Source organism: Lutra lutra, chromosome 2 (genome assembly GCF_902655055.1).
Source record: "Lutra lutra chromosome 2, mLutLut1.2, whole genome shotgun sequence".
Taxonomy (NCBI): Eukaryota; Metazoa; Chordata; class Mammalia; order Carnivora; family Mustelidae; genus Lutra; species Lutra lutra.
The window spans coordinates 185,814,092-185,886,180 of NC_062279.1; the positions used below are offsets into that span (position 1 = coordinate 185,814,092).

The 72,089-nt window shown below is 38.7% G+C and overlaps 1 non-coding gene and 1 pseudogene across 1 annotated transcript; one reads left to right on the forward strand and one right to left on the reverse strand.

Annotated features, from left to right (window-relative positions):
• Window positions 1-16,494: 16,494 nt before the first annotated feature.
• On the forward strand, window positions 16,495-36,299 carry LOC125094176 (mitochondrial-processing peptidase subunit beta-like; annotated as a pseudogene).
• An 18,791-nt stretch (window positions 36,300-55,090) lies between these two features.
• Window positions 55,091-55,197, reverse strand: LOC125094563 (U6 spliceosomal RNA). Its single transcript, XR_007125581.1, has one exon. It is a non-coding gene; the product is annotated as a U6 spliceosomal RNA (small nuclear RNA).
• Window positions 55,198-72,089: the final 16,892 nt, after the last annotated feature.

Below are 72,089 nucleotides of genomic sequence, written 5' to 3' on the forward strand. Positions count from 1 at the left end.
AGATAGACCAGGAAGATTTAGGTGTGAACCAGAAATCTTCATCCTGCCATGGAGAGAGGAAAAGTCTATTTATGGGATCCATGGTTACTTCCGTTTCCGATGTGTCCAGGCATCCCTGAATAATAGACAGTTCACCTTGGTCGCCTTGCTTCCCAGTGTGACATTTTGAGACTCTCAGGATCATTGGGTTATATTTGGAGCTCCTTCCAGCAACTGCATGAGTCTCCAGCCTTTAGCAGTCAAGTCAGCAGGAGGATTTTAGATGGGAAAGATTGATAAAACCTGACAGCGCTTGCGCTGGTTTCCATGGTGACATGCTGAGTACTTACTGGCCCTTAAGACCAACAACATGAATAATTAAAATAAATTATTTCAGGGCTGCCTGGCCTACATAAAGGGATCTGAGTTAAGAAAACATTTTAAGCCTCTGCTTCTAGAACAAATGTGTTAGATACACATACCTAAAGGGAGGCTTGAAAGTAATATCCAAGTAGGGTTTTGTTTGTAGCAAAATCAAAACATACAGAGATTGACTCTAAGTGTTTATATACCAGAGAATTGTCTTGATGCATTACCTGGAGACTTACTTTACAAGATTTTCAGTTCCTGTAGGGAAGTGTTTCAGTATGTATACAACATTATTAATTCTTTTTACAGCAAATTAGTTCTCTTAACTATGCCCCTATGCACCTCACTTTACATTTTAAATTCACTTTGACTTATTGTTTCTACCACATACCTTTCAGCCTCAGTGTATCTGGCCAGTGTGAGCCCCTTTGAACTAGTGGTGAGCAAGGAGTACCTTCCACACTGCCCAGCATCCATGGAGTTGGCCCAGAGGTGTCTTTCCTGGGTTTCTCGACACCTTTGCCAGATCTCATGGAACAACTTTGCACATATCTCTACCCCCAGACCATGCAGGAGCCACTCTACTTCTGGCCCCTAACTAGTTAAGTAGGATTTCCAAACTTTGTTCCAGTACCTCTCCTCTCTCTCCTTCTGGCTGGAACCTTCTATGGCTAGATCTGCCCTGGATGCCCCCTTTCAATCATTTCTTCAGCAAAGAACTTCCTAGAGGCCAGCCTCCTAGATTAAGGCCTTGGACCACCCTCTTTGAGGACCATCCTTCCAGTCTCCTCACACAACAACTGGTCCAGCAGAAGGGCCTGGGTCAGAGTCACTCTCCACTTTGATTCCTTCCTGCCTTCCTCCTTCCCTGACTTCTTTTGCAAATTCAATGTTAGGTCTCGAATCAGAATCCTCAGGTCATGATGAACCATGGATCCATGCGAAGCTCTTATCTGGTATGCATGGACATATCTATTTATTTTTTGTAAGACAATTATTGTCTTATATACAGATGTTTCCAAGTACACAAATTGTATTGTACCACACACCTCATTCCCTTTCTCACTATTTCACTCAGCATTGTGGTGCGAGTTCTCTTGATGTTGCGAAACACGTATCAGGTCTTATTGAACTGCTTTATAAAATTCCCTGGTACTGCAAGTACCTCTCCGTTCTCTCAGTGAGGGACACCATATTGCCTCCACCTCCCTGAAAAACAGTGAATATCTTCACGTACATCCCCGTAGAGACCTAGATCAGCCTCTCCCTGGGACAGGCACCCAGATCTCCTTCCCACAGCAAACCCCTGGATTCCCCAGCAGGACAGCTGAGTCATAAGATGTGTGTAGTCTTAATTGAACCAAATAGGACATGGGCTTTCCAGCATGGGGCACCACATTCCCACAGTCCACATGCCCGTATGTAGGGTATGAGGATCTCTATACCCCCAGCTCTCCACGGAACTTGGCATGAGCTCCAGCTTTGTAATTTGGGATAAATCTTATGTATATGAAATGATAATTTTTGTTTTACTTTGCATTTCTTATAAACCTCAGTGAGTCTGAGCATCTCACCAGAGGCTTGATATCACTTTAAGTTTTCTCTTTTTATGAATCAAGTGGGTTTTTTTTCTTTGACTATATTTTTACTGGAATTCCTGAATTCCCCGTCTGTTCTTTGCCACCTTTACTCATGATTATTTTCATTGAATGCAGCTTATTTATGATGTAATCAAATCTATTTTAAAGTCATGATTGGTCCTTTGAGAGTCTTGTTTAAGAAGTTCATCCTCATTCCTGAGTCACAAAAATATTCTCCATCCTATCTTCTATCAACTTTATGTCTTTACCATTCATAGATTTAGGTCTTAATCTAGCTAGAGACCAACTATGTATGTGGTGGTACACAGGAATAGTTTTCTCTCTAGGCCCCCAAGTGTGTTTCATTGAACTATTTTTCTTTTATCAGAACTCTACTATTTTTATTACTTTCCTCTGTGATAGAGCAAGTCCCTATTCTACCCCCCTTTGGTCTTCTTTTTCAATGTTGATTTGGTTCCTCAAGGAGCATTAAACTCCCTTATCCATCTTACATGTAACTGTTGAGTTTCTAAAAGGAAAATCTAGCTGGCATTTCAAATGGGATCTCACTGAAGTTATAGTATAGATTCCTTTGCAAAGAACTGACATCTTTATGTATTAAATATATTAAGTCATCCCATCCAAGAGCATGGAATGGTTCTTCATTTATTCACATCTTATTTACAGCTCTCTTTTCAAAGATTTTATTTGTTTATTTGGTGGAGAAAGAGCACAAGCAGGGGGCGCTGCAGAGGGAGAGGGAGAAGCAGGCTCCTTGCAGAGCAGGGAGCCTGATGCCCGCAGGCTCCCAAGACACAGGGATCATGACTTGAGCTGAAAGCAGTACCTTAACCAACTGGGCCATCCAGGTGCCCCTTATTTATAACTCTTAATAGAGTTGTGTATTTTCTTCACGGAGATACTAAGTAGTCATTTCTTAATCAAATAGTTTCAGTAACTGTTGTTCTATAATACTTCTAACTTTTCTGCTAAGTCTAGTTCTCGCTTGTTCTCTTATTTTTTCTCTTCAAAATGTTCCCAGCTATTCCTTAAAAAAAAACTTATTGGGGTGCCTGGATGGCTCATTGGTTAAGCATCTGCCTTTAGCTCAGATCATGATCTCAGGGTCCTGGGATCGAGCCCCATATCAGACTTCTTGCTCAGTGGAGAGCCTGCTTCTTCCTCTGCCTGATGCTCCCCCTGCTTGTGCTCTCTCTCACTCTCTCTCTGGAAATAAATAAAATCTTTAAAATTAAATTAAAAGTTTTAAAAAAAACTTATTTATTTATATATGACCTGCATGCAGAAAAGTGCACTAAACTTTATTTTTACAGCTTGGTGAATATTCATAAAATGAACATTACATCCTAGTATACCAGAGAGATCACTAAATGTTCTTTGATTAATTAGTCCTAGGAACTTTATAACTCTTGTTTTTATTGTAAAGAGTAACCTATTTTAATTATTTTTAGTAATTAGTTTTTAAATAAATATGGTAAATGGTTGTTACTGGTATAGAGAAATGCTACTGATTTCTTAAGTGGTATCTGCAACCTTGCTGAATTTACTTGTTCTAATAGTTGGTTGATAATTATTTTGCTTTACTAAATAGATCATCTTGTCCATAGCAAATAACTATTATTTCTTTTCCCTTCAAATCCTTTGCCCCTTATTTCATTTATTTTCTTACAGTGCACTTGCCCAGGACATCCAATATTAAGCTAAATAGTGGCAGTGATGATGAGCATTCTTTCTTGTTCCCAGTCTTAGATAGAATTCTAGAATTTCTCCAGCAAACATAATGCTTACTATAGGTATTTGTTATATGAACTTTATAAAATACAGATGCTTCCTTCCACATCTGGTTTTCTAAGAGTTTTTCTTTTTTATCATAGTTACTGAATTTTATCCATGCTCTTCCTGGTCTATTCCTGTGGTGAGTTGCACTAATTGATTTTCTGATATTGAATCACTCTTGCTTTTTTGCAGGTAAAACTTTCTTAATGGTGTATTATCATTGTCAAAATGTGAATTACTATGATTATTGCTACTATGATTGTTAATAATATAGATTGGCCTCACTGATAGTTTTTTAAACATTTCTTTTTGGAGCAGCTTTAAGTTCACAGGGAAACTAAGCAGAAAATGCAGAATTCCCATATATCTCTTGTCTCTACATATGCAAAGCCTCCCCCATTATCAGTCTTCCCCACCAAAATAATACATTTGTTGCAACTGATGAACCTACACAGACACATTATAATTACCCAAAGTCCATAGCTTATGATTCACTCCTGGCATTGTACATTCTATGGGTTTGAATAAATGTAAAATGACACATCTCCATCACTATAGTATCAAACAGGATATTTCCACTGACCTAAAAATCCTCTGTGGTCCACCTATTTACCACCCCCACCCCACAACAACCTCTGAAAACCACTGATCCTTTTACTGTCTCTGTAGTTTTGCCTTTTCCAGAATGTCATAGAGTTAGAATAATACAATATGTAGGATTCTCAGATTGGCTTCTTACACTTACACTTAAATATGCATTTAAGTCTTTTCCATGTCTTTTCATGGCTTCAAAAGTGCATTTCTTTTTATTGTTAAATGCTATTCCATTGTTTGGACATATCAGTTTATCCGTTCACCTATTAGACATTTTGGCTGCTTCCAAGTTTTGGGCATTATGAATATAGTTGCTGAATATACATTTGTGTGGATATAACATTTCAACTCCTTTAGAGAAATACCAAAAAAGTGCAATTGCTGAATGGTATGGTAAAGGTACATTTAGTTTGTAAGAAGCTGCCAAACTGTCTTTCAAAGTGCCTGTACCATTTTGCATTCCACCAGCAATGAATGAGAGTTCCTGTTGCTCTGCATCCTCACCAGCATTTGATGATATCAGTGTTCTAGAATTCAGCCATTCAAATAGGTGTGTAATGAAAATACCTTTATTAACAAAGGAAATAACACTGCTCTCCTACTCAAATTCTTCTACTGCCTTCCCATCACAATTATGTCCAAACTCCTTAACATAGTCTGTTAAGAACTTGACCATATAACTTATATATCCAAGCCAGGCACTTTTGAGACTAAAAGGAGGCTTTGCAAATAATGTCAGGAAAGATGACATCACCACTTAAGCCTTCCATGTTCCCTCAGCTCCAGCCACACTCACAGGGTTGCTCTTTTTTAATAGTTCACACATTGAGGCTTTTGCACTAGCAAAAGTTCAGCAGGAATGTATGAAATGTCTGATATGTATCATGCCCTGTATCTGGGGACATAGTGAGCAAAACAAAGTTTCTACTTTTATGGAGTTCACATTCTAGATGGTCCTTCTGTCTAGAAGGCTTTTCCTGAAGATTCCTATATGGCTCACTCATTCACATCATTAAGGCATTTATTCAAATGTCACCTTCCTGGAAAAGTCTTGCCAGAATATCCCATCTACAATGACCAGCCCCCACCATATCATCAATCTCTATTCCCTGACTCTGATTTACTGTTTTTTATTAGTACTTGAAATTGTATCAGTATTTGTCTGTCTTTTTATAGTCCATTTCACCCTAGGAATGTAAGCTTCCAGAAGGCAAGGATTTTGCCTACTTTCATTACTGCTATATCCCCAACCCCAGGAACACTGTTTGAAACATCAGTATTTGTCTCACAAATAAATAATGAACAGTTCATCGGGGACATTTAGTATATACAAACCTTTCCTTTGGGAACATTTAACTATGTCATTAAAGTGCATTTAATAATAGTGAATTTCCCAGAGCTATCTAAAGAAATAGCTCACAACCATTTCTCTTGAAAAAAAATTTTTTCTTATTCATTCACTTAATTTAAATGGCTGTTCTCTCTGCAGACAAACTGGGCTACCCAAGTAGAATTCACATATAATTCTGAATTCTCTTAGCATCACTAAAATCTAGACTGAAAGCACATGCATGAAAGAGCTGATAAGTCCTTTTTCTGGTGTCTTTCATAGCATATTTATCCACTGTTCTCCCCATAAAGTGCTGAAACTTTCAAACTGCAAAGAAAGCCCTGAGAAGAAAGCTTTGATTTTCTTGAATACCCTTAGTGCTGAAGTCTGAGATGCATGGGCAACCTAGAGGTTTCCACTTTTGGCCTAAGTCCAGAGTCTGGCTGGAGTTTTTGCAGTTTACTACCTATATGCTCCAGAGAGCTCTCTGTAGGTAAATATGTGAACAAGAATAAATTATACACTTGACACTCGAATGATGCAAAGTTTTGGGGAACTGACTCCCCCATGCAGTCAAAAATCCACATATAACTTTGGACTCCCCCAAAACTTAACTAATAACCTACTGTTGACTGGAAGCCTTACTGATAACAGTCAATTAACGTATTTGGTTTGTTATATGTGTTATATCCTGTATTTTCACAGTAAAGTAAGCTAGAGAAAAGAAAATGTTATTAAAAAAAACCACAAGGAAGGGAAAATATGTTTCCAGTACTATACTGTATTTATTGAAAAGAATCTGCAGAGAAGTGGACCTGTGCAATTAAAATCCATGTTGTTCGAGGGTCAACTGTAATTATAAAATAATGAAAATAATTTTTCTGCAGAACTTATGGATATCATTCTCATGAAGCCTGCCTGCCTAGTCAAATGTTTTCTCCTTCCTTCTGCCAAGTTTCTCAGAAATTTAATTAAAAATGGCTTTGGTGGTGTGTATCCAAGGGAAACCAATTCCTGGTTTTAACTAAGGAAGAAATGAATACTTAAAGCAGGTTGCTATGATGGACTAGGGGAGCACAAGCAGGGTTTTAAGACACTGAACTTGCTTGCATGCCAAATCCAGCTGATGGCTTAAAGAATGTGTGAAGAAAGATGATTGTTTAGAGCAGAAAATATCATGAAAGCGTGTGATTCAGCATAATTTTTGAGAGGTGTATGTCAAGTACTCCTTGGAAAACAATTGCTTGGACTTAGAAAACAAGTGCCTTGAGCATCCTGCAATGTCAATTTCAATTAGAATAGTTCTTATAATGAATTTTATTCATATATTTCAATCCATTATTACTGGATTCCTTACGCTGTCTTTTGTATTATTGTTCTGCACTGTGGTTGTGTTTTGGTGTTAAGAATGCAGCTTGTGTTCAAATTCAACTTGAACAGGTTCAAGTTTTCAGTTTAAAAGTTTGGCAAGACACTTAATCTTCCTGTGGCTCAGTCTGTTCCACTGTAAGATGAAGCTAGTGACCCCTATGTCTTGGGCTGCTATGAGAAGTGAATGGGGTCATATGTGTGAGTGTTTTTCCCTTCAGTTTGGTATGAGCAAGGCTGGGACCAAGGTGAGGGAAGTGAGGAGCAAAATTTAAGTCCCTTCCTCCCTGCAAGTCAACAATCAAGATAAATAATTCTTTAATGCAATATTTTTTAAAAGCCAAACTTAATGTAAAAAAAAAACCCAAAAAACAAAAAACAACTGTGTGAACAAAATATCAAAAATGTTCGCCCTAGGTATGAGAATGTGTTATAATCATCTGTTTGGTAGCGCTATAAAGGAACTTTGATCAATGGTGTTAACATTGTCACACAGTTTTAAGACTATTTTGTGTTTTCAGCAACTGGTTTCAGAGCCAGGTTGCCATCTGCTTCTGGTTCCTCACTGTCCCGTCAGCTGGAAGCTGTTCTTAACTTGCTCTTTGCTTGACCTGGCTCTCTCTTCCTTGCAGTTACATGGCCACCTTTCTGATCATTCTCTCATCCTTCAAGTTCCTCCATTGTCCTGCAAGGGGCACTCTGGTTCTTTGAAAAACCTTTTGTATTAGCTAAAGATTTGGTGCCAACAGTTTGTTTCTTAACCTTGGTTTTCCTGACATGGACTCCTGAGGCTTTTTCTGAGGCTCTCAAGGTGGTAAAATGTCAAAAGAATCACCTGCTTTGGGATGCATCACAATTCCAGACTTCAAGCTGTATTACAAAGCTGTAATCATCAAGACAATATGGTACTGGTACCAGAACAGGCCCATAGATCAATGGAACATAATTGATAACCCAGAAATGGACCTCAACTCTATGGTCAACTAATCTTTGACAAAGCAGGAAAGACTATCTGATGGGAAAAAAAAGACAGTCTCTTCAATGGGAAAATTGGACAACCACATGCAGAAGAATGAGACTGGACCATTTTCTTACACCATAAATAGACTCAAAATGGATGAAAGACCTAAATGTGAGACAGGAATCCATCAAAATCCTAGAGGAGAACACAGGCAGCAACCTTGTTGATCTCAGCCACAGCAACTTCTTACTAGACACATCTTCAAAGGCAAGGGAAACAAAAGCAAAAATTTCATCAAGATAAAAATCTTTTTTTAATTAACATATAATGTATTATTTGTTTCAGGGGTACAAGTCTGTGAACCATCAATCTTACACAATTCATAGCACTCACCATAGCACATACCCTCCCCAACGTCCATAACCAATCTTTTGCACAGCAAAGGAAACAGTCAAAAAAACTAAAAGACAGCCTACAGAGGAGAAGATATTTGTAAATGTCTTATCAGGTAAAGGGCTAGTACCCAAAATATATAAAGGACTTATCAAACTCAACACCCAAAAACAAATAATCCAGTCAAAAAATGGGCAGAAGACATTAACAGACATTTCTCCAAAGAAGACATACAAATGGCCAACAGACACATGAAAAAAAGGCTCAACAACCCTCAGCTTCAGGGAAATACAAATCAAAACCAAAATGAGATACTACTTTACACCAGTCAGAATGACTAAAATTAACAAGTCGGGAAGCAACAGATGTAGGTGAGGATGTGGAGATATGGGAACACTCTTACGCTGTTGGTGGGAATGAAAACTGGTGCAGCCACTCTGGAAAACAGTATGGAGTTTCCTCAAAAAGCTAAAAAATAGGGCTACTCTATGACTCAGCAATTGCACTACCAGGTATTTATCTAAAGGATACAAACATAATGATTCGAAGGGCACATGTACCCCAATGTTTATAGCAGCATTGTCCATAATAGCCAAACCATGGAAAGAACCAAGATGTCCACTGACAAGTGAATGGATAAAGAAGAGGTGGTATATATACATATATATATACAGTGGAATATTATCCAGCCATCAAAAAATGAAATCTTACCATTTGCAACCACATGGATGGAACTGGAGAGTATTATGCTAAGTGAAATAAGTCAATCGGAGAATGACAATTATCATGTGATTTCACTCATAGGTGGAATTTAAGAAAAAAAATAGATGAACATAGGGGAATGGGGGGAAAACAAATAAGATGATGGGGCGCCTGGGTGGCTCAGTGGGTTAAAGCCTTTGCCTTTGGCTCAGGTCATGATCCCAGGGTCCTGGGATCGAGCCCTGCATCGGGCTCTCTGCTGGGTGGGGGGCCTGCTTGCTCCTCTCTCTCTGCCTTGTGATCTGTCAAATAAATAAATAAAATCTTAAAAAAAAAAAAGAAAACAAATAAGATGAAACCAGAGAGAGACAAACCATAAGAAACTTAACTGTAGGGAACAAAATGAGGGTTGCTGGAAGGGAGGTGGGTGGGGGATGGGGAATTGGGTGATAGGCGTTAAGGAGAACACTTCATATAATGAGAACTGGATGTTATATGCAACTGGTGAATCACTAAACTCTACCCCTGAAACTAATAACATACTATATGTTAATTAATTAATTTTAAATAAAATTTTAAAAATGCTAAAAAAAAAAAAAAAAGAATCACCTGTTTTAATGTAGACTCACTCTCAGGTGCATTGTGCACATAGAACTGCATTCACGAATCCAGCCAGGTGACAAGTCCATGCCAACAACTTGCACATTTCATGGAACAGATGGGCAACCAGTATTTAAATATGGAATAAAAGAAGCAAGTTTAGAAGTCTAGGATGTGTGGGGTGCCTAAGTGGCACTCAGTTAAACGTCTGACTCTTGGTTTCAGCTCTGACCCATGATGTCAGGGTCATGAGATTGAGTCCTGTATTGGGCTCCCCACTCAGCTTGGAGTCTGCTGGAAATTTTTCTCTCCCTCTCTCTCTGCCCCTCCCACTTGTGCTTGCTCTTTCTCTCTTTCTCTCTCTCTCTCTTTCTAAAATAAATAAATCTTAAAAAAAAAAGTAAGTCTAAGATACATATCCCACCTACTCAAACTCTCTCCTCCTATGCAAGAAACAGGTTATTCACTGATTGTTATCACCATCATGAGATTCATATTTCTATCAATAATAACTACTTTTTACTGCTTACCTACTAAGTACCAGTTGTCTGCATACATTATCCTATTCAATTCTTACAACCTCCATTTGGAATAGGAATTATTAGCCTGTTTATGTATGAAGAAATATAATCTTAGGCTATTACAGATAGCAATAACAGATTTATTAATTTACCCATGTAACAAATATTTACACATTTTCTGCAGTGATTGAGGCTCTGTGTTAGTATCTTTGGAGGCTGAAATAGACTCTGACTGTGCTAAACAGAAAGGGATTTATTAAAGATGTTGAATCGCTCACAGAATCCTAGGGAGATGTGGCTATGCCAACAGGGACAAAGCCTAAAGTCACATCACAGACCCAATCTGGTGGGGAAACTGTCACACTGACTTCACTCTCATGGGCACTGCAAGATTCCATCGACAGCATGACCACTGCTGCCCTGGGAGCTTTGTCCTGCTGCACTGCCATCTCCAGCAAAGAGCATCTTTGCTGTTCTTGCTGCCTTGCCTAGCTTTCCCTTCACAGCCCCATTTGAGGCATTTGTTTGGGAGAATATAAGTCACGTGTACACATCTTAACTAAAAATAAAGCTGGGAACAGGAGCGTCTGGGAACTTCTATAGTAGAAGGTGGGATGGGTCTTCAACAAGGACTCAGATGAGAAAGGGACTTCAGATGCTGGTACATCCAAAACAATAACATGTGACCACTACATTGAGTTCTTGACCTCCAGGCACTTACAAAACTGACAGGAGAAAAGAGGCACACAAATGACCATAGCATGTAAGATAGCCCACTAAAGTGATGTGGACAAAGAGTGTCACTTGTGGAGAGAAGAGATCAGCTCTGGCGGGAGATAGCAGGACAGACTCAAAGAATAGGTTGCACTGCTGTTGGGTCTTAAAGAGTGGTGGAAGTGGGATAGATAACAATTGGGAATGAGTCAAATAAGAAAGGCAAATCAAAGAATGAGGCAGCCAGGCAAAAAGGCCCTATAGGTGTTGGCAAGGATGAGTCCTCAGATTATGCTGAAAGGAAGAGAAGGGAGGGTCTAATGCAGAGAACTCTCTCTGAGGGGATAAATGTGGCTAGGGGAAAGGGAAATAAGGAATAGGTAGACTCAGGAGTAATCATGAAGAGGCAACAACTGAGCTCATTTCTCCTTTCAGCACCTGTCCTGGTTGGGACTCCTTACTTGTTGTCTATGATGACTTAAGTAACATCTGTCTCCTCTGTCAGACAGCAGCCACCAGGAGGCAGGCACCATGTCTGCTATTCCCCCTCCTCATACATCCAGAGCCTTGCACAGTGCCAGTGGAATAGAAGTTTAGTAGGTATTTACTGAGGGGGAAGACAGGTTGATTAACAAGAAGACTGATAAATAATTTGTAGAGAAAAGGAGATGAAAATAACATAATTCTGAGGTTTGGGTCATACAGAAGTCTTACTGACATACTGAATTTGAGGTTCAAAAGGGACATCCCAGGGGAAATTTTCCATTGAGATTTTGGAGATGATGGAAAAATGATTTCTAGCTCAACAGAATTAGACAGGTAAGTCTGTTCTATATAATTGTGAAATGGCTAACATATCTCAAGTGTGCGTTGCCATGATGACATATTGCATATACAGTATAAAAAATTGGCTTGGGAATAAAATGATGTTTGATATTATCTTTTATTTTGCATTACCCATGCCCCTGTTCATACATTCCCCTGACAGGTACAAATATTCTAACAGTACTGTGTGATCTGAGTGGAGAGCTATATCTCTTTGGACAAACTTCATTCAACTGCCTGGATGTCAAAGATGCAGCCCCCAAATCCCCATGATGCAGTCTAAAGAGGGCCCCTCCTACCGTGGTGTATGTAAGTGTGTTCCTTGGTCTTATGCCATAATTCACATCAAGAGCTGATTAATTCTTCATGGTGAGGCTCTTAGTGTGTGTGTTTGTTTTTCAGTCTCGCTATTCTGGAGTCAAGTGACCCAAGCAGGATTTGGTGGCTAATAGGGGCACAGGACTTAAGGAATAGCACAAGAGCTGGAGGGTTTCCACCAAGCTTCCCTGGTAACACAATGAGGTGATAGGGAACATTTTATAAATTAATCTGCTTTAACCAGAAAAGGAGGCAGAACTTTTGCTTCCTTACAGTTAACTATTTCTCTCCCAATAATAAGAAAAATAAATGATATATGTTCGCTGTGTCTCCCCCAAATTCAGGTATATATAAACCACTGTATCTGAATCATGGGGATCTCAGAAGAAACCAATTGTCCTACCCAGTAAACAGGGGAAATATTTGAAGAAGGGAAAACCAGGGGGTGGATATTTGAGGACTTTGAGCTTCCCAGCAGCCTTTATTTTGGCAACAGAATGTACACCTTCCCTTGGACAATCGCACCTCCCTGGTCTCAGTCCCAGCCACCAGGATGGGCATGTGGCCCAAGCTGCTTCTAGAGATCCAAGAGCACTGCACCCTGGCTGGTGAGGTTGGTTTAGGGATTGGCACATTTCTCACCAAGTCAGAGAAAACCCTGGAGTCTGTAGCTACTCTTATGCTGAAGTAGTTTCAGAACTGTCTGAGTCCAGCCTCATAACATAATTATATCAGAAGGGTAGGAAAAATTTCTTTTGAAAATGAATTTGTCCCAAAGCTGTTTGTATACACTTTAAAACAACACTAAACACAAGTGTTATGGACTGAATGTTTGTGTCCCCCAGGATTCAGATGTCGAAATCCTAACCCCGATGTGATGGTATTGGGGACCGTTAGTCTTTGGGAAGTGATCTAGTCTGAGATCTGAGGTTGGGATCCTCATGAATGAGATTAGTGCTCCTGTAAGAAGAGACAGGAGAGTTTGTGCCCTCTCTCAGCTCTCTGCCATGTAAAGATACATCGAGGAGACAGCCCTCTGCAAACCAGAAAGAAGGTCCTCACCAGACACTGTTTGTCAGTGTCTTGATCATGGATTTACCAACTTGAAGAACAGTGAGAAATAAATGTCTGTTGTGTAAGCCACCCAGCCTATGGTATTCTGTCTTAGCAACCCAAACCAACTAAGACAACAAGCTACTCTGTATGAGAATTATTTGTGTTTTTATGTGTTCCCCTTCACTGGGCTATGGATGCAGGGGACAAAGACCACATCTCTCTCTTTTTAAAATCTTATGTTTAAGATTTATCACATGAAATCTTATGTTTTAAGATTTATCACATGAAATTTTTAGATACATTTAATAAAAATGTGTCAGCTTCAGCTTTGCCCAAGCATGGATGATGGGTCCTCTAAAATGGATTGACATCGCGGTAAACTGCTATTCAGAGAGATTCCACAGCCTACCCAAGGTTTAATTTCAAGGATATATCTTAAAACATTTCATGAAAACATTCCTTCGTTTGCTGAAGTCTTCCATGAGACATCTTCAGAACCAAAAGCAAACTGCTTTGCTTCCTGAGGAAAGAGTATTTTTTCCCTAGTGAATAATAATATTTTTGTAAATGACCCTACTTCTTTCTTTGCTTTGGCTATCAGAAAACTTTGAGGTTAATTTACTGCTCAATTATTGTAACTGTGTAAGATGTTTTTAGTTCCTTCATCTTTATTTTGTATTTGTTCTAATTTACACTTCTCTGGCCCTGTTATTCAATTTTAAACTTATATTTTATTATATGTATGTATTTCCTGTATTGTTTGTTGGACAAGGTATGGGATATTAATCAGCTAATTCTTGCTCAAAAATGTAATTTTTTGGGGCGCCTGGGTGGCTCAGTGGGTTAAGCCTCTGCCTTCAGCTCAGGTCATGATCTCAGGGTCCTGGGGTCGAGCCCCACATAGGGCTCTCTGCTGAATGGGGAGTCTGCTTCCCTCTCTCTCTCTGCCTGCCTCTCTGCCTACTTGTGATCTCTCTTTGAAAAAAAAAATGTAATTTTTTTCAGTGTATGGATGCTTGAGATAATGGTGCTGAGTCTCTAGAACAAGAGCTCTTTGCTTGACTCTTATTAGGTGGAAAGTTTTGTTTTCCTAAAACGTAACTCCTGTTCTGGAGGTGGTAGAAGTGGTGAGAGTTCTATGCTGGGCTTCTGCCTTGACTAGCAATGAATGATTCAACCTTGACAAGTTCATTTTTCTAATATGGGGTTGGCATTGCTCACTGCTCAACTCCATTTGGATCAACGGGTTAATGTTTGAAATAATTTTGAATGTGGAAAATTCTGGGTCGTTCCTATCTTAGTTGCAGTGTTAATCCTTGTCTTTGTGACAGATGAGTGTACTTAAAGTCTTTCTGTTCTATGAAACCATTTCCTTTAAAAGTCTGCTGAGGTCACCAGAAAAACAGGTAGAGCCTGCTACAGCAAAAAGGAACCCAATCTGGACATCTGAATGTGACTTAGAGACACCAAACAAGAGACATAGAAGGAGGTTGGGATCAACAATTTAGGACTTGCAGGGACACAGAACCATCAAGATTTCTAGGAGAAATTATGGAAACATGAGCAAAGTCAGGGCAGGAAGTCCGGGGCTGCTTCTCAGAGAGGAAAGGGCTTTTCTTGGGACCACTGTGGCAGTGCTGAAATGCTGCATAACCCAGGACCCCAGAGGCCCACTGAAGACCAGGGAGTAGACACTAGGAAGGACCAACAGTCCATTAATCCACCTCCAAGTCCTTCATCCACACAGAGGGGAGGACTAGGCTTATGACTTGGGACCCAGTGAATTACGTTAGCCAGGCCAAGACATAGCTCACCATTAATTTCATTACAATGAAGAATCTGTGTTCAGGAAAGCTCTCGAGTGCTTTTGCTTCTGTTCCCACCCAGGCTTTGCCAATCAACCTCTGCAAAGAGCGAACCAAAGGATAAAACAAGCAAAGGTCAATTGATGAATTATAATCAAACGGTTGTGAAACATTACAATTTTGGTGCTTGAAAAATAAAAAAAAGTCTACAAAATGTCAGCTGGATAACAGATAATTGGCCAGAAAAACATCCAAGAGAGGCTTGGACTGCTTTGGGTGTGTAAGGAGTGCCTCCCTTCAGTACCACGAGGGTGTGGTGAGGTAGAACTGGGGTGGGAGCTGGACAACTAGGGACTTACTTCAAGTCCTGCCAGCTCGGCAAAGAGTCTCCTGCTTCTCTGGGCTGGCTTACCCAGCCCACATCCCAACCTTCTCTGCTTGTTGTACAACCTTTTACACTGTTCCCCAGAAGAGCTCACTTTCAGCCTTACCACTTAAAACCACACTACTTTTGTGACCCTCACCCTTTACATCAGTCCGGCTTTGTTCAGCCTAACAGACCCAGCCTCCGCATTTTCTTTAAATAATGAGAGAACATTTGCTGTCTGGAAATATCAGCCTGCATCCAAATTTAAAAAAGAAAAATAGGGGAGGAAAGCATTCAAACAAAACTGTTGGAACTGGGATCATGTGGTAACATACCAAATAAAGGAAAACAGGAAAGCAATTGCAATATTAAAAATGGATGACTTCCTGTATGTAAATTCTTCACGGACCTTGTTGATTAAAGTGTGGTCAATGTTTGTTGGCATGACACCTTTAGATTTCACGAGGGTCCATACGGTGGGACAGTTCTCCAGGATTCAGAAATCCCTCTCTCCCCCATTTTAAAAGCATTTGCTTATAAGTTTGCCTATAGGTATCAAACCTTTTCTCTTTGGTCCTCAATGCCTATCAGAGATCAATTCCTTATCCTTTGTTTCATTGATACATCTAAGGAGAATTGACTGAATATTGAGAATAATTCAGAGGAGAGCAGAGATAGTTATCAGTGCATGACACCATGCACCTTGATAACTGCATCTATTGCCCACATGGTTTGAAAGTAGCAATGGAGAAAATTGTGTATCATTCTGCTGAAAGAGCATTCCTCCACTCTGAATATTTGATGAGCACATACTGCTCTTACACATTTGGGACATACCTATGCCCTCAGTGAGCTTATATTGTAGTTAGAGAAAACAACAATAAAAAAATAAGCATAGTAAATCAGTAAATGACATAATATATTTTAAGACAGATGTGTAACAACAATAACAAAAAAAGACAAGAAAAGTAGGGTAAGGAGGATTGGGCAGGTGGGTGGTATTAAATAAGGTCGGGTGGGCCTTGGGAAGAAGATAATTTATAAACAAAGGCAAATAGCTAGGCAGATCTCTCAAGAAGGTGTCTGGGCTGACACAGCAGCCCAAAGGTCCTGAGGCAGAACCAATGATTGGTTACCCTGAGACTTGCATTCCCTCTCTTCCTCTATCAGGGAGGCTTCAGACAAGATAGTTATTCTCCATGGGCAGCAGAGGGGATGACTTTGAAGCAGCAGGAACAACAAGAAGATGATTTCAACAGGGACAGCTCTTTGGAACAGGGCTGTGTCTGGGTGAAAAGGGGGGTAAAAAAGTTAAAAAAAAAAAAAAAGCGGGGGGGGGGATACGTCCCAAGATTCCATTCCCTAAGAGGAGACTAAGAACTGGAATCTAAAGGGCACACTCAAAACAAATCAACAGGAAACAAGGAGCCTAGGGTTTTGATTCCTCATGCAGTTACGAGTGCTGCTTGGTGTCTTGTGAAGCACTCATGGAATTTGGCCTTGGATCACAGAATTTTAGGACTGAATTGTTTCTTCCTAGCTGTGCTTATTCCCTAATCCCCTTCTCTCAATTGCCTTGGTCCCTGGAGTTCTCTTAACTATTTTCTTTTCAGGGCCACTCTTGAAACTAGATCTGGCCATGGGATGATCAGTAGTTCTTGGCGCTGCTCCCTCCTCTCTTCACCAAGGCAGATTAATTTACTGTAATCTGAGGTCCTGGGGGAATTCATACCCATGGTTAGAGGTATGGGAGTGGCCAGAGCCTGAGAACTCAGGTATTTATCGAAAAGTGTTTGATTTTCTCCCATAGCCATTATGGTTTAATGATGAGAGGGAGGGATGGAACTAGAAGTATGTGTATTTAAAATCCTCCCAGCTACCCATCTTTCTTGTAAGAAAGTCAACACTCTTTAAATGTCTTCATGATTCTGGTCTACCTTTCTAAGTCCCCTCCTCACTGATTGAACACATTGGCACTTGCCTTAGGGGCTCTGCTTTTTACTGCCTCCAAGTACATGTACTTCCTATCCTGGAAGACTCTTTGAGCCCCCTCCTCACCTGGCTAAAGCCTTCTCATCCCTCAAGTCCCAGCTTAGTCAGTCAGGCAGCTTAGTCAGTCCTGCCTTGGGGAAAGATTTCCTAGCCCCTAAATTAGAATGGGCCCTTCTCCTTCCAGAACTTAGCATGACACCTGGCCCATAGTAAGTGCTCAATAAAGATTGCTGCTTTATGAACTCATTTGATGGATGAATGAAAGAGCAAATGAACAGAAAGAGAAGCTAAGATCAGTGTGAATTTTTTAAATTGAGGACCAGGAGGGAAAAGAGAAGGAACAGAGAATCAAAGAAAATAAATTTTTTAAGGTCTGAACTGCTTTCACATAAGGCGATATTCAGACCAGTTCAACCAGGTCAATTACCAGAGAAAGCGACAGGGATTTGTTCTAGGACACTCCTTTTCTGGCTTTCTGTTGAAGGTAACATTGTTAGCCATGTTAGCAGACACTGAAAATGAGTTGGATCCCCCACCAGGGTTGAAGGGGTAACACAAGAGCACAACCAGGAAAGTTAAACACATCCAACTTGGAGGGGTAAAGAAACAAATTCAAGAACATAACTTTTTGTTCTGTCTTGATCCACTGTGGTGGTGATCTTGGGCAAGTCACTTAACTTTCTGAATCACACTTTTATTGTCCAAAAAACAAACTTGGGGCTATTTGGGAAAAAGGGATATTAGCCAAGCTTATGTATGACCAAAGGTCCCACACAATAGTGGTATTATTAATGATCACCAATGCTATCCCCAGCTGTTCTCTGTAAGGTTTTATTAGTCCCACTGCTGTTTCCTGATTTGTTTCCATTCAGGAAGCTTTGAAATAATGGTTAGCAGAGGGGCACATTGCAAAAATAAAAATTTTCACTCTTTTAACTTTTCCATTCACTTTAATCCCACTGCCCATCCTTCCTCTCTCTCCAGCTTCAGCTGGAGTCCTGCCATTCCTGTGATCAGTCAGGCACTGGAGAGAATCTTACTCCTGGTGGGGATGGGAGGGTGGGGGTAGGGGGAGTTCTGGGCCAGCATGACTGTTGAGTGTGATGTCCTTTTGTGGTGCCCTCAAAAACAGAAGTGAGGAAACAGGCCATCATTTATCATGTGGCTTTGTAATGGATGCTGATAATGCAAAACAGCCAGGCAGCTCTTGTCGCTCCAATGAAGTACTGAGTCAGCTGTTGGGGGCCAAGTCGGAAAGGGAGGGTCCCTGTGTGACTTGCCCTTCTGCCAGGGATCTCCCTGCAGTGACAATTGCCCACTTGCTAATGGGGCCTGACATTTGCCCTGGGAAGGCACACAGCCTCCTACCTTATGCATATTGACAGTTTGTGGCCTCTAGGGGGAGCTGAAGACTTCTCTCCTTCCAGGCACTGGTACCCATACTCCCCAAGCCAGGCACACTATTGGATGCAGGTGCTAGAGGGTGGAGCTTTTGGCATGATGGCTGGTGCTGGCCCTTGAACCAGTCACTGTGACAAAGGAAATGTAGCATTCTGGTTGACCAAGCCTAGGTCAGCTGCCTGCTGTTGTTTGGAAGGGAGGCAACCTAAGCCATATGTTTGCCACAGTGAAGCATGAATCCAGGGTGAAGGAAGAGGAAGTGTGATGGGCATAATAGCAACCACTAGAATTATGTCTCCCATTTCTCTGCATTCCCATGCTTTTGCCCAGAGAAAGATTCCATCAATATGGGTTTATTGGGGGCACCTGGGGGGCTCAGTGAGTTAAGCCTCTGCCTTCGGCTCGGGTCATGATCCCAGGGTCCTGGGATTGAGCCCCGCATCGGGCTCTCTGCTCAGCAGGGAGCCTGCTTCCTGTTCTCTCTCTGCCTGCCTCTCTGCCTACTTGTGATCTCTGTCTGTCAAATGAATAAATAAAATCTTTAAAAAAAAAAAAAGAAAAGAAAATTTGTCTTCCCCTGGCTTTTACGACATCACACTGACTTTGTTTTCTTCCTACCTCACTGGCCATTTGTTCTTGGATTCTTTTGCTGATTCTCCTCCTTCCTCCAGTCTCTGAATGTTCAGTGTCCAGGGATCAGTAACTGGACCTCTATTTTTCTATTTATGCTCACTCTTTAGGTGACCTCAGCCAGTTTATGTCTTTACTACCATCCATGCGCTACAATCCCAATATGAACCCCATATCTTATATCTATATTCCTGCTTGATATTTCTACTTGAATGTCTAGTAGACACTTCCCAAACTGTTCCATGTTAAATTGAGGCCATAACAGCTCTCTTTCCACTACTATCAAAAGAAACAATTCCTCCAATAATCCAGTAATTCAGGCAAAAATCCATCATGCTGTCCTTGACTACTTCCTCTCCACACCTTACATTCCCCATCTTGTCCATCAGAATATTCTTTATCTTAAAAATATATTCAAGATTGAATACGCTCTCTACTGCGACCACCCTACTCCTACAGGTCTACACCCTACTCCATAGGTCTCCCTGCTTTTGCTTTTGTCTCCTACCTCATATTTATCCTCATGGCCCAATCTCAACATGCTAGCCACACTGATTCCATTAAAATATTAGTTAGATCATGTCAGTCCTCTGCTTAAAAACCAGAGTCCTCAGAGTAAAGGTTAAGTTCTCACTACCTGCAGGAGGACCTATGTTAATCTGTCTCTAACTTACCTTGCTCACTATCTGCTGTTAATCTCACCCTTATTCTCTACACTATCCACTCCACCTTCTTCAGATATTCCAAGCATGCTTCCACCCCAGGGCCTTTGCCCTTGCTCTTCCTTCTTCCTGGAAAGCTCTTCTTCCACAAGGCTTACTCCTTAACTTCTTTAAGTCTTTACTCAAAAGTAAAGTCTGTCCAAAATTCAATACCCTCGCTATTCTTGTTCTATTCCCTTCTTGTTTTTTTTCTCTTTTCTTTTATCAGTAACATTCATATATTATTTTTACTTATTTTATCTTGTACATTATGTCTTCTCCCACTAGATCATTAGCTTTCTGAGGACAGAGCTAGTTTTGTTTGTTCTTACCATTAATATCTTCTTAGGATCTACAATAGTCCTTTAATGTGGAAAGGAAAGTAAACAAAATAACATAATTGTACAACTAAGATTTGAGACCCTTGAAACCCATGCTCTATATTTGGGCTTGACTTTTAATTAAATTCAGTCATGGAGCAGGATTGGTTTCCGAGTCTCTAGGCCCATTCTTGGTCTAGAGAAAGCCAGGACTGTTTTCTATTCATGTCATTTACTAGCTTAAAAGTTTTCAATAGCTTCCCTATTGCCTTAGGATCAAATTCACCCCTCCATCATCTGTGCTTTTCCAAGGTTATCTCCTGGGTCAGCACTACATTTGTCTTCTCTAACTAAATTGGTCTATCTACTATTTCCCCAAATTATCTTACTCCATACTACTTCTTCTCCTTTTTTTCTCATCTGAAACACCTTCCTTCATCTCCTCCATCCATCATTGTAAACCCACCCCATTCTTCCATGATCTATTTCCTTCTCCACCTGCTGACATCCAACTCATTTATTTAACTCACATTGTGCTTCCTTTATAAAGTTTTCCTTGAATACCCCACATGAAATGAAATGCTCCTTATCTAGTAATTTTACAGTATTTTTTTTCCTTACTTACTCCAGCTTTTTTCACAGTACCATAGTGAAGTAGTAAAGTAAGGGTCCACCCCAGTCTAGAACATAACTTCATTGATTCAAATCCAGGTCCTGACACTAACTGGTTGTATGACCTTGGGCAAGTAGTATAACCTCTCTGTGCCTCAGTTTATTTCTTTGTAAAATGAGGACAATACTTGGCTATCTTAAAGGGTTTTATGAGAATTAAATGCACTAATATTTAAAATACCTGGAATAGTGTCTCTACTCTGAATGTTTGCTATAATTGTGATGTTTGTGCTGGTTAGTAATATATTTTCAGTCCACTTGATTTTGGGGTGTGTGAAACATAACAGCTGGATTTATTTCTAGTTGCTTAAAACATATACCTTAATTTTACTAAGTAGTAAGTATATCATTTTTTCTTTTTTTCCCAGTTTGAAGGTACAGGTCAATTAAATCCAGTTTAGGGGATTCTTGGTACTATAAACAATTTCATTGATTTTTTTCTTCTGCATACACAATATACAACCACAATGCAAGTGTGAAGTTGACTTGAATTGACTTCAACTCCTGTTTATTGAGTTAACCCACTGTGAGGAACAGAAACATGAAGACAAAGTCCTTCCTTGAACTACTATCTATTCAGAAAGATCAACATATGCACAAATAACTTCCCAATATCTGTTATATGCTATATAATATATAGTTCTTTTATTTCTATTTTAAGATTTCAGCTTTCCTTAATTTCTCAATCATAGCTTTTTTATAATTTTGAATCCAGGATGCATTAGTTCATTTGAATCAGTTTCTTGTTTTAATGTGGGGACAGAAGACACTAGTTGTAGTCTATTACTGCCTACTTAGAGAAATTGTTTTTGAAACCCTGCCTGTTAACCTTTAACCCTGAGTTCTGTGCATAGTTTCCATATTCAAATAAATGATTAACTCACTTACCAGTGGTACTTATGAGTTCTTAGCTTAGTCTGAAACTTTCCAGTCTAGTTCAGAGACCAAGGACGTTCCAGAATCATCTCCCCAGGCTCTTCTTGAGACACATCTTTGGCTGCTTCATTTGTCTTCCCTTTCCTGGTCATGCCCCCACTCCTTTTCTCCCACCCCTCTTCACTCTCCCAGGAGGTACAATGCATCTGGTCCTCGTTGTGGATTTTTTATTTTTATAGATGTTTAATTGGTTATGCAGGTGAAAAGATGAAAAGTAAAGGGTGCATCTTTCTAAATATTTATTCAAAAAACAAATTCAGCAATATTCAATCTAACTTCTTGTCTTCCTCAGGGGCATTGCATCAACATCCTCTTGTTCAACAGCGGCCTGAGACACTTGACCCCTGAAGATGAATCTTGAAACTACTGCTTAATACCCATGAAATTAATTGTTTTTTCACACCTAATAGTATCTTCACTCTGCACTCTGGATAAACAGGCTCAGAAGTGGTTTATATGCCAGGTTGTTTTCCTTCTGAAAGATGATCCTTAAAGTAACTTCAGAAAACAGAAGGGCAACTCCAGAGATTAAAAAAAAAAAAAAGAGGTCATTATTATGTTAAAAAGCTCTTCAGTAGGCTATGATGCTGTTCACAAATGTTATAAAATAATTTTCCACCAGTTACTAATTTTAAAATAGTTTAGAGCAATAAGACTTATAAGGTGCCTATGAGGATAGTAGTTTCAATCATTTTTCTGAAGGTAGTTAAGATAAAAAAAAGTGCTCTATAGTCTGATGCAGGTCACTTTAGGATATAAAACACTAAGTATTTAACTGTTGAAAGGGACAAAGAGATATTCAAACAATGACATGGATTAAAGAGGTTGTGGTAATGGCTCCTTTTCCTAAAAATCAATAAGACTGGCCAAGAAAAGGAGAATGGTCCTTCCATATTGCTTTGGAAATCCTCCAGTACATAAGCTTCACCTTTAAGATATCTCTGAGGTCCAAGATTAGGGAATGTGAGTCAGGCTTCCCAACTGTACTCAGTGCCCTTGGACCCAGGCTAATAATGACAAAGGGAAGGAGCCACACAAAGAATCTATCTTGAAGTAGATGAAAAGAAAATACAAGAATCATTAAAATTCATCTCTGTGTGTTTTCTCAGTGAGGCCATAACCAAACTATGACCACAGTGTTTTGGTGGACAGAGCCCTATCTTTTATCAAGCATTTGAACATCCCAGTAAAATGGCTATATCATTTACAGAAGATTAGAGGAATCTACATAATTCCCCAAGCCAAAAACTACTGAGAGGATGTGAAGTTCAATCAATGACCACAAGGATAAATAAAAGAGAAATTCAAGATCACAAATCTCAAAGAGATCAGTGAGACAGATGAGATCTTCATGGGCAGAAAGAGAAACAGAGGCAGCAGAGATCTCTGTCCACAGTGCTCAGAAAAATGAAGTTATTTTACACAAGGCTGTACTACCAGAGGATTTGACTGCAATTTCCAAGGCCCACAGAAAAGGGTTAGGGAACCCATCTGTTTTGTTGAATGGTTTTCTGGAACTTCATCAAAGTGAAAAAGAACCCTACTTAATTAGTCAGAGTCTATCAGATGCACACCTGAAAGGAAGATAAAGCTAACAGTCATTAAAATGAGGGTGGGGTTCTTGGGCCTCAGTGAAGAGCACTGGAACATTTGCCAGAAAGTGGTACACTGACGCTCTTTTGTGGAGAAGAAAAAGGTCTCTGGAAGACAACCTGACATGAAAGTACCAATCATTTAAATAAGTACCAATCATTTAAAATAAAGAAAACTGTTTCAAATGTTTTTGTATTACCTTGTTTAAACTTCTCAACAAATGTGAGATTCCAAAGGAAACTGAGGCTCAGGGAAGCAAAGCAGTTTTTACCAATTTTACCTAGTTAATAAGTTTCTACCCAGAATGTAGATCTAAAATAAAAGTTTCTGAAGTCCCTGCTATTTTCACAATATGCTGCCTCCATATGGGGCAATAATCTCTGTGTGGATGAGAGAGGAAAAAGACCAAGATAGTATTTTGAAGAGAAAAACATGAAGTATTTCCATTACTGAATAGTAAGATAATCCTTGGAGGACAAATGGATAAGCCATTCTGCATGTACGTGCTGATGAGATCACTTTAATATGTCAGCTTTTGCTGGCTCCAGAGCCCCATCAGCTGAACATCGGGACATCAACATCAGCTGAACACCTAATTCTTTTCCATTAGGATTCTCTTACCTTTAGAATCCCCAGGAACCCCCTGGGTGTCATGGGCACAGCAGACTAATGCTATCCTTTAGTAACACTGCTGCTGTTCCTCAGGTCCCAGCTGCCTATTCGCATACCTCAGGGCTCCACCAGTGGTACTGCCACCTCTCAGCTATCTCTGCTACACTGACAATTACTGAGCTACTTCTTTACTCTTCCCTACTCTGCCTACCTTCTCTGAGCTTGCACTTATACATTCAAATGCCTTTCAGACATCCCAATGGGATATCCTGAAGACATCTCAAACAGAACACATACAAAAAAGAAATTACCTTCTCCAAAAATCTTCTTTGCCTCTTGTGGGATGAACTTTGATGAATAAATGACACCAACACTCACAGTGACTCAAATAAAAAACCTAGAATCACCCTATGGCCTCTTTAACCAGACATCAAGTCCTATCAGTTCTACCTTCCTCACAACTGTTTTATCATTCCTCCCTATACCCCGAAGGGTGAGTTGGTAAACCAAATGCTTTTGGGCCACACACACATTCTTATTCACCTTGTTCCGGGCCTCCTTATCTTCCCCGTCTTCACTGTCTTCTGTGTTTCTTACCAGGATCATCATTCCAAAATGCATATTGTATGGAGTTACCACATTCCATACAATGCAAAGTCTTAAGTTTCAAATTTAAATCCCCTCATGATTTGCACTCTACTCATTTTTCCACTCCACATTAAATCATTGGCCCATTTACACTTTCTTAAATCTATTGACTCCAAAAGAGCATGGAGAGATGATATACACTGGAGCTCAGATGTAGACAGTGAATAATAGGGTTACATTTTCCAAGAACAAGTAAGTTAGATTATGCAGAACTGATATGTCAAAGAAGAAACAAAAGATGGCTTGGTATTCGAAATGAGCAACAATATAGGGGATTGAAAATACTGAACTTCAGCAACTCTCTTAATCACATCTGTTTTCCTGTGTTCCATGTTCCAACTAATGAAAGAGTAATCAAAGCAAACAGCTTTGGAATGAAAATAACTTTATGAAGAATGTATGGACTGACTGTAATCTGTGGAAGAAGCGTGAGTGAGTGAATACCAGTGGAGATCAGAAACAAGACTGATGGTTTGATAAAGAATCAATGGAGACTCAGAAAAAGATGAAAATGATTAACACTGAGAGATAAAGCAGCCTACTGCAGAATCTGGGAGAAATTTCCACTAACCTTAAGGCAAACTGAAGTGTACTGGGAAAACAAAATGAGTGTCTGTGCGTTCCCACATGAAACAAAACTATTAGCGACCTGAGAGAAGGTAACAAGACACACATATTCCTTTCTCTTGCTCAGGGACACAGAGTCATATTTAAGACTTACTTAAGACTTACTTTAAGTCATATTCTAGACCCACTTATAGACCACTAACTTCTCTAAGACAACATTGTGTGTGTGTGTGTGTGTGTGTGTGTGTGTGTCCATCCTTATGCAGGTGTTTCTTTATAAATAGAGTAAGTAGAGGGATAAAGGTATGAGTAGAAAGCAAAAGAGTCAATGCTAAGAATTATCATCTTTTTAATAATAAGAAGAGGGATAAGAAGGAAAACATTCTTATAGCACCTAATATGCTAGGCATTCAGCCAAGTGCTTTTTATATATTAGTTAGTGTTTAGAACAACCCTGTATTAGTCAGAATACTAGCATAAGCTATGTCATGGGGAAAATAAAGTAACTCCAAAATCTCCATCTTTGGCACAAGTTTATTTCTTATTCATTCAAGGTTTGATTTGGGTAAGCTGTGACTCTCCTGCACCTCGTAACTCAAGGATTCAGGGACCCTCCACCTTGAGATACCACCCAAGGACACTGTTGTATTGAAAGAGAGGGATGCAAAGGGCAAACTGGCTCTTACCTGCCCCAGTCTTGAAATAACATATGACTTTTCCACTCCCAGGCCATTGGCCAGAAGTAGTCACATGGCCCAAATCACAGCAAGGGAGGCTGGGAAATGTTGAAGAGCCCATGGATATCCCAGGGAGCACAGTCTCATTTACAACCATATGAGAAAGATAATAGCATAATCTCCATGACTTTTATGGATGATGGGAAACTGGCAAACAAGTAAAAGTAATTTGCCCAAATTCACAGTTAATAAGTGGTAGACCTGGAGACAAGCTGGCCTAAAAACAGACACATAGACCAGTGGAACAGAGTAGAGAGCCCAGACATGGACCCTCAACTCTACGGTCAAATAATCTTTGATGAAACAGGAAAAAATATACAGTGGAAAAAAGACAGTCTCTTCAATAAATGGTGCTGGGAAAACTGGACAGCTATATGTAGAAGAATGAAACTCGACCATTCTCTTACACCGTACACAAAGATAAACTCAAAATGGATAAAAGACCTCAACGTGAGACAGGAATCCATCAGAATCCTAGAGGAGAACATAGGCAGTAACCTCTTCGATATCAGCCACAGCAACATCTTTCAAGATACGTCTCCAAAGGCAAAGGAAACAAAAGCAAAAATGAATTTTGGGGACTTCATCAAGATCAAAAGCTTCTGCACAGCAAAGGAAACAGTCAACAAAACAAAGAGGCAACCCACGGAATGGGAGAAGATATTTGCAAATGACAGTACAGACAAAAGGTTGATATCCAGGATCTATAAAGAACTCCTCAAACTCAACACACACAAAACAGACAATCATATAAAAAAAAATGGGCAGAAGATATGAACAGACACTTCTCCAATGAAGACATACAAATGGCTATTAGACACATGAAAAAATGTTCATCATCACTAGCCATCAGGAAGATTCAAATTTAAACCACATTGCAATACCACCTTACACCAGTTAGAATGGCCAAAATTAGCAAGACAGGAAACAACATGTGTTGGAGAGGATGTGGAGAAAGGGGAACCCTCTTACACTGTTGGTGGGAATGCGAGTTGGTGCATCCTCTTTGGAGAACAGTGTGGAGATTCCTCAAGAAATTAAAAATAGAGCTTCCCTATGACCCTGCCATTGCACTACTGGGTATTTACCCCAAAGATACAGATGTAGTGAAAAGAAGGGCCATCTGTATCCCAATGTTTATAGCAGCAATGGCCATGGTCGCCAAGCCGTGGAAAGAACCAAGATGCCCTTCAACGGACGAATGGATAAGGAAGATGTGGTCCATATACACTATGGAGTATTATGCCTCCATCAGAAAGGATGAATACCCAACTTTTGTAGCAACAGGGATGGGACTGGAAGAGATTACTCAGTGAAATAAGTCAAGCAGAGAGAGTCAAGTATCATATGGTTTCACTTATTTGTGGAGCATAACAAATATCATGGAGGACAAGGGGAGATGGAGAGGAGAAGGGAGTTGAGGGAAATTGGAAGGGGAGGTGAACCATGAGAGACTATGGACTCTGAAAAACAATCTGAGGGTTTTGAAGGGGCTGGGGGTGGGAGGTTGGGGGAACCAGGTGGTGGGTATTAGAGAGGGCACAGATTGCATGAAGCACTGGGTGTGGTGCAAAAACAATGAATACTGTTATGCTGAAAAGAAATAAAAAATTAAGAAAAAAGGTAAGTGGTAGACCTAATACTTGAACCTGACAATCTGATTCCAGGATCCATGCTTCTAAAAATTATATCATAATGCCTCTCAAAAATAATATAAATACCAGTGATTTCATTAATGGTTTACATCAGTGAAACAAACAGTGAATGGTGATAGAAAACCTTCTCTTAAAATCTCAGAGCCAGGTCACATGAGCACCAGCTGGACACTGGGAATTAGGCATGAAATGTACAATCATCTTTCCATAGATCTGAGAAAGGGCTCAGCCAGAAGGCTGGGATTCAGCAAGGACAATCAAGGGAAATCCCTGCATCTTGCTTATTGGAAAACACATAGAGATATCTCTCTTACTGAGGAGGAGTAGCATGAAGAAAATCAACTCAAGACATATGAGAAAAGTACTGAAAATACAAGATAAAGGAAATAGGAGATTGACAGTATAGTTTATTCTCAAGAGCAGGGGTGAGCAAACTTTATGTAAAGGTCCAGATTTGTAAAGGTCCATATTTTAAGCTTTGCAGACCATACTATTTCTGTCACAATTACACAACTCTGCAAAAAGGCACAAAAGCAGTCATAGAAAATACATAAATGAAAGAGGTGTGGCTATATCCCAATAAAGTTCTGCTTTCAGAAAAAGACAGAGAACTAGATTTGGCCCATGGACTTAGTTTGCCAAACCTTGCTCTAAAGAAAATGAAATTAAGATATATTAACAAACAATAAACATTTGAAAAATATTCAATGTAGTAGGAATCCAAGAATTATGAATCTAAACAATGATGTAATTATTTATCAACAAACAACTGACAAATATTTTTTAAGAAGTTATTGTTAGAAGATGTTCAGTGGAATGATTTATATACTTCTGAAAAGGGTGTGAATAGGTGAAATTCAGCCTGAAATTAATCAGTTGTAGAAAATTATATATATATATGTACACACATATATATATAATGTATACATACATATCATGTTAAATGAAATAAATCAGAGAAAGACAAATATTGTATGATATCACTTATACATGGAATCAAAAAGCCAAACTCAAAAATAGAAAGTAGAATGGTGGTGGCTGGGAGCTAGAGATTGGAGTAAGGGGAAGATGTTGGTCACAGCATACAAATTTCCAGTTATAAGATGAATGAGTTCTGGGGGTCTAACGCACAGCGTGGTGACTAGTATTTTAATAATACCATTTTGTGTACTTAACAGTTAATAAGAAAGTAGAACTTAAGTATTTTCACCAAGTCTTTTGTACAAAAGAGATAATTACATGAGGTAATTGATATGTTATCTTATTTTGGCAATCATTTTGTAATATATGTGTATCAAATTATCACATTGTATACCTTAAACTTACACAAGGTTATATGTGTGCATATTATTATATATCTCAATTAAGCTGGAAAAATATATACATGCATTTATATGTGCCAATTTTATAAATATTTATTTAAGACTGTATAAGATAAAGACAGAACATAAGCCATAAAATGTTAATGGTGAGTTAGGATGCAGCATATGGGAAGATACATCTTTACTTATTTATTTTTTTACTTTTTAGTCTATATATTCTTAATTTGTTTTCTTTTAATAAAATAAAATTAAGATGAAGGTACATCTGTGAATTTTTCTACATAAGTGTTTCACAATCAGAAAAAAATTATAAAATATAAAAGGAATTTTTTATTCCTTTTAAGTCAGACTTGAACTGAATTTTCAGCTATAAACTAGCTGATCTTAGTCAAATTACTTTATATCTCTGACCTTTAATTTTTTCACCTAAAAGAGTAGATATAATCACTGTGTGTGTGTGTGTGTGTGTGTGTGTGTGTGTGTGTGTGTGTGATGTAGCATATATTAGAGTCTCAATAAATATTAGTTAGACTTTTAGAAAGACATAAATTTTGGATTGCGTGGAAAGGGCTGAGAGACTGGGAAACTGGGAAATGATCATTGTAAAAGCTTTGAAAGTTGAGGAAAGACAGCTAAGAGATTTTTTGTACATGGTGGGAGGGAGAAGAGAAGGGGAGAGAAATGGAGAGTGACAGAGGAGACATAACGGAGAGGGGTTGGGGAGAAAAAGGGACAGAGAGAGAGGGAGAAGGAGGAAGACTGAAATTGTTGTAGCGATATTTCTGTGAATGGTGGATTATGGATGATTTTCCTGGTCAGGATTCTGATGACTGTAAAACACTTTCACTTAGGAGTTGAGAGACAGAACAGGATGCGGGAAGAAACACTATGGTTTCTTTTCTGAACACAGGAGCTGAAAGAAAAGCCCTCTTTTAGAAGAAAACTGGCAAATAGGCCCTGGGGATTAGGCACCAGGGCCAAAGTGGGGGCTCAACACAGCAGGAAGCTCAGGTTGTGAGTGTCAACGCCTGATGAACAGGGAATGCCTAGGGAGGAAGGTCGCCACCGACTGCACCCCAGATCCTACCCCTGTGGGTTTGTTCCCTGAGAGTTCCACATTGCAGCAAAGCTCCTTCAACATAGCACAGAGTCGCAGTAGAAACATTTAGGGAAGTAAAGGAGGAGGAAGAGAGAAAAAAAGAAATAAATACCGAAGAGATGAAATGAGAAAAGGACTAGGCTCTCACAGTGGGTCTTCAGAGCAGAGGAATACTCCACCTTGCTGCTGGGCAGGTCACCGGGGAATCTTTCATAGACAAAAGAGCCCATTCACCAGACACCAGAGAGGCAAGGCCGGGCATCAGTAGCAGTTTAGCAAACAGTTCCTCAAGTATCCCTTGCTCTTCTCACCTCCAAGCACCGCAAAAGTGTACCTTCACACCAGAAGCATTTTCCAAATGCTCCTTGTCTGTCTCTTCCTCACATTCCTACTCCCACCTTATACCCCACTAAACATGTGCACACATGTCAGCTCTTCTAGCTGACTCCTTATTTACATCTTTACCTTTGAGCATTAATGTCCCTATATCTGGGCTGTGACTCCTAGAACTCTCTGTTGAAACCTGTGTGACACTCATTGCTCTGCAATGGCATTGTCTGTGTGCTGGTCAGTCTCATGCACTGAACTGTGGTGAGCAGTTTAAGGACAGAGATGCTGTCTCATGGCCATTTTTCCCACATTCCTATCACAGCATCCAGTATACAACTGTGGCTGGGCTTTTCTTACAGTCACTTTTCAGCATGCCTCCTTCATCACCACACCCAACAGAGCTCCTTTAGTTTAAGAGCCAACTCCTGGCACACAAGACAAAGTGATCTCAAGAATCCTGGAATGAGAAGCAAAGAGCAGCCAACAGAGACCTGTACACAATGGGGATGATGGACTCAGGCTCTGGCAACAGACAGGATCAGGATTGCAAAAAATGGCATAATTTCAACCTTACTCACCTTCTGAACATCCTTCCATTTTGTTTAGTATTTCTTGCAATATTGTAAAGTATTTGCCAAAGACAGGACAGAGGTGAGTGTAGGAACTCAGTCTACCAGTCTCCATTTGACTTTTCATTATTGTTCTCCATACAATCTTAAACCTCAATCTGTAGTCCCTCTTTTCTTGGCAATCAGTTAGAAACCCATTCTTGGTAGAACTGAAGACATGATTCCTTTGTTAATAAGGAAATCAGAATGACACTACTTACTTTATTTACTGAGCACTCATTCTAAACCCATGTCCTATGCTAGGTGCTTTACATACATTTCAATTAGCCCTCAAAGAAACCTTTGAAATGAACATTATTGTCCAATTTTGCACATGAAGAAGCTGATGAAGGTTGAGTCATTTGCCCAAGGTAATATATTTAAAAAGCATTTATAGTCAGAATTTGATACAAGTCTTTTTTTCCTGTCTAAACTGTACTGCCAAGAATTATAGATATAAAGGACTGAGTAGAGATCATTCAGCAGAAATTGAGTTAAGACCCCAGTCTCAAATTCTATGTTCAACTATGATGGCAAATGACTTATCTAGAAGACCAGGGATTGGGTTAGACTAGTGATAAATGTGCAGCCTTTGAGACTTCAGCTGTAATGATAGCAATCACAGACCTCAAAAGCATGTTGGAAGTTGACCCCAATTAACACCACTGGGCATACTCAGTTTAGCTGTAATATCATGTAACTTCTACACATCCTTAAAGCTCCAGGTTCTGTTTTCCAGGATCATTGATGACAGTTTTGTTTTCAGAACAAACAGCTAGAGGGGGATAAGGATTCCCAGTGGATATTTACTTGCTAGCAGTGTCTATGACCCACATTTTAAGCCCTAGAAGTAAACACAGTCCTCTTGCCAAGAGGTCTGTCCATCATGTTGGTTCAGACAAAGATAAACCCAATTAGGTATAACCAAGAAAGTGAAGAAAGTTGCTGTGTGGAGGAAAATTCTGTACCATTAAAAAGGCATCAAGACAAATCTACTTTTCTAGGGGTTTAAGAGTGCCAGGGTAACTGGATTAACTCTGACATCTGTGCTCAGATTTGAACCTTTGGTAGAAGAAAAGCTTACAGCTTAATTTTGCAAGACCCAGCATGGAACCTTTGTTGACCAGTAGGGAGATGGGGTATGAGAAAATTGGATTAGAGTTTCTGATATAAGGGATTGAACAATCAAGAAGAAAACGCAGTTAAAAGCAGTTGTACCAGACAAGTCTTTCCTCTGTGTGATGTTTCAATTCCAGAAAAGATCACAAGCTGGATAACCACACCATCACTGATCTGTTCCATCCAGCAAGTGGCAGAATCTCAAAAGCTTTTGTGCCGGTAACTGTAAGGAATAAATCCTTTTTAAAGACATTAGTTTTAAGCTCTTATTATTTCCACTTCTTTTAGAGAAAAAGGAGCAGCCATCTCCTAAAAGAATGCTCCATCTTTACTTGTTATTGATGTTCCTACTTCTATCCTCTATCTCACCACCCATTTCAGTCAGCAACCACCTTCCCTTTTCCCACCCCAACTATACATGAGCTGGTGTCAGTGGTAATGCCCTTCCCAATGTTCTCAAATCCCTATCATTTAATTTAAATTGTTATATTTTTAAATTAAATATATTAAATTTATATTAAATCATTTATATTATATTATTAAATATACAATTTATTAAATATATTAAAATTATAATATATTAAAATTGTTTATACATCTCCCGCATAAGAATGTAAGCTCTTTATCTTATCCATTTTTCTTGTCAGTATCTAGCAGAGTGTGACACACATGGCAAGTTCTCAAGAAAGGTTTATTGAATGAATTCACGGATGGATGGATGGATGGATGGATGGATAAATGACTGACCTACGGGATCCTCTGAAGGCTTGTTCTAGGAAGACATGCCTGGATGATCTTGCAGAACATTCCATCTCCTCCTGTCTTCTTCTGATGAGTTACTTAACATCACTGAGGCTTATATTTCTTATTTATAAAATGAAAGCAATGCTACCCATTTCGTTAGGTTGTTGTGAATCTCAGAGTAGGTAACTCAGGGTGAGTGCTGATCCATGAACCAGACATTGTTCCTCATCACTCTCTCTATATTTAGTCTATCTTCTACTGGCATAAGTTGTCCAGGGTTACTCTAGGACAGTAGCAACCATGCTATAATGAGGCAAAATTATAATGTGGCTCCAAAAGCTCAGGAATTTGAGTGTTCAGAGGACTTTTTTTTTTTACTGGGGCAGGAGAAGAACTATGTCAATTCCTCAATTCAGCTTACTTTACAATAGAAACCTTGTAAATTAGAGTATGTAAGAATACTCCCAAACTTCCACTTCCCACAAATTAAAGAATAAATATTATGAAGAACTTCCTGGCTTATGACACCTAAAAATGCTGGATAAAAGATATTAAAATGCGGGCGCCTGGGTGGCTCAGTGGGTTAAGCCGCTGCCTTCGGCTCAGGTCATGATCCCAGGTTCTGGGTTCGAGCCCCACATCGGGCTTACTGCTCAGCGGGGAGCCTGCTTCCTCCTCTCTCTCTGCCTGCCTCTCTGCTTACTTGTGATTTCTCTCTGTCAAATAAATAAAATCTTTAAAAAAAAAAAAGATGTTAAAATGCTTAAATGAGTTGTCAGGAAAAAAATGGAAATCATTAGAGTCTAAAAATATAAAAAAATACAAATTTTCAGAGGTAACCACCCTAAAGTAATCAGACCCTGAAAACATTTGCTTATTCCTGGTGGCCTAGAGTCTTCATTTTAATGGAAATCAAGGAGGGATAAAGATACAATGCCTAGGACCTGAACAGGATGAACACACACACAAATCCCTAAATAGGCCAGGACCCAGAAATTGACATCTTTAATGCAAGGGTAAACCAAAAGAAGAAAATCTAGCCCACAAAAGAACATAGTAAAGAAATATTTTATCTCAGTCTTGACTCTGAGTAGAGACTAAAATTCCTATTCACAAGTAGTTCTCATAATGTTTTAGAGCCAGAATCTGGAATTTACACTCCATATGTGATCCCCAAATACCTAACCTTAGAATTTAATTTTTTTAAAAGATCTTATTTATTATTTGACAGAGACACAGCAAGAGAGGGAACACAAGCAGGGGGAGTGGGAGAGAGAAGCAGGTTTCTCAGTGAGCACAGAGCCTGATGCAGGGCTCAATTCCAGAACTCCAGGATCATGACCTGAGTCAAAGGCAGTTGCTTAAGGACTGAGCCACCCACAAGCCCCCTTAGAATTTAATTTAAAGTGACTCAAGATTACTAATGCCTTCCTAGGTAAATATACATACCTTAAGCAAAGGCCTCAAGTATTTCCTCAGGTAATTATAAACTCACTAAAATATAAAAATACAAAACACAAGAGGAAACAAGACATTTGAATGAGAATAAGTAGAAATAACAATAGGATTATAGTTACAAAAATGGCTGATATTGGAATTACCAATTAGGAAATATAAAGTGGTTAGGTTTGATATAATTATTTTTACAAAAAGAATATTTGAGGTATAATAAGGTATAGGAACTATGAAATGTGATCAGGTAGATTTGAAAAAAAAGAACCAAATAGAACTTCTAGGTGAAAAAAAAAAAAAGCATAATAAATGAACTAAAACCACAGTAGATGGATATAGCATTAGATACAATGAAAGAGAGAATTAATAACTGGAAGGAAGAACTGAAGAGTTATTCAATGTGCAGAAGAGGGGAAAAGAAATTGAAAAAAAATTAAATGAAAGTTAAGACATGGGAAGGAGATGATAGCAGTAGACATTGTAGTCACGCTGTTACGGATACTCTGGGGTTTCTCTGAGAGGCTCCTGATTAGAGGTGCCAATGAAATATATAAGCCATTACACAAGTTGTTCTGGATATTCCCAATGGATTGAATAACATGTTTGAAAATGGACTTGGGCGTCTGAAGACTCTGGTTTCTCAAATTACATAGTAGGGCTTTGATTGGTTAATCTTAGAAGCTTAAAGTGAAAATAAGAAAAATAATGGACAGGCGCCTGGGTGGCTCAGTGGGTTAAAACCTCTGCCTTCGGCTTGGGTCATGATCCCAGGTTCCTTGGATCAAGCCCCACACTGGGCTCTCTGCTCAGCAAGGATCCTTCTTCCTTCTCTCTCTCTGCCTGCCTCTCTGCCTACTTGTGATCTCCATCTGTCAAATAAATAAATAAAAATCTTTTTTAAAAAAGAAAGAAAAATAATGGAACATTTTACTCTCTGGAACATATGGATTTCAAGGGCATCAAGAAGAGACCCAAATTATATCTGGAACTTAAAAATGAAAGCATAGGCGCTCATTTCAATGCCTATACCTCCAGAAAGTAGACCATATATTTGCCAAAGAACTCTTTAAAGATTTGCCAACAGCTTTAGAAATTCTTGATGATATAATGAAAAACAGTACATTGGGAGAAACAGAGTCAAAGCCAAGAAGTTGTTTTTTATTATCTACATGTCACAACTTATCAAAATACTGCACTTCGATGGGTGGTTTGGGGACTAATGGAAAACTTCAACCCTAAAAATCATAAGGACTTAGTGAACTATGTAATCACATAAGGTGCCAAGAAGAGTCCCTACTGTAACTGGAAGAGTTTCCTATGATGAATAACTTGAGTTAGCAAGGTTTCATTTTTGTGACTTTTGTCCACACACAAAGAAGAAATACCAACTCTGCCTCCATGAAAATTCACAGGAAATAAGAACTGAATGAAGAATGACAAGGTGGCTTTGGCACGCCTCACAAGAGCTGTTGAAACTGTTGGTTAGGCACATCCATATACAATCTCTTTCAGGGGTGTAAATACACTGATTGACAACTAGAATTGCCATTCCAGAGGAGGAATAAATTTATCTAGCAAAACAACTAAGCTCATTTGTCATGGCAACCTCTGTCCTAGCTTCCAGTCTTTCCATATTTCCTACACAGATAGAGAATTGTGGGGAAGCTATATGAGTTATGAATCAGCCATAATTGCAGACATGTTACATATTGTTCCTAAAAATAATATGTGCTTATGGATTCATATCACTGAAAATAAAGTTGCACAAGCCAAAATTCCTCTAAAAACAAACATCTTGTTGCAACTCTATGGTTCAAGTTCAAATTATAATGATATTGAGAGGTTAATGTTATATTATAATAGAAGAATTCTCATCCCCTGAGCTTGAAGCTGACTGCAATGCAAGGGTAAAGCAAAAGAAGAAAACCTGAACTTAACACTGCAGATGCTAAGACAGCTCAAGATGTGTGCACTGAATGTATTTAGGATGAGAGCTATTGCTGTTGTTAGTTTCATTGAGCAAGATTTTAACTGGATTTGCAGTAACCTATGCTGGTTTTGTGATTTAAATGCTCTTAATAAAAATATTTTGAATATACTGGTAGTTATAAAACTACCAGAGATCTGCATGTTTTAAGCTATTAAACTTTAAAGGAAAAAAATAAAAAATGAACACATGTATTTGAGAAAGAAGACATGGAGACTATAATTAAGATATCTAACTTATATTAAATTAGAATACAAGAAAGAAGTAATAGAGAAAATGTAGAAGCAATATTCAGAGATGTTGACAAAGAATTATTATGAATTTACAAAAGACAGAAATCCTCAGATTTAAGAAACCCAATGAATCTCCAGCAGAATAAATAAAAAGAAATACAAGGCTGATAGATAATTTGTAATGAGACTGCAGAACATCAAAAGAGGGAAGGAAGGAAGGAAAGAAGGAAGGAAGGAAGGAAAGGGAGAGGAGGGGAAGGAAGGAAGGAAAAAGAAAGGAGGGGAAGGAAGAAAGGGAGGGAGGAAAGGAGGGAGGGAGGAGAGAAAAGGGAAGGGAAAGGAAGGGAAGAGAAGAGAGGAGAGGAGAGGAGAGGAGAGGAGAGGAGAGGAGAGGAGAGGAGAGGAGAGGAGAGGAGAAGAGAAGTGAGAAGAGAAGGGGAGGGGAGGGGAGGGGAGGGAAGGGGAGGGAGGGAGGAAAAAGAAAGAGAACCTTAAAAGCAGCTAGGAAAAAAAGATTACTGGCGAAGGCAAAGAAGCAAGTTAGATTGACATCTGATTTCCAAATAGCCACAATGAAAAATCTGAATATAATGGAATTTTTTTAAGCAGAAAGGAAATAATCATCAAGAATGATATGACCTTAGGGGCACCTAGGTGCTCAGTCGTTAAGTGTCTGCCTTCAACTCAGATCATGATCCCAGGGTCCTGGGATGAAGCCCTGCACTGGGGCTCAAGGGAAGCCTGCCTCTCCCTCTACCACTTCCCCTGCTTTTGTTCCCTCTCTCGCTGTGTCTCTCTCTGTGAAATCAATCAATCAATCAATCAATCAACCAATCTTTTTTAAAAAGTATGCTATGACCATAGAAATTGTCTATCAAGAACAAAAATAAACTTAAGGCAATATTCAGAAACTAAAAAAATACAAAATGTTCAGACTCTTTCTTTTTTTTATATAACTAAACATCATTTATTTAATGTGCAGTGGCTGCTTTGTAAGTTCTTTTATAGACATCATTTCACATATTGCTGCTTTCAGGACAGCAACTCTCACTTGCACACTCTCCCTCTCCCTCCTTCCCTCCTTCTCACCCCCTATCCTCAATTAACCAATTAGTCAACTTCCAGTCTCTCTCTTGCTTTCCCTGTATCTTCATTTGTTCATCTCAAAGTGAGAACCCTTTTACCTCAAGTGGACATATAGCCCAGTGATTAGATATCCTACTCAATTATCTTCTTAAAGAAATATAATGATTATTAAAATAATTATTTAATAAAACGTTTTCCATTTCTCATTTCACACTCAAGCTAAAACAATGACTTGCTTGTTTTTACATCTTAAACAAAATTAAACCTTTCTTCTTTAGCTCTAATTTCTTTCTCTATTTTTCATAAAAATAAATAACTTTTTTTTATTAACATATAATGTATTATTAGACCCAGGGGAACAGGTCTTTGAATTGTCAGGCTTATACACTTTACAGAACTCACCATAACACATACCCTCCCCAACGTCCATAACCCAACCACCCTATCCCTACTCCCCTCCCCCTGGCAACCCTCAGTTTGTTTTGTGAGAGTAAGAGTCTCTTATGGTTTGTCTCCCTCCCGATCCCATCTTGTTTCGTTTTTTCCTTCCCTACCCCCCACACCCTCCACTTTGCCTCTCAAATTCCTCATATCGGGGAGATCATATGATAATTGTCTTTCTCTGATTGACTTATTTTGCTCAGCATAATATCTTCTAGTTCCATCCACATCATTGCAAATGGCAAGATTTCATTTCTTTTGATGGTTGCATAGTATTCCATTGTATATATATACCACATCTTCTTTATCCATTCATTAACAGATATCATCCATCTGTTGGTGGAAATCTAGGTTCTTTCCATAGTTTGGCTATTGTGGACATTGCTGCTGTAAACATTCGGGTGCACATATCCCTTTGGATCACTACATTTTTATCTTTGAGGTAAATACCCAGTAGTGCAATTGCTGGGTCTTAGGGTAGCTCTATTTTCAACCTTTTGAGGAATCTCCATGTTGTTTTCCAGAGTGGCTGCACCAGCTTACATTCCTACCAATAGTGTAGGAGGGTTCCCCTTTCGCCACATCCTCGCCAGCATCTGTCATTTCCTAACTTGTTAATTTTAGCTATTCTGACTGGTGTGAGATGGTTCTCATTGTGGTTTTGATTTGTATTTCCCTGATGCCGAGTGATGTGGAGCACTTTTTCATGTGTCTGTTGGTCATCTGGATGTCTTCTTTGCAGATATGTCTCTTTGTGTCCTCTGCCCATTTCTTGATTGGATTATTTGTTATTTGGGTGTTGACTTTGATAAGTTCTTTATAGATTTTGGATACTAGCCCTTTATCTGATATGTTGTTTGCAAATATCTTCTCCCCTTCTGTCAGTTGTCTTTTGGTTTTGTTGATTGTTTCTTTTGCTGTGCAAAAGCTTCTGATCTTGATAAAGTCCCAATAATTCATTTTTGCCCTTGCTTCCCTGGACTTTGGTGGTGTTTCTAGGAAGAAGTGCTATAGCTGAGGTCGAAGAGGTTGCTGCCTGTGTTCTCCTCAAGGATTTTGAAGGATTCCTTTCTCACATTGAGGTCTTTCATCCATTTTGAGTCTATTTTTGTGTGTGGTGTAAGGAAATGGTCCAGTTTCATTCTTCTGCATGTGGCTGTCCAATTTTCCCAACACCATTTGTTGAAGAGACTGTCTTTTTTCCACTGGACATTCTTTCCTGCTTTGTCAAAGATTAGTTGACCATAGAGTTGAGTGTCTGTTTCTGGGCTCTCTATTCTGTCCCATTGATCTATGTGTCTGTTTTGTGTCAGTACCATACTGTCTTGATGATGACAATTTTGTAAAGGAACTTGAAGTCTGGAATTGTGATGCCGCCAATTTTGGCTTTCTTTTTCAACATTCCTCTGGCTATTTGAGGTCTTTTCTGGTTCCATATAAATTTCAGGATTATTTGTTCCATTTCTTTGAAAAAAATGGATGGTATTTTGATAGGGATTGCATTAAACGTGTAGATTGCTTTAGGTAGCATAGACATTTTCACAATATTTGTTCTTCCAATCCAGGAGCATGGACCATTTTTCTATTTCTTTGTGTCTTCCTCAATTTCTTTCATGAGTACTTTATAGTTTTCTGAGTACAGATTCTTTGCCTTTTGGTTAGGTTTATTCCTAGGTATCTTATGGTTTTGGGTACAATTGTAAATGGGATTGACTCCTTAATTTCTCTTTCTTCTGTCTTGTTGTTGGTGTAGAGAAATGCAACTGATTTTTGTGCATTGATTTTATATCCTGACACTTCACTGAATTCCTGTATGAGTTCTAGCAGTTTTGGAGTGGAGTCTTTTGGGTTTTCCACATAAAGTATTCTATCTGCAAAGAGTGAGAGTTTGACTTCTTTGCTGATTCGGATGCCTTTTATTGTTCTTTGTTGTCTGATTGCTGAGGCTAGGACTTCTAGTACTATGAGGCATAGCAGGGTGATAATGGACATCCCTGCCATGTTCCTGACCCTAGTGGAAAAGCTCTCAGTTTTTCCCCATTGAGAATGATATTCGCTGTGGGTTTTTCATAGATGGCTTTGATGATATTGAGATATGTTCCCTTTATCCCTACACTTTGAAGAGTTTTGATCAAGAAAGGATGCTGTACTTTGTCAAGTGTTTTTCCAGCATCTATTGAGAGTATCATATAGTTCTTGTTCTTTCTTTTCTTAATCATATTGATTGATTTGCACATGTTGAACCAACCTTGTGGCCCAGGAATAAATCACACATGGTCATGGTGAATAATACTTTTAATGTACTGTTGGATCCTATTGGCTAGTATTTTGGTGAGAATTTTCGCATCTATATTCATCAAGGATATTGGTCTGTAATTCTCTTTTTTGAAGGGATCTTTGTCTGGTTTTGGGATCAAGGTAATGTGACCTCATAAAATGAGTTTGGAAGTTTCCCTTCCATTTCTATTTTTTGGAACAGTTGCAGGAGAATGAGTATTAATTCTTCTTTAAATGTTTGGTAGAATTTCCCTGGGAAGACATCTGGCCCTGGGCTCTTGTTTGTTGCAAGATTTCTGATGACTGCTTCCATCTTCTGAGTGGTTATGGGTCTGTTCAGGTTTTCTATTTCTTCCTGGTTCAGTTTTGGTAGTTTATATGTCTCTAGGAATGCATCTATTTCTTCCAGATTGTCAAATTTGCTGTTGTATAGTTGCTCATAATATGTTCTTATAATTGTTTGTATTTCTTTGGTGTTGGTTGTGATCTCTCCTCTTTCATTCATGATTTCATTAATTTGGGTCCTTTCTCTTTTCTTTTTGATAAGTCTGGCCAGGAGTTTATTAATCTTATTAATTCTTTCAAAGAACAAGCTACTAGTTTCATTGATTTGTTCTACTGTTCTTTTGGTTTCTATTTCATTGATTTCTGCTCTGATCTTTATTATTTCTCTTCTCCTGCTGGGTTTAGGCTTTCTTTGCTATTCTTTCTCCAGCTCCTTTAGGTATGGGGTTAGGTTGTGTACTTGAGACCTTTTTTGTTTCATGAGAAAGCCTTGTATCACTATATGTTTTCCTCTTAGGACTGCCTTTGTTACATCTCACAGATTTTGAACCGTTGTGTTTTCATTATCATTTGTTTCCATGAATTTTTTCAATTCTTCTTTAATTTCCTGGTTGACCCATTTATTCTTTAGTAGGATGCTCTTTAGCCTACATGTATTTGGGTTCTTTCCAACTTTCCTCTTGTCATTGAGTTCTAGCTTCAGAGCATTGTGGTCTGAAAATATGCAGGGAAGGATCCCAATCTTTTGGTATCAGTTGAGACCTGATTTGTGACCCAGGATGTAATCTTCTGGAGAATGTTCCATGTGCACTAGAGAAGAATGTGTATTCTGTTGTTGTGGGATGGAATTTTCTGAATATATCTGTGATGTCCATCTGGTTCAGTGTGTCATTTAAGGCCTTTATTTCCTTGTTGATCTTTTGCTTGGATGATCTGTCCATTTCAGTGAGGGGGGTGTTAAAGTCCCCTACTATTTTGTATTGTTTTTGATGTGTTTCTTTGATTTTGTTGTTAATTGGTTTATATAGTTGGCTGCTCCCATATTAGAGGCATAGATATTTAAAATTGTTAGATCTTCTTGTTGGATAGACCCTTTGAGTAGGATATAGTGTCCTTCCTCATCTCTTATTATAGTCTTTGGCTTAAAATCTAATTTATCTGATATGAGGATTGCCACCCCAGCTTTCTTTTGATATCCATTAGCATGGGTAAATTGTTTTCCATCCCCTCACTTTAAATCTGGAGGTGTCTTTGGGTCTAAAATGAGTTTCTTGTAAACAGCATATTGATGGTTTTTTTTTTTTTTAATCTATTCTGATACCCTGTGTCTTTTGATTGGGGCATATAGCCCAATTACATTCAGGGTAACTATCGAAAGATATGAATTTCATGCCATTGTATTGCCTATAAGGTGACTGTTACTCTATATTGTCTCTGTTCCTTTCTTATCTACTACTTTTAGGTTCTCTCTTTGCTTAGAGGCCCACTTTCAATATTTCCTGTAGGGCTGGTTTGGTGTTTACAAACTTTCTTTTAGTTTTTGTTTGTCCTGGAAGCTTTTTATCTCTCCTTCTATTTTCAATGATAGCCTAGCTGGATATAGTATTCTTGGCTGCATGTTTTTCTCATTTAGTGCTCTGAATAATTCATGCCAGTTCTTTCTGGCCTGCCAGGTCTCTGTGGATAAGTCTGCTGCCAATCTAATATTTTTACCATTGTATGTTACAGACTTCTTGTCCTGGGCTTCTTTCAGGATTTTCTCTTTGTCGCTAAGACTTGTAAGTTTTACTATTAGATGATGGGGTGTGGACCTATTTTTATTGATTTTGAGGGGAGTTCTCTGTGCTTTCTGGATTTTGATGCTTGTTCCCTTTGCCATATTAGGGAAATTCTCTACAATAATTCTCTCCAATATACCTTCTGTCCTCTCTCTTCTTCTTCTGGAATCCCAATTATTCTAATATTGTTTCATCTTATGGTATCACTTATCTCTCAAATTCTTCCCTTGTGGTCCAGTAGTTGTTTGTCTCTCTTTTGCTCAGCTTATTTATTCTCCATCATTTGGTCTTCTATATCACTAATTCTCTCTCTGCTTCATTTATCCTAGTAGTAAGAGCCTCCATTTTTTTAAAAGATTTTATTTGACAGACAGAGATCACAACTAGGCAGAGAGGCAGGCAGAGAGAGAGGAGGAAGCAGGTTCTCTGCTGAGCAGAGAGCCTGATACAGGGCTCAATACCAGGACCCTGGGATCATGACCTGAGCCAAAGGCAGAGACTTCACCCACTGAGCCACCCAGGTGCCCCAAGTCTCCATTTTTTATAGCACCTCATTAATGGCTTTTTTGATTTCAGCTTGATTGGATTTTATTTCTCTTATTTCTCCAGAAAGGGCTTTTTTTTCCTTCAAATTGGGTTTCTCTAATATCTTCCATGCCTTTTTCGAGCCTAGCTGGCACCTTAGGAATCATGATTCTGAACTCTAGATCAGACATATTACCAATGTCCATATTGATTAGGTCCCTAGCCTTTGGTACTGCCTCTTGTTTGTCTGTTTGTTTGTTTGTTTTTGTTTTGTTTTGTTTTTTGGTGAGTTTTTCTGCCTTGTCATTTTATCCAGATAAGAATATATGAACAAGGGGCGCCTGGGTGGCTCAGTGGGTTGGGCCGCTGCCTTCGGCTCAGGTCATGATCTCAGGGTCCTGGGATCGAGCCCCGCATCGGGCTCTCTGCTCAGCAGGGAGCCTGCTTCCTCCTCTCTCTCTGCCTGCCTCTCTGCCTGCTTATGATCTCTCTGTCAAATAAATAAATAAAATCTTTAAAAAAAAAAAAAGAATATATGAACAAGAGAATAAAATACTAAAAGGGGACAAAGACCCCAGAAAAAGGTATGCTAACCAAATCAGAAGAGACTCCAAATCAGGGGGAGAAGAAAGAGGGTAAAAGAAGTTTAAATTTAAATATATATATATATATATATATATATATATTTTTAATTTTTTAGATTTTAATATATATTAAAGTATGTATGTTTTAATATATTAAATATATTTATTAAAATGTATATAAATATATATTTTAATAATATTTTAAATATATATTTTAATATATTATATATATTTTATATATTTATATATATTAGACTGGCGAACAGAACAGAGCCACCCACTTGATTTTGGGGGTATTTTAGTCTTTTAGAAGAAACTCCTCCCAAAATTTTAAAGAAAGAAAAATTTATATATACACACAAAAATAAGGGTATACATGATGAAAGGATGGAATATGACTGTAATGATGAAAATTTAAGAAGAAATTTCTATAAAAGAGAATTGATAAGATAAATTGGTTGGAAAAAGAAAGAAGAAGGAAGTAGAGAGAATTTGCTCAAGCTGGAGACTAAACAAACCCCTGTGCTATATTTAGGGTATATTTTGATCTATTAGAAGAAATTGTATCCCAAAATTTTTTAAAAGAAACAACCCTATATGTATACAAAAAATAAAGTCAGATACAATGAAGGGTAAAATATGATTATAATAATGAAGGTTTAAAATGATTTTCTTAAAGAAAGGTATTGTTAAGATAAACTAGTTAAAAAACATTAAAAGAGGAAAGAGGAAAAGTTAAAAAATTAGAATAAGAAAAAAATTAAATTAAAAAATTTTAATTAACTTTGCAAGACTGAAGATTCATGGGTAGAAAGCCATGAATTCCATGTTTTGCTTTCCCTCCTCTGGAATTCTGCTGTTCTTCCTTGATCAATGAGCTTGGTCTTGGCTAGATATTCTTGCTGATCTTCTGGGGGAGGGGTCTGTTGTAATGATTCTCAAATGTCTTTGCCTGAGGCAGAATTGTGCCGCCCTTGCCAGGGGCCAGGCTAAGTAATCTGCTAGGGTTCCCCCTTGGGACCTTTTGTTCCCTGAATGCTTTCTATAGAGGCCTGGAGGGCGGGAATGAAAATGGCAGCCTCCCAATCTCCAGCCCAGAGGAGCCAAGAGCTCAGGGCCCCACTCCTCAGTGAGCCCTCGCAGAAAAGCAGTCAATCACTCCTGTACCCCTGGTCTCTGTCTACACTCCTAGCTCACCCAGCCTGTGATCAAGCATTTCTATCTCTGGCACACAACTTTGTTTGGAGTCTCCAAACCCAGCAGGTTCCTGCTGCTCGGCTCTTCCAGCAGATGAAAGTGGGTCTCCCTGGATCTGCCACTTATGGGGTCCCTGCTCAAAGAGCAGTGGCGTGACTGTGCCATGGAACACAGTTTAAGGTAACTCTGAGCTGAGAGCTCACTCCTTGGCTCCATCTCTGTAGCCAGCTTCCCTGCTCTAATACCTGCAAGCTCTGTGACACTCAGACACCCCTGATCTTCTGTGACCCCATGGGACCTGAGACCACACTGTCCCCGTGAGGGCTCCACCCCCACTTAGCCTCTGGAGCAATATCCTCAGTAGAGCAGACTTTTAAAAGTTCAGATGTGCTCCATTGCTCCACCATTCGCTGGGAGCTGGCCCCTCCCCTCACGGTCTATCTTCCTGGTTGCTTTGGATTCACTTCTCCACACATCCTACCTTTCAGAAAGTGGTCAATTTTCTGTTTCTAGAATTGTTGCTCTTCTTCTCTTTGACCTCCTGTTGAGTTTGTAGGTGTTTGGTTTGATAACTATCTAGCTGAACTCCTGTGACCCAATGTCATCTCAGTCTGTTACTCCTCCGCCATCTATTCAAACCCTCTCAAAAAGAATTTCTAGAAGATGTAATCAAGAAAGATGAATGAGCCCCAGGGAATTCTGAGATGCAGGAAGATATCATGAGCAGAGAAAATGTTAAATCAGTGGGTGAATCTAAAACAACATTGCAATTTGAGAGGTTAATGACTAGAAGAACTAAAGTATTAGATAATTATAGCAAATACTCATAACTGGGGAAGGGACAATCAAAATTCAAGCATTTTAAGTTGTTTATATCACTTGAAAAAAGAATAAATGAATGAATTAAATTTAGACTTGCTAAATTAAAATGCATTCTATAATTTATAGGGAATCATTTAAAAATATAATGGAGATATAATTTCCAATTAGTTGAGGGGAAAATTAAATGAGGGAAAACCAAACTTAATCCAAAATAAAGTAATAAAAAAAGAGAAAAAGGCATGTAAAAAGATAAAAAGAAAACACAACATAAATGGCAAAATAAATTCAAATACACCAGTAAACACATAAACTCTTTAGTTAAAAGTCAAAGACCATCAGACTGATAAAGTAACAAATCCACCTATATGTTATTTACAAGAGACCCCATTAAAAGGACACAAAAAATGTTCAGAGCAAAAGGATGAAAAGATATTATCATGCAAATACCAAATAAAAGTTAAGTTGACATTAGATAAAATAAACTTTAAGGCACAAAACATCATTAAAGACACAGAGTTACTACATAATTTTTTTTAAATTAATCTTATTAAGAAGGTATAGAAATAAAATTAACACATTTAACAAGGTATAGAAATAAAATTACCACACTTAACACCATAGTGAGAAATTTTTAAATATCTTTAGAAAATTTAATATATCTTTCTTAGTAAATGGGAGACCAAAGAGACAAAAGAACAAGTAAAAATATGAACTTGAGCAATATAACTGACAGTGTGCTTGATCTAATGGACATATATAGAACAATATATCTAAATTTTGGTAATTGACATTATTTTCAAACATACATAGAATACATATGAAAATTGGCTATGTGTAAGACCATAAAATAAGTCTCAACAAATTTCAAAAAATCGGAATTTATACAAAACAAGTTATCTGACTAGTATATAATTATGTCAGAAACTAATAACAAAAATATAATCAAATCTTTTTTGTTTTGAAATTTTAAAGATTTTTTATTTATTTATTTGACAGAGAGAGAGCACAAGCAGGCAGAGAGGCAGGCAGAGAGAGAGGAGGAAGCAGGCTCCCTGCTGAGCAGAGAGCCCGATGCGGGGCTCGATCCCAGGACCCTGAGATCATGACCTGAGCTGAAGGCAGCGGCTTAACCCACTGAGCCACCCAGGCGCCCCTGTTTTGAAATTTTAAAAACATACTTCTAAATAACTTTAATCAAAGAAGAAATTAAAAGGAAAAATTTTAAATACCTAAAATGGAAAGATAGTAAAACATGTGTGATGTAGCCACAGCAATACTCAGAGGGAAAGAGGGAAATTTGGAAACTTAAATGTTTTGCTCAAAAAAAAAAAAAAAAGTCTGAAATGTTAGCAAGCTAAGTATGTAACCTAGGAATGAAGAAAAACAGAAAATATGTAAAGTAGAAAGCAGTAGTAAATATACAAGCTTAAGTTAATGAAATTTTAAAGACCAGAATATTATCAAAGTAAAATTTGTCTCCTTCTAAACAGTAATAAATCAACAAAATTCTGACTAAATTGAAAAGAGAAAAAAAAGAGAAGGAACGGATTAGCAATTTTTGAAATAATTAACTGAACATCATTACTGTTGCAGAATAGATTGATGGGATAACAGTGAGTATTAATAACAACTAAATTTGAAAACATAGATAACATGAACAAACTTAAAGGAAAAACACAAAAACAAAAGCAACTCTAGAAGATATAGATAACCTAACTAATCCTACATTTATTAAAGAAATAAAATAAATAATTTTAAATCTTTCCACAAAGTCAAAATCAGTCCTAACATTTTAGTTGAGCATTCAACAAACATTCAAAGAACAGATAATGTCCATCTTGCACAAACTCAGAGAGCAAAAAGGAAGGGGGAAAGGAAGGAAAGAAATACTACCCACATGGAGTGTCTATATGCAGTAGACACACTTCCCCCTATTACTACCACTAAATAGAGTTAAAACCACTAACATTATACATAAAAGAAATATAAGAAGACTTGGACTTTCGAGAAGGTCTAATGACCTCATGACCCAAAGAATGGCACAGTGGTGAATGCCCCAGGTTTTATTTTTCCTCTTTAACTTAGACTGGATGCTGGAGAAGCTGACAACCAGGAAGTTTCATGGGACACAGACAAAGAATGTCCTCCCAAAGTTTATAAGACTATTATAACTTGATACCAGGACTAGAAAAAGATAGTATAAGATAGGAAATAGACCTTGGAAATTGAAAGTAAGATAGCAGAAATAAAAATTAATAAAACATCTGAAAATAAAATTGAGAAAATTTTTCAAAAGACATCCAGGTGTAAAATATGAAAGAGAAGATAAGAAAAGATTAGAAAACCAAAGAGAATCAAAAGGATAAGAAATATTAGAGAATCAAAAGCATAGGTCTAATATCCTACAAATAGAAGTTCCAAAAGAGCAAACAGAGAAAATAGAAGGAAAGAAATTATGAAATATATAAAACAAGAAAGTCTCTTAGTACTAAAGAAAGAAGTTTCTGGATTGAAAAAACCCACTGAGTATCCATTATGATAAAAGAAGATCAGGCCACATCACATTATTGCCAAATACTAAAACACCAAATTATGCTTACTGCTGTATACCCAGTGACTAGAACAAGTATCTGTGCTTTTTGTGTAGTATGTCAACTACATACAGGGCATCAGGAATTATAATGAGATAGGACTTCTTAACATAGATCCAACTTCTGTGATACTTTTTTTTTTTTTTTTTTTGTAGTGGGATAGTTCAAAGAAATGAAAAATAAGATGTGGCTCTTTTAACTCTGGATAGAAAAAGATATGTTCTATCAATTTCTTTACCATGTCTATAAAGATGACCCTCTGTTTCTTCCAAGGTAGTATGTATTCTAGAATGTACTGTATGCTCTTTTTCCATTCTGTGAACATTGGGAAATAGAGAAGAAGGGTAGAGATTCACCAATCCATTCAATTAAAACCTATGCTCTGTTTCTGGTTCCAGGACAAAATGGGATAGACACAGTTCCCCCATTACTCCCACTAAACAGAGTTGAAACCACATTATATATAAAAGGAATATAAGAAGACTTGAGCTTCAGAGAGAAGGCAGACTGTCTAATGACCTCATGACCCAAAGAATGGCACAGTGGTGAATGCCCTGGGTTTTATTTTTCCTCTTTATCTCAGACTAGATGCTAGAGAAGCTGACAATCAGGAAGTGCCACTGGACAGAGACAAAGAATGTCCTCTCAAAGTCTATTCTCTCTACAAAGCACCAGGAAAGGAACAACCTAGCAAGACAGTAACTACTGTATCTAGGGAAACACCTTGGAAAAAAATGTGGCCCCACCACCATTATCAAAGGCCAAATGGGAGCAGTATCAAGTGCTCCTTTCCCTCCCAGCCAACTTGTACCAGTGGAGGCTTGGTAAGGAGTCTGATCTCCTACCCCGACCCAGCCATAATGAGATACCCTGCCTCTCAGTGTCCACAGAGGCCAAGAGGAAAACCTCATCTTCTCTCCATCAGTTAGCAGTAAGACAGTGCCCACTTTCCTCTATCAACACTGTATCAAAGAGAGTCTATTAAAACAGAAGAGTCAAATAAGATTGACTCCAATAATATAATATTCAAAATATCCAAGATACAATAAAAAAAAACTACTTAGTATGCTAAAAACCAGGGGAGGAAAAATCTAGGAAAATCTCAACTTGAATGAGAAAATACAATCAGTAGATGCCAACACAGAAATGACATAAATGTTGACATTATCTGACAAAGATTTTATTTATTTATTTATTTTTAAATATTTTATTTACTTATTTGACAAGAGAGAAACACAATGAGAGAGGAAACAGAAGGCGAGTGGGAGAGGGAGAAGCAGGCTTCTCCCTGAGCAGGAAGCTTGGTGCAGGGCTCAATTCCAGGACCCTGGGTTCATGACCTGAGCCAAAGGCAGACACTTAAGGACTGAGCCACCCAGACACCCCCTGACAAAGATTTTAAAGCAGCTATCACAAAAATGCTTCAACAAACAAGTACAAACATACTTGAAACAAATGGAAAATAGAAAAAAAAAAACTCAGTAAAAAAATAAAAAATATATAAAGAAAAATCAAATAGGAATTTAAGAACTGGAAAAATAATCCAAATTTTAAAACTCACTGAATGGGCTCAATGACAGACTAGAGAGGACAGAGGAAAGAATTAGTGCTTAGAGATAGAACAATTACAATCTGAACAGCAGAAAGAAAAGAAAAGAAAAACAAAATAAAATAAAAACAAAAAATAAATTAAAAACCTATTTAAACCCTCACATATCAATTATTACATTAAATGTAAGTGGTTTGAATATACCAATTAAAAGACAGAGGCTGGCAAAGTAGATTTAAAAACATAACCTAACTCAAGGGCACTTGGCTAAGTGATCAGTGTGGGAAAGTGGCACTTGGCTGAGTGAAAAAAGTCAGTCTCAAAAGGTCATATACTGGGGCGCCTGGGTGGTTCAGATAGTTAAGCATCTGCCTTAGCTTAGGTCATGATCCCAGGGTCCTGAGATCAAGCCCCGCATAGGGCTCCCTGCTCAGCGGGAAGCCTGCTTCTCCTTCTTCCACTCCCCCTGCTTGTGTTCCCTCTCTTGCTGTATATATATATATATATATATATATATATATATATATATATATAATAAATAAATAAAATATTTTTAAAAAGATCATATTCCAAATGACTCCATTTATATAACATTCAAAAAAATGACAAAATTATAAAAATAAAAAGCAGATTAGCCACTGCCAGGGGTTAGGAATGGAGTAGAAAGGGCTGGGTATGACTATAAAAGGAGATCTTTTCGATAGTGGAACAGTTCTGCATCTCAACTTTGGTTGGTGGTTACATGAATCTACATATGTGGTAAAATGGCATAGAACAACACACACACATTGCAGCAATGTCAGTTTCCTCTTTTGACATTATTCCATAGTTATGTAAGGTATCTGAGTGAAAAATACACAGGACTTCTCTGTACTACTTTTTCAATTTCCTTTGAATTTATAGTTTTTTCAAAGTAAAAAACCTATCAAGTACTTATTTTGCCAAGTCCTGACATTAAGGATGAACAAAACAGGGCTTTAGAAAATCCTGTCATCTGGTTGACTATAATCCTTTTAAGAAAGTGGGTAAAACCCAAATATATTAAAAATACAAATAGCAACAGAAAGAGGGTTGTAGCTATGAGTAGTTTTGGGGTTACAAAGTCCAACAACACCAAGACCCAAGTATTGAGTCTTTAGAATAACATTCAAAATGCTAACTATTGAAAAAAAAATAGGTAATTCAGTGTCAAATTTATGCAATCAGGGTAAAAAGTAGAGTATCCCCAAAAGTGGATCAAAGGCCTTACCCCAGAATAGCCCTCAGTTTTCTGCATATAAACTTATCTAAAATAAATCTACCACATACCACATTCATGTGTGAGTGGCATGTCTTTCCCATACTGATCACCACTTGCTCACTCAGCACACTTGCCAACCTGAGTAATAGGATGTGAGCCTGGGCACAGGCCCTATTCACAAGGACAGCTGCCCATGTTCTGGGAGGGCCTCCAGGGGTACACATATTATGCATACCCTCCACAGAGGGCAATCCATCACTTCTAATATGACCCTTCCCTCTCATACCCCCATATTTTAGTGAGACTGCTATTACCAAGATCTCACTTTTCTTGTCATTGAGCCATTAGAAATTTTTGTTCTTTGTTCTCTCTCTCTCCCCCACCTCCTTTTTTAAACAAATTAAAAGTAATTTATTATATAATATTCTGTGCCTACAGTGGAATATGTGAAAAACATGTAAGCCCATTTGGCCAACAGAAGATCCCAACATTAAAAATATAATTGAAATTAGCCATGTCTTCCTCTCCCATTTCCACCCTCCTGCCTTCTCCTCAAACATTCAACCACTTTCCTGGTTTTTGTGTTTATCACACCCTTGCTTTTTAAAAATAATTGACCACAATGTATTTCTCCCCAAACAATATTTGCTCAGCTCTGAGAAAGTATGGATAGTGCTTTCACTGATGGCCTTATACATGTCTCCTAATGCACACATGCAAGGGTTTCTCTAGGGTATGTACCCAAGAATAAAATTGCTGGACCACAGAAATGTAACCTCTACCTGTGCTAGATATGCCAAGTTATTTTCCAAAGAACTTGTGCTCTTTTATAGTCCCAACTGTAGTATATAAGATTCTGTTTTTCCACATCCTCACCAATATTTAGTATTATCAGACTTCAGAATTTTTTGTCCATCTAGTGGTTATAAAATGATATCTTACTATGATTTTAATTTGCATTTCCCTGATTATTAACAAAGTTGAGAATCCTTTATTTTTATGTATTTTTAAAAAGATTTTATGTATTTATTTGGCAGAGAGAGTGAGAGAGCACAAGCAGGGGGAGCAGCAGAAAGAGAGGGAGAAGCAGGCTCCCCACTGAGCAGGAAGCCTGACATGGGGCTTGATCCCAGAATCTTGGGATCATGACCTGAACCAAAGGCTGACACTTAACTGACTGAACCACCCAGGCACCCTGAGAATTTTTTAATTTTTTTAAAGATTATTTATTTATTTAGTGAGTGGGAGAGAGAAAGACAGCATGAGAACAGGAGGGGCAGAGGGAGAGAGAAAATCTCAAGCAGACTCTGTGTTGAGCACATAGCCCAATGTGGAGTTCAATCCCAGGACCCTAAGATCATGACCTGAGCCGAAACCAAGAGTTGGATGCCACCCAGGTGACTCAAAGTTGAGAATCTTTTAGTATCTTTATTTATTTTTCTGAATTATATCATGTTTATTTTTGTGAATTACAACATGTTTTATGGACATTTTTTTGACAAGTTGCAGACATCCTTTATATGTTCTGGATCCTATTGCTTGTCAGATGTAGTATCAAGATTTTCTCAGAGTTCATGGCTGATCTTTTATTCTCTTCATGATATTCTCAGTAAGCAGAAGTTGTTAATTTCAATAAAGTGAAATTTGTGACTTTCATTTCCATAGAGAAGAGGAATTCATTGTGAAAGGGAAAATTTGGGATCTTTTAGAAAAAAACTACAGCAGAGTGACCCTTACAGCTTTTAGGTAGAGAAGGATTTCTTAAACAAGACCCAGAAAGTGTTGATCATAAACCATGGCTGTATTAACAAACATTTTTAAAAGTTGGTTAGAATAAATCAGGAGGATAAGCTGAGCCCTACCCACTGTTGTTTTTATTATTTTCCCAGGAGAAACAGAGCACTCTGTGTTGCTCTTGAAGGGGCAGTCTCAGAGCAAAGGGCTGTTGGTGTGGCCCCAGTAACAGCCCCCAGTCCCATCTCTCTCACCTCGAGGCCACCACCTTCCCAGAAGGGAGGCACAGGGACCTGCAGTGGTTTCTTCACCTTTAGTTCTTTTTTGTTCCTAGTGCTGATGGGGGTCTGTTTCCGCTAATCTTAACTGTGGCAAAATGCTCCAGGATGTCTATTCTTCTGGTTACATATGGAATTTCCTGGACTTCATTTGATTGCTTGGGATGGGGGCTGATTAGACGCAGCTATTTCTAGGCATCCTTGCCTTTTCTTTCCTGAAAAACCATTGTGTTAGCAACATATTTTTAGGTGGGGCTATGTTATTCACATACATTTTTTTTTCTTTTCACCAATTTCAAACCAAGTTTTCTTCCAGAAAAAAAAAAGCATACTAGCAATGAGGGCTACTTTCAACAATTCTCTTCTTTGCAATACTATTTATATAGTCCTTGTAATACTGTACTTTAACACACTTATGATTTTAAGCCCCATTTTTTCCATGTGCAAGCTCATGAGGCTTCCCTCAATCCTTCTCATCACACCCTACATCTTTTTTCATCTATCTGTTTATGGGTCATTATCCCCTTCTCCATCAACATATTCTCAGCATAGCTGAATGCTCCAGGGAGACTGGGTTGGTGTGAGGCTCTGCCATGATGAATGGGTTTCTTTTCACTCTTTGGTAATGAGCTGGCTTCCACTAACAGCAGCTAATTTCTCTGTAGCTTCTCGGAGTAAGTAGATTAGGTTACCAGTATCAATGCTTCTCTCATTCTAGAATCAATGATCCAATTCCCATGATCACCACCTATAAATCTGGACAAACTACTTTACAGAAATCCTAGTAATTGATTAGTAGGCATTTTCTGAAATGAATCATTTACAAGACAATGTCTTGGTCCCCAGCCTATTTCTGAGGCCATTAGGACCTATGAGTTGCTTATTTGTTGACTTCTTGATAATGGCCATTTATTCTGGTATAATACCTGAATCTTATCCCTAGTTTCTCAGTGTTTGGGCCACCAGCTCTTTCTCATTTCTTTGTCCTAGGCTTCTTTCCAAAACCTTCTCAGATAGATGCCCAGTCTGTGATAGAGTAGATTCTGAGTTTCTATCTATCTGTTGATTTTGTTGGCACTGAAATGTCATGGTTGTTTTGATCCTTGAAGCAAGTCATAGCCAGGATCTGCCTCCTCCTGCTTTACCTTCCCAGGTCCAGCTGACTATATGAGAGGAAAAGTATGAAGTAATGTATAGGCAGAGGACACAAAGAATGCCCAGCTTCTCATCCCAAGACCTGTATGGTAATGTGGCATGCCAACAGAGAACAACTGCTCTCCAGCATTAGGTTTGCTTGAAGTGGAAATCCTTGTTTTTCCAATCAGATAAGCAGAAGGTATTTATGATTTTGTATAAGCCAGGCACTAAATTATAGACTGTACCTTGAAACCTGAGTGTGGGGTTGGGTAGGGGGCACCTGGGTGGCTCGGTCGGTTAAGCATCTGACTCTTGGTTTCAGCTCAAGTCATGATCTCAGGGTCCTGGGATTGAGTCCCACATTGAGCTCCCTACTCAGCAGAGAATCTGATTCTCCTCTCCCTTTGCTCGCCCCCTCTATGTGTGCTCTCTCCTTCCCTCACTCTCTCTTTCAAATAAATAAAATCTTAAAAAAAAAAAGTCTGAGCGGAACAAGAAGTCAGATCATCACTGGGTACCTTCTGTGAACAAGGTGATTTGTGTTAAGAGTTTTACCTACACCCTCCTATTTAATTGTATAACCATATTTGTCCTGGGTGTTACCACCTATATGAAAAACAAGGTGGAGAAAAGTTGGATACATTTTCTAGATCAATCAACTAACAAGTGAAGAAAAATTCAAACATGCAGTTAGCTAACTCAAGAGAGTGCTTTTAACCACTACAACATACTGGCTCCCCCTTAAAAGGAATAAATGATAAGCCAAAATTACATGATACTAAGTAAAAGAAGGTCACAGAAAGGAGAGTTCTTAGCAGGTTAGAGTAGTCCTGTGCTATAGGTTAGAAGGGAGGGGTCCATAAGGCACACCTAATCCCACGTTTCTCAAACGTTTTAAAAAAACATGTGATTAAAATCATATAACGTAAAAAAATATGGACTGCTTCACGAAGTTGCATGGCATCCTTGCAAAGGGGCCACAATAATCTTCTCAGTGTCATTTCAGCTTTAGCATATGTGCTGCTAAAGAGAGCATTCTCAAACTTTTAAACTTCCAACCTACAATGTGAAATATATTTTATATCATGACCCAGTAAACACATGCACAAATAACTGAAATGAAATTTTACTATGCAATATTTTTCCTACTCCATGCGGTGCACTTCATTTCTACTATGTTTTATATCTTTCTTTTAAAATAATTCTGGTTAGGGGCGCCTGGGTGGCTCAGTGGGTTAGAAACCTCTGCCTTCAGCTCAGGTCATGATCCCAGGGTCCTGGGATGGAGCTCCACATCGGGCTCTCTGCTCAATGCAGAGCCTGCTTCCCCCTCTCTCTCTGCCTGCCTCTCTGCCTACTTGTGATCTCTGTCAAATAAATAAATAAAATCTTTAAAAAAAATAATTCTGGTTATAGTCTATTAAATAAACTTTATGACCTAGAAATACTGGTCTAGAAACCTCAACAGATGGGGTAATTGAGATCTAGAAATGCCTTGGATACCTAGAGCAATATCTTGCCAATAGTAATTCTAAGTGTTTTTGTTTTCTTTCCTTATGTGACTCAGCACACCCACGCAGCACCTCAGTGGCAGAGCTGGGATGGAATGCAGATTTCCTGACTCCCAATCCACAGTTTTTCTCTCAAGGAAAGTTTGTCAGAGAGGGACTCTCCCATGGCAGAGTTTCCTCACAGGTGTGGGTAGAAGTAGGAGGAAACAAACAGTGAAGTTGTGGAAGACTCACACTGCGGCACCCCCCAGTGGACCTTGCCCAAGGTCACTGGGTGCTAGAACGAGTTAATTCTGAAGCTGATACTTTTTCTCTGGTTGTCTGTATTGGTTGCTCAGTGAAATCACCTGGGAGCTCTTTAACAATACTAATGTCCATACTACATTCGGATGAATTTCATCTGATTAGTTAAGGATGGGGTATGTTCTAAAAGCTCCTCAGGTGATTTTAATACAGTGACCATCTCAGTAAGAAGATATCCTTTAAAACTATTCTTGCTTAGGGTGCCTGGGTGGCTTAGTTGGTTAAGTGACTGCCGTCCACTCAGGTGATGATCCTGGAGTCCTAGGATCGAGTACAACTTTGGGCTTCCAGCCCCATGGGGAATCTGCTTCTTCCTCTGACCTCCCCTCTCATGCACTCCACTCTGTCTCTCTCTCTCTCTCTCTCTCTCTCAAGTAAATAAATAAAATCTTTAAAAAAAAAGAAAACTATTGCTGCTTATCCTTCAAACTCCAGCCAAAATGCCTCTTTCCCAGCCTGATAGCATCCTGACTGAAATTTACAATCAAAAGTAACAGCCTTTCCATTATTGTATTCAGCCAGCACTCCTAGAGCCTTTCATCCTGTGTTTATCTCCCCTGCTAGATGATGTGCTTACTGAATGTGGAGCTTATGCCTTACTCATCTTTGTATCCAAGCGTGCAATAAATATTTACAGGATGCCCTTTGCTTGGATAGTTCTTCTCCCCCTAACCACCCAGACCTCCAAAATGTGCTGTGATTCAGCTATAACTCCTAATGAGGGTGATGGAAATTCTCCCCAGCATCTGTTCTACTAAGGACAAGAAGGACGCTCTCTGTAGGAGCTGGAGAATCCTGACCAGGGAAGACAGCAGTCCCCGAAGACAGTGAGACTGCAGCATCTCTTCTCGTGTGCCTGGGCTTTCTCTCAACAATCTTTCTCCTCCAGTGTCTCCTCCTTTCAGATTTCTGACAAGGCAGCGTGGCCCAGTGTGCAGAACCCGGGATAGGAGGTGGGGAAGACAGACTTCGGGTCCGGGTCACGACCGTCTGCGCGTTGCGCGGTAGAGCTCACTTTTCGTTTTTTGTTAGCTGAGAATGACAGCATTCCTAACTAAATTGTCACCCTCTGCTTCTTTCCCTTGGGGATTGTATTATATAAGACCTCATATATGAAAACAAGCTTCGTTTGGGGCCTTGAGCTTTTCTAAGGACAGCTTTGTATAAATATAAGATACCTTTTGTTATTGTTTATAGCCCAAGGGATTTGCGGAAAGAAGTTGAGAGCCAGCGATGCTCTTTTTTATAGGCAGAAAATAGCTGCTGGAAAAACAACCTGCTGTGTAGAGCACAATGTTCTTATCGAACAGACAGAATTATCTTTCCCAGGCAGCCATGAACACAAAACACCTGGTGCACACGTTTCCTGCCCCTTCACATATTTTGAAAGAAAGGGACCTTTACCCTGACCTGTCAAGCAGTGATCTTCATGAACTTCTGTCCCCAGACTCTGCGACAGTTTTCTTGGCTTGCTGCTATGGACTTGAATGGTAAACATAGCTGATCGTCACTTAATGGGGCATCTTCTCCAGATAGCACTTGGAACTTATCAGATCCACACATGTGCCTTTCTTTTTCCTTAAAATGCAGCCACTGGATGGGTTAAGAGTCAGGGCTTCCTACCACATCTTCCCAGCACTGTGTTGGGTGTTGCTGAGAAAAAGGGGGACCTGAAAGACTTGATCCTGACCCAGTGATTGTTTAAAATCTTTGGGGAAAGAAAACAAAATAAACCCACTGAAAACACTTAGCAAACAATACAAATATATTCATAGTAAGATTCACTTTCTACCTTAAAGTCTCAATGGTGTTTAAAGAAGGTAGAAAACCATGTGGGCAAGTTCTATGGAGGATGAGGACACAATACAGAGAGAAGGTGCTCAATAATAGTATTTAGTATGAAGGAAACTTGAAATGGGCCTCAAAGGACAAAAAGCTTAAAAAATGGCAGAGGAAGGAGCAAATAGCCATGGTTGGAAAAGTCCTGTAGCACAGTGGTTTAAGTATTGACTGTGGAGGGAGGTGGATTAACCTAGGTATGGCACATACCATCTGTTTCTGAGCAAGTTAACATCCCTAAACTCTAATCTCTTCTTCCATGATAAGTGAGTACTAACAACACCTCCAGCATAGATTTTGGGGAGAACTGAATGAGCTAATATAGGCAAACTCTTACCACAATATCAGGCATATAGTAACTGTTCAAACAATATTTGTTGTTGCTATTGTTACTATTAGGGAAAATGTGAACAAAGGCAGGAATTACTTAGTCTGTAATAAAATAATCAAAATATTTGGATTACGTGTGATTCGTGTGAATTCAAGCAGACAGAACCTGCCCCCATCAGCACTGTGAAGAAAAGAAAACATATATTACCTCCTCAAGCTCCGATTTCTTGCTTTTTCCTTCTTTTAGCACCCTCCCCACTACCTCCATATCCCCACCTTGTCAAAATGAGCTCACAATCCTTCTTCTTTGTCCTCCATCCCCACTGATTCCCCCACTTCCCTTCACCCAGGGCTGGATGAGAGCCTGGTGAATTATAAGGAAAGCCTCTGCAATTGTGGCCTTTCAGACTACAAGGATAGAATAAGGGGTCTGAGGATAGAGATACTCTCGGATGTTTCTTGATCCTATCAATTCTTATATGTAGATAGATTCTATATGTAGATAGCCAGACTCCTCTAACATAAGGAGCCCTCAGCAGGACAATTTCAAGTTCCTTTACAGATCAAACTTTCAAGAGTGAGAACTGAAGGCATTTCTAATATATCTTTCTGTGAAAGTTGTTTTTTTTTCTCATTATGCAGTCTTTATTTCATGTTTAGGCTGTCCGCTCAGTGTTGGGTTGAGAGAAGGGACAGGAAAGAGTACAGAAGTCTTTTATTACCTTACCTCTCCAGCATATAGCCGAAAAAATGAAAAGCAGGAGCAGGTGAAGCCTGTTATAGGTTAGAGTCCTTGGAATCAGAGGCTGAGTCAGGGGACTTAGGCAAATGCTCACTGGAAGGATTTGTAAGGAAGTGAGAGAAGCAAGATAGGGCAGAGAAGCAAAGTGAGGATTCAGCTATGGGTTCAGCTATGGTCCAGCCTCAGATCAATCCTATGGGAAGTTCTGGGACAGGGGTGGCCTCACAGAATTGTCCCACCTAGAGGCAAATGGGTTGGGCTTTTATACTACTTCATCAGTAGTTGTCAGCAAGTCACACCCAGAAGTCAGGGGACAACCTTCCAGGCAGTTCTGGGTGGATCAGCTCCAGAGGGCCAAGAGCAAGTCTTCAGTGATGGGTGTGGCTGTAAGCCATCGGTCACCAACACTCACAGCAGCTGAGTGGCAAAAAGAACTGGTCTGGTGGAAGAATCCGAGCAGCACAGCAAAAGCCCCTACCACACCCCTAAAAATAAAGACAGTAGAAAGTGTTCACTCCTAGAAGGATTACCCGCGACTTTACTTAAAACCTATCTACTCCTACTAGATCAAGCCTCTCTGGACTAGAGCCTCATTCCTTAACAGATTGGAAAGAGCAAGAGAGAAGAGAGTGCAGAAACTCTTAAAGGTAAATACAGCAATTGAGGAGTAAAAAAAAAAACAAAAAACAAAAAAACAAAAAAAAACAGGAACTCCAAAAAGCATGGGAGTCTGGAACGTTGGAGTGTAAAACCCTAGAGGATTATAAATTACAGTCTAAAAACATTGAGATTTACAATGATGCCCAAATTTGACAAGAAAATAAGCTATGCTTGGCATTCTACCTTTAAGAATGCAGGGTGATATGCAACATAATTTTATACTTCATTTGAAATGTGGAAGCTTTAGGTATATGAACAATTACACACTTTACTTTTGCAGAATCTCTCCTTCCCTGTCAGCCCTAGATAAGGGAGGTGTCACTGAATTACACCTTGGAGATCATCTGACCCCCAGGAGCATGTTGAAACTTCTCAGACAGTAGCATAACTTTAGTGATTTCTTAATGTTCTCACCATTCTGATTCTACCTAGAGCAAGTGATGAAATAAACCAGAGCTGACAGAAAGTTCCAATCACCACATATATAGACATAGTCTGATGGAGAGACCTCTAGCCTGGCATCTGGAGTTCAAATTCCTCCACTGTCATTAACATCTGTGTGACCCTATGCAAGTTATTTATCTTCTCTGAGTCTCAGTGTCTTCATCTGTAAGGGAAAAATTATCATATCATTATTAATATTTATTCTATTATATTACACGCTCTATTACATGTAACATATTATATTAACAATATTGTTATGTCTCATCAGCCTGCTGTAAGGAACAAATGAGATAATGCTTGTGTAGTTGCTTTGTAAAGGGCAAATAATAATTAAAATGGAAGTAGAATATTTGGGAAAGTAACAAATATTTCATCCCTTTCTTTTTTCCAATGAACCCTTTGTTAGTTTTTCTAAATCTCTAAAACTGGTGAGATAGACAAGGATGCCATTTCCCAGATTTATGCTGACCCCATTCACTGCCATCTGGCCTCCTCTACTGCCCTCTCAGTAGCCAACCTGTACCCCTATTTCTTGTTCCTATTTCAGAATGACCGTCTTTGGAGAATGGGGTTTCTCAGGAAGGACATTGCACAATCAAAAATCGCTGATCTGCCAAGGCCGTAACATTTTTTTTCCTGGAGCCTTTTCAGGAATGTGTCAAAGGAGGTGGGGGAGATGGGCCATGGAACAGAGAGTACTAGGCACCAGCAACCAGGTAATAAAATGTTTGAGCATTCCTTTTCAAAATCTAATGAAGACATCAATCTTCATTAAGTCAAAGAGTCTGGGGTCCACAGCAGTGAGATTTACTGAGCTGCATCCAAAAGTGGGAGAAACAATGACCAAAATGCAGGCCGTAGAGGGAGAGGCAGTGAATTCTAGAACTTGATGACATCTATTTTCAACAACTGTTGAGATTGCCAATAGCTATTATCCCTTTATGTGAGCCTCAAGCTCACACAGTGGTGTGCCAGAGCCAGCTTGCACCAACTCAAGAGAGCCAATTACTCATGGCCCTTCCCAACTCCATGCTCAGTAATGTCATGTTGGTAGCCTGCAATCAGCCATGGTGTCAGTATTTACCATGGAGATCAGCAGGTGCCACAAACAGGGTTTTTTTTTCCTTGCAGAGAGCCAGCTCACCAGCACACCACTGCTTAAGCACAACAAGATGTGTGGAACCCTGAAATAGCTTTCAGAAGAGCAGTGTTGTTCTTGAATTTCCATGTGAACCACCAGAAAAAAAAAATAGTTTATGTGTATATAAATATCAGAAATCCTCTGCTTTTATATACCAAATTCACCTTCCTCATATAGCCTCTTTTTCCTTTGAGGCTGAATGTGGAGAGCTGCTACTACTGAACTGAGAAAAACCTGAGTCAGTGTTATATCCTTGGCATTGTCAACAGGATTGGTTTTCTCATGAGTGTTTTCCAAGCTCTACCCTCTGCTGGGACAAAGGATGCCTATGGAAAGCAATTTTTCTGCACAGGGTATACCTCTAGAGCTTGAGGTATCTATAGAAAAGTAGCAGCAAGATGCTGCTCTCTGCTTGGGGGAATTTTGCCAGATTGCAAATAGCTGAAAGTAGACAACTTTAGTAGAACATAATTCTCTTCTTTCTTTTCATACTGAACTGTAGGATTAACAAAGAACAAAGGACATGGGTAATAAGGAGGATACATATTACATGGAGCACTGAGGGTTATATGCAAACAATGAATCATGGAACACTACATCAAAGACTAATAATGTACTGTATGGTGACTAACATAACATAATAAAAATAAGTAAATAAAAAATACAAACATATACAATATTCACCTCCACAGAACTTTCACTGATATCTTTGTGGCTGTAGCTAATGATTTTCACTACTGTTTCCCATAACTTACCTAGAGGCTAGAAGGAAAAATGATGGGGAAGAAAATTGGCATTTATAGAACACCGTCTTGGTATGAGGTACTAGATTGTCTTATTTAATTACCATAGCAACCATGCAAAAAAGGTACTGGTATTTCTATTTTTTCAGAGAAGAAAAGGCAAGCATTGCCTAAGGTTAGCCAACTAATGGGGTTTTTGGAACTGGAATTTGAATACAAGTCTCTGATCAGATGTTTTGTGCTCAAAAATCTTCTGATTTTGTGTCTTTTCTATTTATTGACTTATGAAAAAAAATCCAACTGTGGACCCAGTTCTGGACACATGGGTGCAGGCTGATTCTGGTCCCTTGGGGTTGGCCTTCCACAAAGATACACATTGGATTGTCTCATTGTCTAATTGGATTGGAATGTGTAAAGATACACATTGAATTTTTCTAGAGAAAGCCCAGAGTCTTCCTGGATATAGAACTTGCAATTTCTCAGGGGCAGTTTTGAGACAAACACTAAGTCTCTGTTGTCATGTCCATTAAAGATGTAAAACAGGAGAACATGGAAATCAGAAGTGGATCTTAGACAAGATTTTTAAAGATTTTTTTTAAGTACCCTTGTTTTAATGGCCTAATCCAACTGCTACTAACAGAGCCTCAAATTGCTACCTGTGTGGTTTAAAGAAAGAAAGGAAGGTTGTCTTTTCTAATAATCTCATACTGGGAGAAATACATAATGGTTTCAGCTGTAAATTTCACATTAGCAGTCACATTTGGGGGGACTATGCCATATCTCAGGCTAAGGAATGTGACATATGCCCTTTGGCTCCCGAGGATAAACCTAACAAAATCTTATTCTTTCAAGTTTCAGTGATAAATATATTACTGATACTCATACTTTACTTTCATAGAGTTCACCAACTCACACCAACTCAGAAAGGTTAGCAGAACTGTTTATTTGGTTTTTTGGATGAAGTGGCAGAAAGACATTGCATTTCTGCACATGATCCCTTTACACATTCAAAAACAGTCCCTTATGTTCCTTCCAAATCATTTTTTTCTCCTGGGCAATAACTTCGTTTAATAGGCTTTTAAAATTTGTGATTATATAAGTGATAGATATTCAAAGGTTAAATAATGAAAAAAATCTAATGTAAAATGATGTAAATATGGGATGTTACTCACATTTTTACTGTATTAATTTTAGAGGGGGTAGGGGCAGAGGAAGATGGAGAGAGGGGATCTTAAGCTCTCTCACAACCCTGAGATCATGACCCAAGCCAAAATCAAGAAATTGGACATTTAACCAACTGAGCCACCCAGGTACCCCTAGATTGTTACTCTAATTTTTAAAGTGCATACTTTTGGAATCTAGTATTGTATTGGTACCCAAATATTTTTAGTAAACATAAAAATCTCTTATAAATTTTCATAAAATATTTTATAAATTTTCTACTGTGAAAGCCTAAAGTCTAGCAGGAGAGAAAAAGAGAAATAGAGAGAGAACATGTAGGTGAGTTAAGTGTTCAACCCTTCTCAGAAGTGCCTTTATGACCTCTTAGTGGAAATGTACATGGCCAGATATATGGGTTTGGAACTCAGGAGAGAGGTTCAGACTACAGGAACAGATTTGGAATTCAATAGCATATAAATGGTAATTTGAGTCATAAGAATGGAACATATCAACCAGTGAAAGTATATAGAGTGTAAGAAAAGGGTGGGGTCTAGAACTGAATCCAAAAAATCTCCCACATCTAAAAGCCAGGACTTTTCAGTTGTCTAGAGTCACTCAAATATCTCCACCATCTCTGGATCCATTCTGTCTTCCATTTTCTAGGTAAGTTCTGGGCCAGAAAAGAGGCTTCACTGACATAGATCATGTTGGAGTCCTCCCTACACCAACTAAAAAGCTTTTAGGAGGATTAGCATTTTTTAAAATAGCATGATAGAGCTTATTTCCACTTAGGATGTAGAACCAGTCAATAGAAGCAGATCCAAAGATGGCCCAATTATGAGAATTATCAGACCAAGACTTTAAAACATATTATAAATATGTTAAATAACTTATAGGAAAATATGGATACAATTCATAAAGAAATGGAGTATTTCAGAACAATTCAAACACTAAAAAATTAAAAATACAGAACTGAAAAATAAATCTAAGAAATTGGAAGGCCTACGAGTAACAAGTGGACATTGCAGAAAAGATTAATGAATGGGAAGCAAAATCAATAGAAATTATTCAAACAAGAGGAAAGAGAAGAAAAAAATTAGGAAAGTAGATTATTGATAAGCACAGAATAATATCAAGTGTCTAACATACATGTAATTGCAGTCCCTTAAGATGAAAGAGGTCCCTTAAAGAGAAAGAGAACCAGGCAGAAAAATACTCGAAGAAATAATAGCTGAAACTTTCCAAATTTGATGAAAACATCAAACCATGGATCTGTGAAGTTCAACAAGTCCCATGCAAGATGAAACAGAGAAAACCACTCCTAAACACATGATAATCAAATTGATGAAATAAAGAGAAAAAGCGCATCTTAAAAGTAACCAGAGAGGGACGCCTGGGTGGCTCAGTTGGTTGGATGACTGCCTTCGGCTCAGATTATGATCCCGGAGTTCCCAGATGGAGTCCCTCATTGGGCTCCCAGCTCCATGGGGAGTCTGCTTCTCCCTCTGACCTTCTCCTTGCTCCTGCTCTCTCTCATTGTCTCTTTCTCAAATAAATAAATAAACTCTTAAAAAAAAAAAAGTAACCAGAGAATTAAAGACATACTACCAGGAACAGTGATATGAATGGTAGCTGATTTTTCTTTAGAAACTATGCAAGACAGAAAATGTGTCAGAAGATAATGGAATAACATCTTTAAAGGGAATAGAACTGTCCCCATAGAATTCTATACTCAACTAAAATACTTCTTCAAAAATGAAGGTAATAAAGAGACATTTTCAGATGAAAAGGGGCTGAATTTGCAGCAAACACACCTATACTAAAGTAAATGTTAAAAAAATTTTTTTTCAGACTAAAGATAATAGATGGAAATTTGAATATACAGGAAGGAAGAAAAAAATGAAGAAAATATGTAACATATTTCCAGTTTCTAGCCCATCAGGGAGTTTAGAAGTTGCCAGTCTATCTTAATAAGTTAAAAACTTAACAAACTGAAAAATTAGCAACTCTTTTCAGATCTGTCAGAGAAGTGAGGTCACAGGCAAACCACTGCCCCCTCATACTGGAGAAACAGACAGGTGAATACAGAGAACCATAACTTATTGGAGCAGAAATTCACAAGCAGAAGCCACCTTGGGACCCAGTGCCAAGACAGAAAAACTTGAACTATAACTGGTGAATTGTTGGAGGCTGAGTGTGGACAACTCTGAAAGTTAAAAACTGAAGGGGTCCCAGGTATTCAAGGCTAGATCAACATTCAAAAATCAATTAATGTAATTCAACACCTCAACAGACCAAAAAAGAAAAACTGCATGATCATATCAATGGATGCAGAAAAAGATTTGACAAATCTAATACTTACTCATGATAAAGGAATGCTTTAGGTGATTGATAAAATAGGAATAATGAGAGACTGTGGACTCTGAAAAACAATCGGAGGGTTTTTGAGGGGAGAGAGGTGGGAGGTTGGGTGAGTCTGGTGGTGGGTATTATGGAGGGCACATATTGCATGGAGCACTGGGTGTGGTGCATAAACAATGAATTCTGGAACACTGAAAAGAAATTAAAAAATAAAAATTTTTTAAAAAGAAAACACAAAAAAATAGGAATAAAGGAAAACTTCCTCAACTTGAGAAAAACTATCTTCAAAAACCCTATAGCTAACATCATACTTAATGGTGAGAAACTCAAAGCTTTCCCATTAAGATCAGGGAGAAGGCAAGGATGTTCTCTCTCACTACCCCCTTTCAAAATCATACTGGAAGTCCTACTAATGGGCAAAAAAAAGAAATAAAAGGCATAGAGATTGACAAGAAAGACATAAAACTGTCTTTGTTCTCAGATGACATGGTTTTTTATGTAGAAAATCCAAAAGAATTAGCAAAAACTCTCCTGGAACTAATAAACAATCATTACACGTTTGCAGGATATAAGATTAAATACAAAAGTCAATTGCTTTCCTATAAACCAACAATGAATAAGTGAAATTTGAAATTGAAAACACATTTTTTTTTTTTGCTTTGTAAAAAGGCATTCATTTTTGGCTTTTAATACAAAACAAGTCAGAGAAGCATAGAAAGAAAATATCATACAAGACAGTTATTGAAAAATTCCCCAACAAATGAATTTCAGTCACACTCCTTCTCTTCAGCCTGGATTAGAAAACAGGAAACTGGGGCACCTGGGTGGCTCAGTGGGTTAAGTCTCTGCCTTCGGCTCAGGTCATGATCCCAGTGCCCTGGGATCGAGCCCCAAATCAGGCTCTCTGCTCGCTTGGCGGGAAGCCTGCTTCTCCCTCTCCCACTCCCCCTGCTTGTATTCTCTCTCTTGCTGTGTCTGTCTCTGTCAAATAAATAAAATCTTTAAAAAAAAAAAAAAAAGAAAAGAGGAAACTATAAGCTAACCAATGTCTGTCCCCTTGAAAAAAATCTTATTTAAAAAAAAAAAAAGGAAGAAAAACAATCTGTGAAATATGGCAGGAGGTTGGCCACTGGAAGCTTGTCTTAGCCAACTTGATGAAATGGAATACATGTGGCCATTGGAATATGACCACCTCCTTGTTTCTTGCTCATAATGCTCTTCATCCAAAGGGAAGGTGCTGGCCTGGGGACCATTTGATGCCTCTTATGCATAAGTGGCGATCTGAGGTCTCAAAGACAGGCAGGTTTAGAGTCTTCCATTTCATATCTTCACTCTCTCCCATATGTGGTTTCTTGTCATTGGAAGCAGAAAGAGTGATGGGCTTAGCAGGGGATGGTCGGGGGGAGGGGAAACCACTTCATTGATGCAGCAAGTGTGATCAGGCAACTTATACAAAATCCTCCTGCTTGTGGTATCCCACACATACCCCAACCTGTCAGCTAAGCCAACTGCTCTCTTGCTTCCTTAAGATGACCAAGAACATGTCAGAAGATTCTTCTCAAAGTTGTGCACACTTCCTTAAAATATATTATTTACATTACCACCTTCAAACATGAAATACTTATAAATGTAACAAAACATGTATAAGATCTATATTGAGGAAAACTATAAAACAAATGAACAAAGTCAAAGAACTAAACAAATGGGGAGATATTCCATGTTCATGGACAGGAATACTCAATGTTGTCAAGATGTTAGTTATTCCCAACTTGATTACAGATCTGATGCAATATCAATTAAAATCTCAGCAAGTTATTTTATAAATATCAATAAACTTAATCTAAAGTTTACATGGAAAGTCTGAAGAAACAGAATAGTCAACACAATATTAAAGGAGAAAAAACTTGGAGGACCAAAACTTCCCAACTTCAACACTTACTATAAAGCAACAATAATCATGACAGTGTGGTACAAGCAAAAGAAGACAATAGATCAATGGGACAGAACGGAGAGCCCAGATTGAGTCCCAAATAAAGTAACTGATCTTTGACACAACCCAGTGGAGCAAAGACAGTCTTTGCAATAATTGGTGTGGTGGAACATCTGGGCTCAGTCAGAGTAATGAAATTAGAATCTTGATATCCACTCAGGTAATGAACTTGGAATCATGAGATTGAGCCCTTGTGTTAGCTCCACACTGGGCATGGAGCCTGTTTGGGATTCCCTATCTCCCTCTCCCTCTGCTGCCAGTCCCCTCACCCCACACACAATGCCTGCATGCCTGTGCGCTCTCTCAGGGAAAAAAACAAACAAACAAAAACAAAAACTGGTGTGGGAACAACTGAATAGCCACATGCAGAAAAGAGAAAAGAAACCTTAGACACAGATCTTAAACCCTTCACAAAAATTGACTCTAAATGATTGATCACAGACTTAAATGTAAAAATGCAAAACTAGAAATCTTCTTGAAGAGAACATAGGAAAAAACCTTGATGGCCTTGGGGAGGACAGTGACTTTTTAGATACAACACCAAAGGCATGATCCATGAAAGAAAAATCGAGAAGCTGAACTCCAATAAAAGAACTTCTGCTCTGTAAAAAAACAATGTTAAAAGAATGAGAAGACAGTCCACAGATTGATATTTGCAAAAGAATACCTCAAAAGGATAAAGGATTGTTACCCAAAATATACAAGAACTCTTACATTCAACAATAAGGGGGAAAATGTGATTAAAAATGGACCAAAGGTCTTAACAGACACCTCTCCAATGAAGATAAACAGATGGCAAATAAGCATATGAAAAGCTGTCCCACATCAACTTTCATCAAAGAAATACAAATTAAAACATCAATAAGAGGCCACCACATGCCAAGTAGAATGACCAAGCAATAAACAGGCAATTCTCAGACTTTTGGAAAATATTTGCAATTCATTAATCCAAGAAAGGACTGTATCTAGAACGAAAAGAAGTCACAGGACTCAACAAGATAGTATGGCTAAAAAATGAGCAGAGAGCTGAAATAGACACTTCATAAAATATATCATTAGTCCTCAGGAAAATGCAAATTAAAGCCACATTGAGATGCCATTTCACACCCATTAGAATGGATAAAAATTTTTTTAAAGATTTTATTTATTTATTTGACAGAGAGAGAACACAAGTAAGCAGAGCAACAGGCAGAGGGAGAGAGAGAAGCAGGCTCTCTGCTAAGCAGGGAGCCTGATGCCAGGCTTGATCACAGGACCCTGGAATCATGACTTGAGCCCAAGGCAGCAGCTTAACCAACTGAGCCACCCAGGTGCCCCAGAATGGCTAAAATTAAAACGAATGACACAAATGCTAGTGAAGAATAGAGGTAGAGTGGTGAACTCCTGCCAGCAGGTCAAAGCCAGTTCACCCTGGTTTTGTAAATAAACATTTTTTTCATAAATAAACTTTTACTGGAACACAACCAAGTTCATATGTTTATAAGATGTGAATAACAGAGTTGTTTAGTTGCAAGAGTCCATATAGCTCACAAAGCCTAAAATATTTTCTCTCTGACCTTTAACAGAAAAAATATACCGATCCCCAGTGTAAATCAGCTACAATGCTTATGCATTTATTGATAGACTATAACATGGTACATTCACTTTGGAAAACAGTTTGGCAATATCTAATTAAGTTAAACATGTACTTGTCTTTTTTTTTTTTAAAGATTTTATGTATTTATTTGACAGAGAGAGATCACAAGTAGGCAGGGGGGTCGGGGAAGCAGGCTCCCTGCTGAGCAGAGAGCCCGATTTGGGGCTTGATCCCAGGACCCTGAGATCATGACCTGAGCCAAAGGCAGAGGCTTAACCCACTGAGCCACCCAGGCACCCTGTACTTGTCTTTGATGCAGCAATTCTACTTCTAGGTATTTACCCAAAAGAAATAAAAACATATATTCACAAAGTACTTGCATAAGAATGTTCATAGTAGGGGTGCCTGAGTGGCTCAGTGGGTTAAGCATCTGTCTTTGGCTCAGGTCATGATCCCAGCGTCCTGGGATCAAGCCCCGGATTGGGCTCCCTGCTCAATGGGGAGCCTACTTCTCTTTCTCCCACTCCCCCTGCTTGTGCACATCCTCTCTCTATCTTATCTAAGATAAATAAAATCTTTTAAAAAAAATGTTCACAGTGGCTTTATTTAAAATAGCCCCAAACTGGAAACAGTCCAGGTGTCATCAATAAGAAAATGGATAGACTCTGGCATATTCATAAAATGAATACTACTCAGTAATACAAAGGAGTGAACTACTGATACACACAGTGTGAATAATCTTACAAATTTTATGTTGAGTGGAAAAAGCCTTACACAAAGAGCATATTCTGTGCAAATCCACTTATCCAAAATTCTAGAACAAGGAAAAAAGTATTCTCTGGCAGAAAAAATCAGAACTGTGGTTGATGTTGGTGGGGACAGGAGTTCTCAGAAATTGAGAAGGAAAGGGCATAAAAAATTTTCCTGGGTCTAATGCTACTGCCTTTTTTCCTGAAAGAGGTTTGGGTTATATACAGTTTCATGAATTGTCAAAATCAGCAAATATATACTTAATATTTATGAAGATTTATTCATTTGTATATTTTACATCAAAGGAAAAACTATGAATACTGAACCTACTTAATGTGATGCTACTGAAATATTTATAGGGAAGCATAATGATGCTGTAATTTACTTTACAATAAGGAAGAAAATGGGTCAATGGTTAGAGAGGGAAATAAATAGATGGACAGATACACATAAAGCAAATATAGTTAAATATCAATGGCAGACTGTAGGTGGACAATGTTCAGGTATATGCTGTAAAATTCCCTCAACTACGCTGTAGCCTGAAGTATTCATAGTTCAAATCCTGGAAATTTAAAAAAGAAAAAAAGCCCACAAATTCTTTAGGAAAGGGGAAAGGGGTAGGCAGGCCAGGAGAGAGTAGTTGGTGAGTTGCTCCTTCTTTGCTGTGATTCTTACCTTACAGAGAGAAGAAAATACTTCTATAAAAACTAACTAAGGATCCCAAGAGAACAGAATTTTACAGGATATCTATATTAAGTGGTTTTCAAATCCTTCCAGAATAGGTCGGAAATGTTCAGGTTCCTGAAGTTGTAGATTTCCTTGCCTGAATTTGCCATGGCCAGTTCATGGCTGGTGTCCTGTTTGGGATTGAGCTAGGAATCCCCAAATGTAGTAAGCAGTTGCTTCCCAAAACACTCAGACTAAGATCTATTGAGAGGATGAGGTCTATAAATGGGCATCTCAAAAGATCTTGTTATTCTACTATAAGCCATAGAACATTTCTTATAGAGCCCTAAAAAGGAAACAAGAAGAAAATAAATTCACCTACACTGTAAGCCCCACAAAGGCAGAAATGCATCTGTCTTGCCCACCATTTTATTTTTAGCAGTTAGTATACTGTCTAGCACAATGTCTTAAAGCCCTGTTGAATATTTGTTGAACAAATGAGTGACTCATGATTCCTCCTGTTGGAAATCTTGGAGTAACTTTCAAAATAAATGGTCCACACATTTCAACAACCTTCTCTACTCAGCTCTAGCAGAAAAAAACTTCCCAGCAAGATCTTCATTAAATACACAACTTTATGTCTTTGTCTAAATGGCTAGTATGTTCTCCCAATAAGAGAACAACCAAAATAATTACTACGGCTACTACCATTCATTGAGCAAGTACTATAAAGCTAGGGACTATGTTAAGCACCTTACCTTATTGCCCATCTTTGCAATAATCCTGAAAGGTAAGAATGAGATAAGAAAACCAGTGCCTAGCCAGGATAAATAATTTACTAAATGATATACTGCTAGTAAGACCTAAAGCATTCAAATATAAGCTGCCTAACATCAAAGCTTATCAGCCGCAACACCTAGCACAGTATGAGGTAAATGTGTTCTCTACAATGTAACACATAAATAAAGGTAGGAAGGCTAGCATCTAGTCAGCTTGCTTTTCTACATGTGCATATATGGAGAATCTACTCTTGGCAAGCACATACTGTAGACCACTGTGTGTGTGTGTGTGTGTGTGTGTGTGTGTGTGTGTGTGTGTGTGTCTGTTAGTAACTGCTTGAACAATTAAAAGGAGGAAGGAAGCACATCCTCCCTGGCCTTTGGCCTCTCCCTTCCTCACCCTCTAGTAAATACAAGCCTATCCAAATCAGAAAGCTCTTCCTACCTCTCATAGAAATAGTTGCCCCAGCATTATTATTCCCCACACAGCACAGTTTAATGGTTTTTTTTGTTGTTGTTTTGTTTTGGATATCTGTCCCCATGAGAGGACTGCTCCTGGGGTTTGCTGTTTCTCCATGCCCTTGATGAACACTCCAGAGCCCTGTTCCTCTCCCCACTGAAGGTCACTTTGAACACTAGACGTGTATAAATGTTCCTGCTCTGCTCATATGCACCCCTGAACAATAGCATAAGAATAGCACCCCATGGGGACATGAGAACCACAGATCAGATGAAGAAGCTCATTCTGCAGAGAATCAGGAGGTAGCTAAAATAGGTCGTTAGTGCAATCCTCCACTCCCTATCACAGTCACTGTTGAAAAACCTTCCTATCGGAGTGGACCTTATTTAGAAATTAATACCTACATGGATCTGAGTTAGAGCAAGCGATTTCTAGGCCACAGTGAAAATGCTGTCAAGCTGTTACAAGTACA